Consider the following 72,089-nt stretch of genomic DNA (forward strand, 5'->3'; position numbering starts at 1 on the left):
ACTCTACTTTCTGCTCCATTTCTGTAAGCCTACAACTCCTCCCCAAAAAATGAAGTATATTAGTTTAAAAAAGTAATAAAGATGAAGATGATTGGGAAAATAGATAAGTTTAACTTGATGATTTTGAGTTTGAGGTCCTTAGATACATAAAGATATCAGTGTACATAAAACAAACAGCTGGGGGGAAAGTGACTCACCAAGGAAGGCCAACAAAATATTGGGTAAGACAGCAAGAAAACTGATAACAGTAATTTATCCTGGTAGTGAGAATAGAGGGACCACCACATTCAGAAAACAGCTTGTATCTCGCTGAAACACCTCTTGAAAGACCAAAGATCTAGGGCTCAAGCCCCCAGCATCCTGGAGAGGATTGAGCCCTCTCTCTGTGGTCATCATTAGCTTCCAGCTTCCATAGAATCCACTTTATTTTTCTTCTGGAGAGTAATCTAACATGTACCAAATTGGTCTTTGTTCTCTGAGAAGAGCACTGAATTCAAAATATGGAGCAAAATAGGTCATGGAACATTGTAGATGCTCATAGAACATTGTTCTTTTATACATATCTGCCTGTTTGCATCATATCCTGATGTAATTATGCTCCCTTTCTCTACCCTGAAAAATTTCCTAAATATTTCATTGGTCCCTGATCCCTGACTTTCCCTTATGTACTGGGGCTCTGTCCATAACCACCTGGTGATTATACCTTTCAGGTTCTCCTCTGATATGAACCAAACCGATCTCAAACATTGTTGCCAGCCTGTCTGCTGAGATCTGTTTAGTTATCTGTCTCCTTGGCTTTGAATTGAAACTCAGATTTAAAAAAAATTTTTTTTAAATTTATGAGAGAGAGAGAGAGGGAGCAGGGGGAGGGGTAGAGGGAGAAGGACAAGCAGACTCTGTGCTGAGCATGGACCCTAACATGGTGTTCCATCTGAGAACCCTGAGACCACGATCTGAGCTGAAACCGAGCCGGATACTTAACCAACTAAGCCATCCAGGTGCCTGAAAACTTAAATTTACATTTAAAAATTTAATTTTCTGGATAGCTAGTATATTTGTATATTTCAAAAATCAAAAGAAAATGAAAAGATATATCATGAGAAGTGCTCTGCATTTATGATTTCCTACAGACTTTTGTAGAATTGATGAAGAATTTAATTCTACATGATACAATATTATAATTTTAATGGTATATATGGTAATGGTATATATGGTAAGAAACCCTCCAATATAATTTACATGGGAACATATTTTCACATCCCTCTGAAATTCCCAGTGGTCAGTGGAACTATATGAGCCCATGTTACTCAGGCTTCCATATTTTGAGTGCTTCCCTTGAAACTTGAAATAATTGTCTAAATGGAATGATTTTGCTTTCATACTTCTCATTCCTTCTTCAACCCTTTCTATTTGGTCTCTGTCTTTACTACGTGACTAAGACTGGTTTTCTCTCAAAGACGGCAGTAATATCCATGTTGCCCGAACCAGTGGTGAGAGAAGTTCTCATCTTTCCAGCCCTGTCAGCAGCACTTGGCATCTGTGCCATTTTTCTCCTTTAGGTAATTATTTTTTCTTGCTTCCCCCACAAAAGTTCATCTCCCTTCTACAATATATCTTGAATTCAGTTGCTTCTCTTCCTCTACACTGCTATCACCTTCAACCAGCCACCATCATCTTCTGCCTGGATAACTGCTTCGTGTCAGTTTAAATAAGAAATTAGGGGCACCTGGGTGGCTCAGTGGATTAAGGTCATGATCTCAGGGTCCTGGGATCGAGCCCCACATAGGGCTCTCTGCTCCGCGGGGAGCCTGCTTCCTCCTCTCTCTGTCTGCCTCTCTGCCTACTTGTGATCTCTCTCTGTCAAATAAATAAATAAAATCTTAATAAATAAATAAATAAATAAGAAATTAATCTTGCAGTTTTGGAGGTTAGAAGTCTGAGATCAAGGCGCCAGCAGTGTTCATTTCTTCTGAGGTCCCTCTTCTTGGCTTGTAGGAGGCTGTCCTATCTTTGTGTCTTCACACGGTCTTTTCTCCATGTGCGTCTCTGTGCTAATTTCCTCTTATAATAAGGACATTAATCATATCGGATGAAGACCCACCTTAATGACTTCATTTTACCTTCTTTGCCCCTTTAAAGACTTTATGTCCAAATATAGCTACATCCTATTTATTTATTTATTGTCTTCTGTGGTAAAAAACATTATTACTGAAGATAGGCACAATATTGTAAAACAGATCTCTAAAGCTGAATTATCTTACTTCACTGAAACTTTATCCTTGTTGATAAATAAATAATTCCCCATTTCCCCCTACCCCCAACACCTGGTAACCACCATTCTTGTTTCTAATTTGTGAATTTGACCATTTTATTTTATTTTTTAAAAAGATTTACTTATTTATTTGAGAGAGAAAGCATAAGTGGGGAGAGGAGCAGGGGGAGAGGGAGAGAACCCCAAGCAGGCTACCCTCCACTGCCGAACAGAAAGCTGGCGTGGTGGATCCCATGACCCTGAGGTCATGACCTGAACGGAAATCAAGAGTCAGTTGCTTAACTGACTGAGCCCCACAGGTACCCTGAATTTGACTATTTTCGATTCCTCCTCTAAATGCTGTACTTGCTTTTTTTTCCAGGTCTGGTTTATTTCATTCAGTATAATGTCTTCAAGTCCATCCATGTTGTCACATCGTGCACAATTTCCTTTTTTTTTAAGCTGAACAATATTTCATTTTATGTTTATATCACATTTTCTTTATATATTCAATTGCTGATCAAATTTTAGGCGTTTCTTCCCCTTAGTTAATGTGGATAGTGTTTTGGGGCGCCTGGGTGGCTCAGTGGGTTAAGCTTCTGCCTTTGGCTCAGGTCAGGGTCTCTGGGTCCTGGGATCAAGCCCCGCATCGGGCTCTCTGCTCAGCAGGGAGCCTGCTTCCCCCTCTCTCTCTGCCTGCCTCTCTGCCTACTTGTGGTCTCTCTCTCTCTGTCAAATAAATAAATAAAATCTTTAAAAATTTTTTTAAAAAAACGTGGATAGTGCTGCAGTGATTATGGGAGGGCAGATACCTCAGTGAAAATCTAATTTCAGTGCATTTGGTTATATGCCCAGAAGTGGGATGGTTGGATTATTTTTAGTAGCTCTATTTTTATTTTTTTGAAGAACCCCCACACTGTTTTCCATAGTGGCTGCTGCATTTTTGCATTCCCACCAACAGTGTGTAAATGTTCTAGTTTTTCCACATCCTACCGAAACTTGTTGTTTGGGGGATTTTTATTTTGATAATAACTGTCCTGACCGGTATAATCTCACTGTGGTCTTGATTTACATTTCCCTTGTGATTATGATCCTGTGCATTTTTTCATATACCTGTTGGCCATTTGTATGTCTTCTTTGGGAAAATGTCTACTCAGGTCCTTACCACATTTTTAAATTGGGTCTAAGCTCCAACACTGGCAGGATGAGAGTCCATCAGCAGGGGAGGCCCCTCAAAAAGGTTGGAGCACTGGATAGGCAAATCAACCCTTCCTTTACCCTGGGAGGAGCTGGGAACCAGGAGGTCTCTTTCTGATCATGTGGCACGGAACCAGGGGAAGTGACTCCAGAAAGAGATGTCCTGAATTTCCTTACTGGCTTCAATACATCTGTTTTTGTGATTGGCCAGCATTCAAGAGCCTTTCACTTAGTTTCTAGATTTCCCATAAAGGATATTTTTTGTTCATGAATTGTTTAACCGGTGTGTTTGTGGGCAGAAGGATGGTCCAGGGCTTCCTACTCCAACATCTTGCTGATGTCACTAATGCAATCACATTTTAAGATACTGGGGATGAAGACTTCAACATGAATTTTGGGGGGGGGGGCATCATTCAGCCTGTAACACCTTACACTTCCATTAACACTTAAATATATCCATTCTCTTTTCTCTGTCTCACAGCTCTCTACAGGATCTGACAAAAAGAGCTTCCTCTGATCTCATCTCTAACCATGCTCCCCATAACTCTCTATGCTACATACACACCAGCCTTTTTTCTCTAGCATGCCAAGTCTGTGCTCCCCTTAGGGTCTTTGCCCTCTCTGTTGTCTTTGTCTGGAATTCTCCTACCCTACATCTTAGAATGGCTTGTGCCTTTTTCTCATGCAGGACTCTGTTTACAGTGTATTCATTTTTAATAATAAAGATACCACTCAAGAGTTTGCGTGAGGGATCCTGCTAAACACATCTATGTCCCAACAGGAATAGTAGTTGAAAACATAGCGTTTGGAGCTAGAATGCCTGGGTCCACATCCAGGCTTTATTACAAACTATGGGAATTCGGGAAAGTTATTTAACTTACCTGTGCTTCAATTATTTTCCCCTCAAGAGACCATTTATTTTTATTCCAAATGATCTCAAACCTACAGAAAAGTTATAAGAATGATAGAATTCCCACATCACCTTGCTGAGAGACCCCATTTAGGTTGACAGAGCTCGCCAGTATCATCTTATATACAGCAACAGATCCAATGCAGGATCCTATTTCCCCGAGTTGCCATGTCTTTCTCCAGCCTCTTTGAATATGGAATAATTCTTCAGTCTTCCCTAACTTTCATTATCTTAGCATTTAAATGACTTAGGCCAATTATTTTGTAGGATAACCTTGATTTGGGCTTGTTTGGTACTTCCTTGGGATTTGACCCAGGTCAGGACTCAGTTTGAATGTCAAGTCCTCAGGGTTCCAGCTAACGGAAGGTAGTTGCCTCAGTTACTTTGCAACAAGGTTCCTGCCATCTTTCTCTTCTAGGTGTTTTCTTGCATGCTTATGTGTGTATTTGTATGTTTGTTGTCTCATGCGGGTGGAGTATAAAGTTCATTAGAGCAGCATGGACTGGTTTTCTTTTGCAATGTTGTATCCTCACACATGTGCTTTTGTTATTATCTGCCAGCCCCTGTGCTAGTCGGTAAGAATGCAACTGGGAACACAAATAGGTCTTCTCTGTAATTACAAAACATAAATTAGAAAGTGAGTGAGATAACTTGCTCTTTACAATTTGTTCAATAAATATTTATTGAACACCTACTATAATCTGAGCCCAAGGGCTATGGCAGTGAACAACACAGAAAATGCTCCCATCTCCTGAAATTTACATTCCAGAAAGGAAGAAGACAACAATACACATAAATAAATATGTAATACAATGAGTGGAGATGATGAACCATCGGCTCTTGTATTTGAAGAGGATTCCAGAAGAAGAAGAGGAAATGGGAAGGCCCCGAGTTGGGGACACACTTGGCAAGTCCAAGGATCTACAAGGAGACCACTGTGGCTGGAGCAGCATGAGTGAGGGAGACAGAGGGAGGAAATGAGGTCAGTGAGGCAGCCAAGGACCCATCTTGTGTGGCTTTGGATTTCATTCTAATTGTGATGGGAATCCATTAGAGGGTTCAAAGCATGGGAGTGACATAATCTTTTACTGCACAGAGAATTGCTTTATGAACTATTTCCTTCGCAGAAAGCTCCTGAGGGGATTGGCTGAGAATCTGTGATTCTCGAGAAACTTGAAATTTCTGGCTGATACTTCTTATACATCAGGCCCTGAACTGGTAGCTAGATATCCTGGAATGTGTTCCCAGATTTGTACATTCCTTTTTGAGGGGCCTTGGCTCGGCCAGTCTTCCTGGCTTTACGGTACCTCTTCACACTCAAGGATTCAAGAAAGCGTGAAGAGTGAAGAGGAAAGAGAGCAGAGCACTTACGGGAATTCTCTGGCTATCTGAAGTCTCAACTATGAATATGGTATAAATAAATTAGTATGCAGAGAGAGTCTGGGTCCATTTCACACACACACACAAAGTCAGTGTGTTCTTCTTTAGAATATTTTCTTAAGGTTTAATGATTAGTGTAGGCTAAATTAGAGGTCAAGATGATTCTGCATAAAGTAAAAAACTTGAATTGACCCCAAGAGTAGCTTATTTAAAAAAAAATTTTTTTTTTTTTTACTTCCTCATGCGATTGGCTTATGGACAGAGCATTTTCTGAATCAGTCAGTGTGTTAATAGTAAAATAATTACTGGGAAAGTTTAGGGAAAGATGCTCTAATACCTGAGTAAAAATGAAGAAAGGAATAGAAGAGAATTCTAAGAGAAATGATATATTCCATTTGTGGTGAGATTACATTTGGATATTAGATTCTTTTTTTTTTTTTTTAAAGATTTATTTTTTTGACAGATAGAGATTACAAGTAGGCAGAGAGGCAGGCAGAGAGAGAGAGAGAGGAGGAAGCAGGCTCCCAGCCAAGCAGAGAGCCCGACGCGGGGCTTGATCCCAGGACCCTGGGATCATGACCTGAGCCGAACGCAGAGGCTTTAACCCGCTGAGCCACCCAGGCGCCCCTGGATATTAGATTCTTAAATATGTGTTCTTTTATTTGCTATGGATTGAAATTGGGGAGATCCATTTATACAGGATGATAGTGAAGAAAATGCAGCCAGGCCCTCTTGTTTCGGGAACAATGGGGTAGGTGTTCACCCATGGGTTTTCTGGTTCTCTCAGCGTCTTTTGCCTTCCTGCAGTAAGGGAAAATCAAGTCTTTCAAGCGCTCGGGAAAATCTAAGTAGGACTCTCTGCGGTTTAAAAAAAAAAAAAATTCAAGACAGAGTCTGAGTTGTTTTCTACCTGAGCTTACTTTGGGATCCATTTTGTTGCTTTTTATAGAGGTGTGAAATGGAAGTTTGGGATTTCCTCGTAAATGACCATCTACAGTGACTTTCTGTTATTTTATTTTCTCCCGGGAACCAGAATAGCCATGCCATACATTCCCCCTGTGTGAGGTTGAATAGACCTTTCTAATTTAGAATCAGTCACTTGTGAGAGCCTAATTAGCATTATGAGTAAAACGTCTGTGTTTATTTCTGACCAGTCATGGGATAAGCCTGTGTTAAATTCAGTGTAACATTTTGTTGCCTCCTCCAGTTTGAGAAGCTGGTGTCTGATATAAGCATTAAACATCTCCACCCTCTTATTTTTTTCTTTTTCTTTTTTTAAACTCTGTGTTGGTGGCCTCTACTCATTTCCTTGCCTCTTAATCACTGTTACCTCAGAGCCTAATCATGCCTGGCAGCGAATGTGTACCTTGTGAACCGACCAAACAAAGGACTGATTCAGAGAGAACTCAGGGAGAAGCAGGTTGGCATTTACACTTTAAACTTAAAAAGCAAACAGCCAGGCAAATATGCAGCACAGAAATAGAGTATCCAATGATCCTGGGCTGGGGATTACAAAGCTCTGTTTTGTATTCTTCATTCTCCTGTTGAGTATTCTAGTCTGTAGGTCCCGATTCGGAGAGAAGGAAAATAAGATTGATCTCTGAGACATCAACTAGGAAAATCTATAGGCATGGACCAAGAGAGCAGTCATTTTTAAGTCAAGAATTTTAGAAATCTTTAAAATGCAAGTCAAATGCTATCTTGGAAGCAGGACTGAATGGTAATTATGTTGGGTAAGTGGATACCAATGTTCACATCCCCTTGCCTGGGGATAGACTGTGATCACAGAGAAAGCACAGACTGAACAGGGTACAGAGAGGGCCACCTGGCGGGGGGGGGGGGGGGAGAAATCCGTGGTTTGTCATAGCAATATCCATGGAGAAGCTGCTGCCTCCGCTGAGTGTCATTTGGTGGGCTGGGCTGTTGGATCCCTGACGTGGTTCTAGACTCACAAGACTATCAAATCTCAGCCATGCATCCACCGACTCCTTTACTGAATTTACCCTCGAGGAAGCCATCTCTGTGTGCTCTGGATTCTGCTGCTTACTTGCAGGGAGAGGATTGTCTCATCAGCCACTCTCTGATGCTGGATGGCTTCATGAGTGTGTGTCTCATGATAATCTACGAAATTGACATTCTGGCTCCTGTGAGATCATCTAAAGTGAATCCGTCCTAAGAAGGAGATCACTTCAGGAAAGGCTGGCAAAGCTGAGGTTCAGGGGCTGCCCAACCTACAGCCTGACCCTGGATTTTTTCTCATCTTGCTGTAAACATGAAGGAAGTATAAACACTGCAGTGAGATCTAATAACTCATGGGCATCTCTAATCCATCATAGTCAAAAAGTGCATTTTTAATCACTGTCCCATTTTGTCTCAGTCTTTGCTAATAAACACATGAAAATATATTTTGGTGCAGCATCTGGGTAGCTCATTTGGTTAAACATCTCACTCTTGATTTTGGCTCAGGTCATGATATCGGGGTCCTGGGATCGAGCTCAGGTTCCGTGGTCAGTGAGGAGTCTGCTTGAGGTTTCTCTCTCCCTCTAATTCTCCCCCTGCTCCTCTCCCCCCACCCCAAATAAATAAATCTTTCTAAAAATTTGATTTTGGTGATCTAAAGTCTGTTTTCTGATACATATTTTCATATTTTTCCTTTTGTAACCTATATGGTTAGTGACTTTATGTCTAGGTACAAATCATGACTATTTGAGAGGAGAAGTATCTGAAAAGAGGAAGAATACTGGATATCCATTGTTCATGAGCACTGTCTTGCCACTTCACGAAGACAATTCCAAGTCACACATTATTTTTGAGCTGGAATTAATACTACAAATAGATATTATTGTTTCAAATGTCCTACAAAGGAAGGAGACAGATCATTGTCATACCAGATGCTTCCCATCCCCAGCAGGAATATGCAAGAGGTTTTTATGAGCTAGGCTCCATAAGCACACAGGATAGGAAGCATAGAGCATTATGTTCAAATGAAAGCAGAAGAAAAATGTTGGTCTTGGGAACGCTGGAATTGGACTAGAGGACAAGAGCCAAGGCTCTACTCCTGTAAAGGGAATCATAAAAACCAGTAATTGAGCAACGCTCCATTTTCTGAAAGTAAGAAAAAAGGTTTTTCAAAATGAGAAATGCTAAAGTACCAAAACTTTCTCTTCACTCTAATTGTTTATAATGTATGACCTCATATCTTCAGGCACTTACACACCCACACCTAAGTAGTCATAAGGAAGAGAAACTTCACCATTATTTCTCTTACTACTGCTATCAGCTCTTGAGGAAATGGATATCCATGATCCATTAAAAAACCCGTAGAGTATCCAATGACAGTTACAATGGGAGAATATATAAGATAAAATAGAATATAGTCTTTTCTCTAAAACACATGACTTGAGGGGCACCTGGGTGGCTCAGTCGGTTTAGTGTCTTCCTTTGGCTCAGGTCACAGGTCATGATCCCAGGGTCCTGGGATTGAGCCCTGCTTCGGGCTCTCTGCTCACTGGGGAGTTCTGCTTCTTCCTCTCTGCCTCTCCCACCCTCCACCCCTCTTCAGATGCTCTCTCATATGTGGTCTGCTCTCTGTCTCAAATAAATAAAATCTTTAAAATAAAATACATGACTTGATTTTTCAGTACCTACTCCAAAGACAAATATACTGGGTAATTAGATTTTGGAAACAAAAATGCGAAGAGGAATTTATCTTCCTTTCTGGAGTATGAACTTCAGGAGATCAGGAGCATTTTCTGTTTGTTCACTGCCATATCCCCAGGACTCAGAATATAGTAGGTGTTCAATAAATGTTTGTCAAATGAATGACTAAACAGCAAGTTATCTGGATATGCTAATTATCTTTAAATAATAATAAAGAGCATCTGTTTATATTCACATTGTAGTGGGATGATAACTTCTTTGTATTTTCATTTCCAAAATCTAGTTACCCGAAATATCTGTATATATATATTGTATATAATTTCCCATGAGGGCTGGGGTTTTTAATGTTGTTTTGTAAACTTCTCTGTCTCACAAATGTATTTAATACTTTTGTGAAGGTATGAAGTATCTTGTGGAGGGAAACATGATATCATGGTGAAAACTGAACCTCCTTTTTATGTTTGCTTGCTGGTTCAAGTCCCAAATGTATGCCTGATTTGTTTGATGACCGAGAGAAAATGTTGTATTTCATGTAGGGTACCTGATGGCTTTATTCAGGCCCTTTACTCTGAACACAAGGAATTTCTCTCTCTCTCCTCCCTGCCAGGGTCCCCATACTGCTATCAACACCTAGTTTACTATTACCGCCTTATGGAGAATTTTCATGATTAACTGGATCTGAATGAATTACTACAAGTGATAATACTTGGCAGAATGGCAGCATTAGGAAACCTTTATCTAAGTTATTAGACTTTTCTTCAGCTCTTTTCTTCAGTGTCATTTCCTGTGATATCCTACCCTCCATCGCCTCTCATTCCTGGCCTGGCATTTCGCTGGGTCTAAGATGTATTACTGACACTCCCCAGCCCCTCCCTCCCTCCACCCTCCCACTGTTAAGTATCTGCATAGAACAACTTCTCAAGATCTAAGGTGGTAACTGACTCATAATCATATTACATAACATAAGACACAGTTGGTGCAAGTGGACAGAATACTGTCTGTCCATGATATCTGTCTGTCATGATATCTGATCATCATGAGACCTCCAGTCTAGAGCTAAGGAGCTCCACCCTTAGCCAGTTTTGTGGAGTTGGACTACTGAATCTCCTTGGGCTTTACTTTTTTTTCATGTGTAAAATGTGGATGTTCGTCTAGATCAGCATTTCTATAAGTAATTGCTATAACACTGGTTCAAAGATATGCCTTTCAAAAATACTTTCCGGGGTCCCTTTCATTTGGGAATTGCTATGTATTTTGTCACCTGCTAGAATATCAGTGATTTAGGATTCTTTTTTTTTTTTAAGATTTTATTTATTTATTTGATAGACAGAGATCACAAGTAGGCAGAGAGGCAGGCACAGAGAGATGGAGAGGCAGGCTCCCTGCCAAACAGAGAGCCCGATGCAGGGCTCAATCCCAGGACCCTGGGATCATGACTTGAGCCAGAGTCATGGCTTTAAAGGCAGAGGCTTTAACCCACTGAGCCACCCAGGCACCCCGCAATTTAGGATTCTGACAAGTTCTGAAATAAACTGTTTTCCTTACTTGACAATTGATCTTTTGAGAAGGGCGAAGGTAACATGTTGGTAGTTCCGAGAACTTGGTGACAACACAGAGCCATAAAATCCCAAGAAATATTCTGGTCCTGTGAATCAATTTCATGGATATGGATACTAGTTACCCGATAGATAGAGGCTGCCAGGGAGAGAGGAATGGGAGAAAGTTCTGCGAGGTGGGCAGAGGCATGCCTACCTACACTGTGCTATCAGAGCCATTCTAAGAAGTCTGGAACATATCCTGTAGGTGACAGGAAGCCATCCTTTGATTGGCTTTTAATCAGGGGAATTACATAATCAATAAGTATTTGTGAAGAGATTTACGGAATGAAAAAGAAAATTCGGAAGTGCTAAGGCAGATGGAGGGGGAAGAGACTGGCAGGGAAACTAAGGTACTTATGGAATGAGAGAGGGTAACAGGTTGAATAATGACAGTAGCTAAAGGAGAGATGGAGGAACCAGATTTGAAGGAAATTTAGGAGCTCAGAGGACTGTGGAAAGTGACTGGATACCAGGCAAGAAAGAAAGAGGAATACGAAGAGACTCCACAGTGTTAACTTCGGTAAATGTTGTGTGATTACAAAATTTACTGGGATAGGAATTCAGAGGAATAAACTGTTTCATTTAGATTTCGAATTGGACGTCAGAATCTTCTACAAAAAGGAATTTTTCTATAAAATGCATCCACTGATTTTTGTGTTTCAGAGTTCATTAGTGATTTAATTAAAGACTACATTCTTTTAAAAAATGTATTCTAAACTGAAATTTGGTAAGTACTCAATACATTCTTGTCCACAAAACAGCATTTTTATCTATAGGCTGTTTTTTGTTGTTTGTTTTGTTTTGTTTTTTAACCTCTAGCTGATAACCATTTCTAGGACTTCAAATCCATTTGGTTTTTCACTCAATCAAAATCAGTTTCTTTCAGCTTCTGTTAATCCTATTCACATTAATATCCCAGTAGAAGTTTGTGAAATTATTTCCATTTTCTAGAGGAAACAGCATAGGACTCCAACAATTTTCATGATTATTTAAATATTAAGCCATTATTTTTTGAACTAATCCTGAACTTGGCCTTCACACTAAATATTATTGATGCCAATACAATAAAAATACATTGTGTTTATACCCAGGGAGTGGGATTATTTCAAGAGCACCTTTATACGTCAGTGAAAAGTAGAAAAAGATTCTTTTAACTGACCCAGTTTCTTACAGGTCCACACTAGCTTATTGTATAGAACTTATTTTATAGTTATAGATTATAAATTTATAGATTTTAAAGATTTTAAAGAATTAGTATAGATTTTAAAGAATTATTCCCCCCCAAAACATTTTGAAGTATAGGGTTCTTTTCTTTAGGGAGACAAGAACTCCCTTTTAGAGGCAGGATGTGGAAACTAGCATGACCCAAATTGTTTATACAAAAGCAGTCCACACCTCCCTGATTAGGTCAGAGAATTTTGCCTTTTACCTGACACAGCTGCCTTCTATTAGCACTAGAAACAAATTGTACAATCTATGGTCACTGAACTGTGACCACCTTCTCATTTTGAATTTCTTTGTCTAAGAGGACCAGGAATCCAGAAACTGAGTTCCTGGAGAGGAGCTGTTGCTGGATATAACTTACCAGGGGAAGGGAAGTACTTCGCCTTAACAATAAACTGAACTATCAAAATGGCTACACATTATAAAATGAACACAATGAGGCAGTCAGAAAGTGACTCTTGAGCATTTCCCCTCTCTTTACTCTATAAAGAAATAAACGTAAAAGCTGAATGATCTTGTCATAGGCAGGGCAGTCTCTCCCTCCCCATTTCCTGTATCTGTGCTGCCTTCATAGCAGCTCCGAGGACTTGTTTTGAAATGAGTTTAGAAGCTTTGGAAGGCAGGTGCATATCATGGTTGTTCCCAGTACTCTGGGGTTCAGGATGAAAGGGAGACTGGGGGTAAGCCTTCAGATTTTCACATTTCTGAATGCATTCTATTGCCCCCAGGAGAAATCTTGCATTGTGGAGAAAATGCAATGCAAAAACGAGTTGAGACACAATGTCTCTTTATGTCAGAGCAAAACAGTCTTGCTTTCCTATAGTAGAAACGGAGGGCAGGAAGTCAAGTTGTGGTTTCTAAAATCCAACAACCTCGTATCGCTGTGCCACTCTCACTCGGATCCAGCGCCACTCCTTAACTTGATATCTGTTTACTTTAGAGGAGGCAGTTTTTTGAGAAAGGATCATAAATATCCTGGCCGGGTGCCCCAGGAGCCATGACAAGCAAAAGAACATACTCGCCTAGTGATAGCCCTTGTGATATTTAAATGTGTGGGTTAATTTTTTATCCACTTTAATAACTGGATTATTCCCCTCCACTCCTCCTCTGCTTTCTATTTCTACTCTGAAGCCGTGGGCACAGGCTTCTCTGCAGGCAAATTACTCCAGAGCATATCGCTGGACAGTCCTACAAGGAACAGTTACATTCACGGCATCTGGATTCCTGATCGTTTTCCGACATGGCAGGTGTGAGTGGCTGTATAAAATATTCTATGTTTATCTTCAACTTCTTGTTCTGGGTAAGTGTTGTTTGTTTGTTTTTTTTTTTTTTTCTAATTATCAATTTTAGACAAGAAAGGGGGACCTTGATACAAATATCATAAATGAGAACAGACTCTGCACTAGAGAAATAAGAGGAGGAGGAAAATGTATTTTCCATTTACTTGTTTGGTTTTGTTTGTTCTTTCTTTGGTTATTTCAGTAATTGAAAATGAGCCAATGACTCAGGAAAGTGGACCTCAGGATCTGTGAGGATAAACATTTCATAAATGTTTTGATATTGTTGCAAAACAATCACAGAGGAAAAAAATATCCCTTAATTAAAGGACAACTATTCTGAGTTGTGTATCATGCAGGCCTCCCTGGTTTAAGGATCTTGTGGGAAAAACTTGGTCTGATTCCACCGGCGCCCAGCCCCTGAATCCTAATCTTTACATCTGGGTCTGAAACAGGTGAATGGTGGAGTGTCTGATTAGGGATGTGAGGAAGGGATCATTTTCAGAGACCCAAAGGAGAAACAGTGGGTCATAAAAAACTTGAGAGGGAAATAATACAATTATTTAATCATGGAAAAATTAATTAGTTAAACTAGGTTTAAAAAAAAAGTTAGTATTTCCATGCGTCATCACCCTGCCTCTTAATCAACAGGGTTGGTATTTTAACAGGTCTTATGGGGTTTTTTGAAAGCCTGTTGACATAAGACAGCAACTAAATTGATAAGTCACATTAAATCTTAGAAAATGGAAAAAATAAGATATGGAAGGCAAAAGGTAAAAGGCTGGGATGTTGGACAATCGACATCATTTTTAGTAATGTAGGTACAATTAAAGATTGTTCAGAAGTGAATCAGTAGAAATAGCCCAATGTCCTTAAATGAAAATTTTATTTTGCATACTAGATTTTTAAAAATGACTTCTGCGTGGGACGCCTGGGTGGCTTAGTTGGTTAAGTGTCTGCATTGGGCTTGGGTCATTATCCCAGAGTATGGGATCAGGTTCAGCATAGGACTCCTTCCTTGTTCAGCAGGGAACCTGATGAACCCTCTGCCTGCTGCTCCTTCTGCTTGTCCTCTCTCTCTCTGACAAATAAGTAAATAAAATCTTAAAAAAAAAAAATGACTAATGTAGTATAGGCAGGAGAGAGTTCTGGTTTTGTTTTTTACCTGGTTACCTTTAGTAAACAGACAGCTGGTATCTATATGTTGGGAAACTTCTTTAAAAAAAAAAAAAGATTTTATTTATTTGACAGACAGAGATCATAAGTAGGCAGAGAGGCAGGCAGAGAGAGGGGGAAGCAGGCTCCCCGCTGAGCAGAGAACCCGATGTGGGGCTCGATCCCAGGACCCTGGGACAATGACCTGAGCTGAAAGCAGAGGCTTTAACCCACTGAGCCACCCAGGTGCCCCTATGTTGGGAAACTTCTGTTCTGTTATAACAATGATGTACCTAATTAAACAACTACAGGAATACAGTCCTGTACAGAATGACTTTCCATTCAATGTCAGCAACCCTAATGAGTACAGATGAAATATTGGTGAAGTAAATGAGAACGTAAACAAATAAAATAAAATAAAGATGATCTGTCCCTTTACTTCCTCTTTTCCCTAGAAAAACAGACTGATTTTTACAAATATTAAGTATAGATCATGAATATATGCCAGTTTTTTAAAGTTAGTCCTGATAAATTTCTTCCCTTAAAATATTTAAAACTGGTTAAACCTTGAGAGAATATAAGCAAAGGGATGCCTATGTGCTTTAATTGGTTTTGTTTGTAGCTTTTTGTTACGAAGAATTTTGAACATGCATGGAATAGAAAAGGGTGATCAACCCCATCATCGAGCCCCAACAGTGAGGGCATCAAGGCAATTCTGTATGTGCGCTCTCATTCACTTTCTTCACCCTGTATGAATTTGAAGCAAATCCCAGACACATCATTTCATCTGTAAACATTTTGGTATATATCTCTAAAAGAGAAGTAATTCTTAAAAAAAAAAAATGTAACCACAATGTCATTATCACACTAAAAACTCAACAAGAATTTCTTAATTATCGAATATCCATCTAGGGATGTTTCAGAATCTAAGTAAGGTTCACACCTTGCCATTGGCTGATATATCCTGTATGTCAATTTCACTTTTAGGTTCTCCTTCCATCTTTATCTCTTCCCCCCTGCCCTTGAAATTTAATGTATTGATGTGTGTTGTCGGTCTTTCCACATTTCCCACAGTCTGGAGATTGCTATTTGCATACCCGTGGTCTAGTTTATCATGTCCCCCTGTCCTCTGTATTATCTCTAATCTAGTGATTGAATTTGTCACCTTGAAGGGATTCAGGTGGTTATTTGGGGGGCAGGGGGCAGGGGAGCACAACTATTTTCAAAGTGATATTGAGTTCTTTCATTGGCCATACAGACATATTGTCTGACTGGGTCACTTTTTGTGATGCTAGTTGCCACTTGATGCTCAAGAACCTAAGAAACAGTCCATTAAGAGTCCAAATTGGTGATTTTCTGTATCCATCACCTCATGTATACTTTCAATATAGAGAAACGCAGCATTTATTGACTGGTTACCAGTAGTACCCGGTTTTTATTAAAAAAAGAAAAAAGGCAGCATAAATGCTTCTTACTCTTTATTAACCAATTTTGAAATGATGAGTTAATTTCCTTGTATCATGCAACAATAATTAGCAAGCATTTCTGTAACTCTTTTATCTTTGGTTATTGGGGAGCGTCTTCAAGTTGGCTCCTCAGTCCTTTTGACATGATCTTAATAGCATAACTTCTTTCCCATGGGTATGACAAGATGTTCCAGGCTTATTTCCCTAGTTCTTGCCCTAGACCTGGAATCAGCTTTTTCTTCAAGAATTCCTGAGATTTATTTTGAAAAAACTACAAACCTTGTCTTTCTAAGGCACAAAATGTATATGGGTCATTTAAACAAGCCAAAATATGAATATGTCAATAAATACATGCCTCTTATTTTAATAAGATCTTCTAAAGTAACTAAACTAGTAAAAGTCTTCAAATTATGAAATCATTAAGATATATCTATATTGTATAAAAACAGCATTATAAAGTGCATTCACGAAGACCGTGAATACATTGGAGATCGGTGTTCCATTAAAAAGCTACTCAGGAATTTGAAATCTGGATTTTAAGCTGAAATGACAAAGAGTGATTAGGCAAGGGGCATGTTATAGGTTCAGGATTATATATTTAAGATTAGAGATCTCTACTGTGTTGTACCCAGGTATTGTCACTGCTTTCCCTGGATTCTCTGATTATTTTATGGTCCCCATTATCTCTTGTTTTTCTGGTAATGAAGACAAAGTCTTTCCAATGCATTAGATTTCAGTTAGATATTTGTAACTTCTCTCGGGTAAAAGGCCTTGTTCTTTCCATCCGCGTATCGGTGTGACCTACAATCTCTATATGACACATCTCGAAATGGAGTCTTTGAGTAAGAGGAATGGAGGTAAAGGCCAGTGATAACTTCTCAGCCAACAGGTGACATCAACATTTTCATTCAAAATTTAGATAGCAGGAGTCCCTGAGGTTAGGGAACCACTGCTATTTCTACTCCCCCTTCTAGCCCCAACCCAGCATTCTCCATTGGAATTTTATGATCCTTCACAGGAAATTAGCAATTTGTCACATTCCTAATGTTTACTTAAACAACAAGTTTAACGGTCCCACTGATGTGGTTTTCTCATAGATATCCATGGCCTTATGTGTTCAAATGCATTCTTTCTGGTGTAGCTTGCAAAACTAAGCCTTCGCAAAATAGGGCCAGATGTTGAAATATCTCTGAGATATGCATATGGTCATGTAAGCTAAACATACCGGTTTCTTTTGGGAGAGAACTTGAGATAGGTCACATAAATATGGGGCAATTTTCAGTTGTCAGAATTAGCAATTGAAGAAAAACAGGTAAAAGTGGAAATCATTCTTAATCACTGATGCTAGTGTTGGATGCAAGTCATGGGGAAGTGGAGATGTTGTAGAGAATGGATAAATTCCAGGTACAAAATCTATTTCTCCAAGTCTTGTGTCAGAACAGATGAGCCGTGCAAATTTCCTTATGGTCCTCTCAAATAGGTCAGACTGGGGAGTAGTGTAGATGCTGGGGTATGGTAGTTGTTCTGGGTAAGCACAGGACACAAAGCCTTCACCCAGGGATGCAGTGGAACCTCCAGGAGATGTGAAAAGGGAGCTATGGAGAGGCCAGCCCTGCATGAAGGAAAGTGGAGTGAGGTCACATGACCAATTCCAACTAAGGTAAGGCGAGAAGGAGGAGCCAAGTTGTAAGAGCCAAATGTATCAACAAATGCAGGGTGCTGGGACCTGAAGCCATCAGAAGCGAGCAGAAGGAGGTCAGAACTTGGAGGGAGTCCACGAACCAGAATTTTGATGTTCCTCCTTGTATTTTTTGTGGTGCCTGGGTCTCCTGGCTGGCTGGGCCGACAGCAAGGAAAAGAGCCAAGACAGAGATAACTGAGATAGAGGAAGCTGAAAAAAAATCAGGACCAATGATATTTCATTCTGTCAGTTGATGAAATCTCCCAGGTTAAAGGCCTGACTATGGCTGGAATGTGTGAACTTGGTAAATGCAGTGGTTTCCTGCCACTATGCAGTCATGTGGAACTATAACCCTGACAAGAGGCAGCCAAGCCCAGGGGTTGAGAGGACAGACTGAACCTCCACTCCTTCATCACTAGCTGTGTGACCTTGGGGAAATGTGTTGATCTCTCTGTGCTTTAGAATTCTTCATCTTTAAAACTGGAGCTAGAGTTGTTGGGAAGGTTAAATGAGTTAAGGCATAGAAAAAAACTCAGAAGAATGTTAAAGAAATGTTTAAGAAGCAAACACTTCCACCGATGTTTAAGAAATGTTTAAGAAGCAGACATTTCCACCAACATTGTATGGACATTTTTATGAGACAAAAATATGCAACTATGCTGCATAGTAAGAAATCAGTTCCAGTGCTGGATTCTGAAACAGAGGCAGAAATAAGATGGCAAGAAATATGATGGAGGCAGAAAATTCTTCTAGCATAGATGAGGGTAATGGAAAGAAGGAAAGCAGATTTTGCAAGCAGATAGACTTGAGATTCAAATCCTGACTTTGCTCCATATTGTTCTGTGGACGGGAACGCGTTCCTTGACTTTTCTGTGCCCCAGTCTCTGTGTTTGTACAATGAAGATGATAATTTTGTCCAGGAAAGTTAATTGTGAAGATTAAATAAGATACTTTCTGAGAGCCTATAACCAGGGACTCACATGCAATAATAGTGCAATTAATGCAATTTCCCCCAATACCCCCCCATCATATTGCTTTTTAATTTAAAAGTATTAGTGTCTGGCATGGTAATATTTTATACATAATTGGCTTTAAAAACTGAAATATGATTTTATCCCTACTCTGGCCCTCCTCTGGCCTCATGGGGCAAGGAGTTGTTGAGCCACCCTGAGCCTGGCCTCCAAGCTGGGGACCTGAGACCCCCATTTTCCCTGCCCAAATGACTCCAAACCTGTTTCTAGGGTCCCTTGGAAGTGTCTAGACCCTTCTTCATGGTGTGGGCAGTGTTTTCTGGAATAGGAGCAGGTTGGAACAGGGCTGGCTTACAGGCTGATGCATCCACAGCCATTCCTGCTTTGTCCCTTGGAGTTCAAGGACAGAGCCTGGAGTGAGGGCCAAGGGCAGGGCACTTCTCCCCAGGTCACCCTCAGCTGATAGCAGACTCCGAGGAGTCAGAGAATTCAAAATCAAATCTTGTCCTCTAGGTGATTAAGTGGGCACATTTGTCAAGGTTGGATGATCAGAAACATTTTATATATGTTTATTACCATGAATGATAACTTCTTAATATAGAGACCTGTGGGCTGTGGACTGTTTGTTCTTGGTGTCCTTGCAAATGTATGTACAGTTCTGCAGGTTGTGCTTTTGATGCAAAGTGATAAAAACATTCCTGAATTTGCATCATTTTTTTTTTTAAATTTGAAAGAGCAAGAGAGTATGGGTAGGGGGAGGGGCAAAGGGAGAGGGAGAAGCAGGCTTTCTGCTGAGCCAGGAGCCCATTTCGGGATTTGATCCCAGTACCCTGAAACCATGATCTAAGCCAAAGACAGATGCCGAACCGACTGAGCCACCCAGGTGGCCCCTGAATTTGCAACTGTTTTATGATTCAGAAACATTAACTCATAACCATGCTCATAAAATGCTGAACATCCGGCTCTCTTTACCTATTTTTGAAGTTATGTACATTTTAGTGATTTTATGCTTTAGTGCAGCAAAGATAACCTGAAGCGTGTTCACCCAGACCCTATTTATGTCAGAAAGAAATGTTGATTTCATTCTCCTAAATTTGATTTCTTTCTCCTAAAGTTAGAGCTCCTTAAAATCAGAATTTTCAGCAGTTGTACTGGGCGTTTGGCTTATTTACTGGGTTCAGAAGAGACACGTGAAGGCAACTCTAGAGACACTTTGCTATGTGCTTGCCAGTCCTTGATACAATAAATAATCAGTCACTGGGGTCTGAAAAACCATGAGGGCAGAGCCTGCTGAGAATTGAAGTTTTTAAGTAACTCCACTCGTATAGAGCATCAGAAAAGCCAATAGTGTGTGAGTGAGAGGAGGCACGGTCAGTAAGTCAGAGCTTCATTAGTCCATGTCTAGAAAGAGAAGGCCCAGCAAGTTCTCCTCCAACAGGAGGTCTGAGAATTACTGTCAGTCGCGTCACTAGAGTAAGGCAAAGGGCAAAGCCTACTCTCACTGAATAATACATCAGAATGGGTCTCATCTTATTCAAAGATGAATAAGGGAAAATCCAGCCTAGGTCCTAATAAAGACTGCTGAACAAGTGACAGGAAACTCTGAAACCTTAGAGGACAAGCACACATCCCTGAAAGAAACACTCCAGCATCATGGAGAAAGGACCTGGGAATTGGCATCCACAGAGCAATGGCAGAAAACAACTCCCTATGAAACAGACGATGGAGGCCATGAGAGCAGAAAAGGTCAACTGGAAAAGCATAGAATGGGGTGAAAAAACTAAAACTAAAGAAGTACCTCATGTAAACCAGAAACCCAATGACAGAGTTAAAATCCACTCCAGAACTATTAAATGGAAACGGTGAGATAGAATCCCAAATTGAGAAACCCTCCCAGAGGAAAATCAGAAAAAGATAAATGAGGTGGAAGAAGGTAGACAAGAGAATGGAAAACCAGAACAATTTATATTCCTGAAAGAAGAGGATACAATAAATGGGAGAAGAAAGATAATCTCATATAAAAAAAAAATTCTCACAGGCAACAATGGTGCCCTCTGCATCATCTTAACCACAATGCCATGGAACTAGACTTTTAAATAAATGTTTATTAAAAAAAGAAACTTGAAAATCAACAAAACAGTTCTGTCCTAAAATATCAGGGCTCTTGGAATCCTTGCCTCCTGCATTCATGGCCGGAGGTGTTTTTGGATTCTCATAAAAATAGATCTTGGAGTCATCCAGGTTATCCAATTGGACATTTTCTTATTCTTTTAAAGCCTTTCAGGAGCAGCATAGGAAGCTTTCCCTTAAGCTTACCTAAAATGTGTCCATTTGGGGCCAATAATGAGAGAACTCCTGATCCACACTCTCCCCTAACAGAGTGCTGTGCACTTTCTTCCATTTTTAATGCCCCTTAAATACCCTGTGATAAATCAAAAGGTAGAATTGAGTAGAAAGGAGTAGGGATGATTGGCGGACACTGTATCCAAGAAGAGGACAAAGCAGCTGGTTCTGTACCATTTATCTTTGCTCTCGATGGTGCCTCCCTTTTTCTTCCTGGCACTTTGTAGTTTTCAGCTTGTGCCCTGTTTTAGTCTGCTTGGGCTGCCATACCAGAGTACCATGGGCTGGATGGATTAAATGACAGAAATTTATTTTCTCATAGTTCTGGAAGCTGGAAGTCCAAGATGAAGGCACCAGTCAGTTTGGTTCCTGGTGAGAGCTCTCTTTCTGGCTTGCGGGTGGCTGCCTTCTTGACCTGTCCTCACACGGTTTTTGCTGGTGCATAGAGAGAGAGAAGGAGACAAAGAGATCTCTTCCTCTGTTATAAGGTCACCAGTCATCTTAGATTAGCATGCCACCCTGATGACCTCATTTAACCTTAATTACCTCCTAAAAGCCCTATCTCAAACTACAGTCAGACTGCAGGGTAGGGCTTTAACATGTAAATTTAGGAGGGATATAGCTCGGTCCATAGCATGCTCCTAAGCAAACATCGAAATTATTATCTAATTTCTTAGAATGTTGGCTCAGACCAACTGCATCCTAATTCCATACAAAGAAAGATGTCTTATAGGATCTGAGTGGTAACCACAATGACTACCTTCAAGGAGAAACCTTTGGAGTTTGGGGGCAGTAGGCCTGGCCAATTCTGCATGTCCATTTACATTTCCTTTTACAACCTGCTCAACAGAAAGTGCAACAGAGCTAGGTACTTATATCTTAATTTATACTCTTGATTATTTAGACAGTATAAGAAGGCTGGGGGACAAAGACCCAAAGCCAAACTGGAAAAGGGCTCAGAGAACCATTATGATAGCTAGTCTTGTAACGATTGGGATAAAATTGGTTAATATCAACCATGACTCTAGAATTATTATTCTTGACAGAAAATAAATTTACTTTTAAAGTCAGTATATGTAAGTTTTTTCAATAAGGTGAGACTGACATATTCTCAACATGTGTTTCTTTTGTTTTTAAGATTAAGCTAGAAGAAAAGATAGAGAGATAGTGATGGAAATGACAATGTATCCAACTTCAAAATTTCTAAGAAAATTTAGCTAATTGTAGAAATTGATATTGAGCAAAATATTCTTGACTTCTGAAATAATTGGATATTCTTTCTTTTTCTCTCTTTCTTTTTTTTTCTCTTTCCTTCTCTCTCTCTCTCTTTCTAAGAGAGAGCATGCGAGTGGGGTGGGGAGGAGCAGAGGGGGAAAGAGAAAGAATCTTAAGCATGCTCCATACTCAGTGTGGAACCTGATGTGGGGTTTGATCTCATGACCTTGAGATCATGACCTGAACTGAAATCAAGAGTCAGATGCTTCCGCTGAAAAAAAAATAAAAAAAAAAATAAATAAAAATAAGAGTCAGATGCTTCACCGACAGAGCCACCCAGGTGCCCCTCTTTATTTTTCTTTTTTAAAAATTAAGTTTTAATTATTTAAAATAATTTAAAAATAAACTGAATTTTTAAAAGAGCAGTTTTAGGTGTACAATTCTATGGAAAAGACGGGACAGACATTTCCCGTATACCTTACCCCCACACATGCATAGCCTACCTTGTTTTCAATATCACTCACCAAAGCAGTACATGTGTTACAATTGATGAACCGCTATTGACATACCATAATCACCCAAAGACCATAGTTTTCATTAGGTCTCACTCTTGGTTTTGTACATTCTATGGGTTTGGACACATGTATAATGACATTGACATGTGTCCATAATTATAGAGTATTATCACTGCCTTAAAAATCATCTGTGCTCTATCTATTCATTCTGTATCCACTTTGGCAACCCCCGAACTTTTAAGATCTAAAACTAATCCATAGTTTTGCCTCTTCCGGAGTGTCATATAGTCGGAATCCTACAGTATGTAGCCTTTTCAGATTAGCTTCTTCTACTTAATAATATGCATTTAAGTTTCTTCCATGTTTTTGCATGGAGTGATAGCTCTTTTTTTTTTTTTTTTTCAGTGCTGAATAACATTCCCTTGTCTAGATGTACCACTTTATTTATCCATTTATCACCTACTGGCGAATATCTTGGCTGCTTCCAAGTGTTAGCTATTGTGAATAAAGCTGCTATAAATATCTTTGTGCAGGTTTTGTGTGGACATAAATTTAGAGAGATACCAAGGAGCATGATTGCTGGATGATAGGATAAGAGTATGTTGGGTTTTATAACTGCCAAACTGTCTTTGAGGGTGACTGTACCATATTGCATTTCTGTCAGCATTGGTTGAGAGTTCTGTTGCTCCACATCCCTGTCAGCATTTGGGATTGTCAGTGTTTCAGGTTTTGGCCATTTCAGTAGGTGTGTAAGGGTGTCTCATGGTGTTTGTTTTGTTTTGTTTTAAGATTTTATTTATTTGACAGAGACACAGCGAGAGAGGAAACACAAGCAGGGGGAGTGGGAGAGGGAGAAGCAGGCTTCCTGTTGGGCCTGGAACCGGATGCGGGGCTCAATACCAGGGCCCTGGGATCATGACCTGAGCGGAAGGCAGATGCTTAACTACCGAGCCACCCAGGCGCCCCTATCTTGTGGTTTCATACTCCTTCTTTTAAAGTTAGTGTTGCAGATAACACTTTGTGGTTGAGAAGACTAACAGTTATCATTTGAAGGGAAAATATGGTTGATTTCATTGATTTCTCATTGAGTTGGTATCTAAAAGGATTTAAAAAGTAAACTAGAGCCACACATAGACAAACAAAAGTTAAGGGTTTGAAAAACCAAAGTCTTAGTCTCTAGGAGTTCCTATGGTTTTCTCACTGATAGTCTCATAAATTAATTTCAGATAAGGATAATAATCATAATACCTAGTTGGATAATTAATGCTATGTTCAGTTAAAGCTAAAAGCCAGAGCAACTATTAAGACAATCAATGTAAATCTACTTGAGAAGAAAAAGAAAGAAAATATCAGTGAACAAATTAAACAACAAACAAAAATCTAACTGCTGTAAATTACTGAAAATCTCAGGGGGTCTCATTATCATTCAACATAAATCCTTACAGGCTTATTTATGAACACAGAACTACTAAAATGAGCATTTATCTCCATCTGCAAGTGAAATTAGGATTTAGTGGAAGGGGGGGGAACTGAGGGTTGTCAGGCTCTAAAGCTGTCTTTTCAGTGGTTTGAATTTTATGGTGTATGCCAGTGTGTGACTGTAAGATAATTAAATTGTGCAGGTTATTTGGCGATTTGAGAAGGAGCTTTGGTTTTCCATTGCCTTCGTTATTTGGTAAGAGTTAAAGCACGTGGAGGGGCGGATTGGGTTAGGAGTGGGGCTGGATTTCCATGACGGAACTGTTATTTCTTGGGGTTCTAGTTCCTTGATCTGAAAGGAAGGGTTTGAACCTAGATGACTTTCTTGAGATCTTTTAGACAACACAACACGGATATTCTCCAATTTTTCAGCTGCTAATGGTACTCCCTATTCCTTAACAAAGCCTTTGACTCTACATTCAGGGTAGACTTAATGAGAAGCCATTAAAAGTGAACCGGTTGTTTTGGGTTTGCTGGCATACGGCTCAACCATGCACAACAGCAATGGTAGGACAAGGTCAGCAAGCTTCAGAAGACTCAGGAATTTCTCTGTCAGAGCACCCCACGACCAGAACAGTCTAGAAAATCTTGCGAGCGCTGCTATGTTTGCTGAGTTACCGAACTTGTTCTCAACAACTCTCTTTAATGATAGAGCTTTGATTTTTTTTTTTGAGGCTATAACATATATATATATATCTGAAATGAAACAAAACAAAATCAAACCCTGAAAGACAAGGGTTTTCCTTACACAAAAGTAAAATGTGTTTCACATTTTATGCGTTGGCTTTGGTCCAAATGAAATAATCTGGGAAAGTCATTAAATGCATTTAAGAGTTTAAGTACTGTTGCTCATTGTTCCTCCTCTCTGGGTAAGTTTTACAACCTAAAAGAGCTTATTTTTTAAAAGAGTTTATTTGGGTACAAAAAGTGTAAACCCTTGTTGCTTATCTGAAGATTTTGTCAGATGTGCTACTGTTCCCTGCCTATCCCAATTTCTTGCTTCTAGAATCTTGAAGGAATGTTTGATGATTAGTTGTTTTCTTCCCTTTGGGTCCAAGACAGCTTCTGAGACAAACCCAGGGGCCTAGTAAGGATATTTTGTCTTTAAACTGTTGTGACCTATCTTTCAGCTATTATAATCTAGCAAAAACACAGTTAGTGTTGAAATATGAAAAACCATTGTTCCCCTCCCCTGTAGTGGTGGTGACTTCTCATCTGCAGACTGATGAATTATTCCTAACAAATTTACCAATTTTTAGTGGAACGTTTTAGCAATTACCTGCACGTGAATATGCCGGATTTACATCTTTTAGGTGGTAATGTATGATTAGTGATAAGCCATTATGATCTTGGGGTGTGTTCAATCAGAGTTGCAGTTTGTTTCTGTTGTCCTCTAACACCTTTTTTAAATTTCTGCAGCTATGTGGCATCTTGATCCTGGGAGCAGCAATTTGGATACGAGTCAACAAAGATGGTCAAGAGGTAAATAAATAGATACAAACTTCTCCGCTCCCAAAACAGGTTATTTCTCTTCCAATGATGAAAATAATGACAACAATCATATAAATATTTCTATAGCCATTTCCTTAACTGCTTGATGTAGTCCTTTGTGCTGGTATGTGATCTTATAATTTAATTCAATTTAATTAATCAAATTTAATTACTCACTATGTGCCTGGCACTGTGCCAGGCATGGATCAATCCTTCTGGAGAATAGAGGGGTGTTATTTCAAAGACAGGAAGATTGCCGTGAACGTGGAGATCGGAAGGGGCTAGAATGGAAATCAGGCTTCTTTGTTATTGGCGGAAGGTGGGCCTGAGGTGTAGCTGGAGGAGACAGACTGCCATTCTTCCACACCAACAACAGTGTCTGTAGTACAAGGTACTGACCGCCATTTGGCTGATCCCAAGGTAAGAGTTTAGTCCAAAGTAAAGAAGATGAGAAGTTCTTTTGGAGAAGAAGAATTTGAATCTAAAGGCAACAAAGTGCAAAGGTGGTTAGTAATTAATTACCTGTGCCAACTGGCATCGAGGGTGACTCCTTAGAACACTAAGAGACCGGTCCCGCTAGGGTAACTGAGCTGTGGGCAGGGGCGGGGGGGGGGGGGGGGGGGGCTGTCCAACCTCTTGCTATCTAGATAAGATTAGCGCAAGCCCCTCTCCTTCACCAGGCACGATTCCACGCCCCGTGGCAAAGTGCTTACCAAGATTTTCACAGGTCAGGATGAAATTTAGTTCATAGGGTTAATTCTGGCTTCAGTCTTTGGATTGCACATGGACGTTTTCCGTTCCGTGCTACATAACCCTTTGTGAATGCAAAAGAGTGCATGAGGGAGAGAGGAGGAGGGAGACACGGGGGGCTCTTCCCTTGGTTTTACCCAACAGAATAGCTGGCATCATTTCCTGGCTCCCCTGCTTCCATTCTTCTCCCCCCCTTCTTCTGAGGGTCCCTCCACCCCCCAAATTATCCTTAACCGCATGCACAGCAGTTCCCTTATTCTTTGTGGTCTGGGCTCTTGCCACCATTCAGGATCCCGTCTTCTACTGCTAGAGCCTTTTCAAGGTATTTATTTGCCCAAATAAAGTTTCTGCCTGTAAGAGAAATTTCGATCCTTATTTGATAATTATGAAGATACACTAAGCTAGCAATTAAAGTAATGTACTCTTATTATGCTGCGATGAAGCTAAATGCCTTTGGGGACAGTCTTGCTGTAAGAGAGACTAAAAGCAAATTAACATCTGTTCTGATTCCTTTTCTCAACTGGGTGGCTTTTCTGCCTCTTCCTCCCTTCCTGCTGGCCTGCCTGCCTTCTTTCCTTCTCTCCTCCCCCCTTCCTCCCTTCTCTCCTTCTCTATCTCCTCTTCTCTTTTTCAAATCTGCTTTCTACCCTTAGAGAACCCAAGGAATCCCAGTGGCATTTAGCTTCTTCATTCGGTGCCTTCCCACGGTGAGGAAACTGGGTGAGGGACAGGTGTGGCAACTCATCGGTAACATCCTAGTCCATCTGGATTTCATTTATGGTTTTATACTGATAAATGTTAACAGGGACTTCCAGGTGGCCTTGGGCCCTGGGTTTGCACTCGAGAAGGGTATTTGAAGATACGTGGAAACTCTGTTGTCTAGAAGCTGACGTCTGACTTTCGGACGCGTAATTAAGCCCAGAGATTAGACAGCTGCCTATTCAGAGGGCGCTTTTGCCTTTCTAAGATGTGTGTGCAGCCTGTCTTTTATTTCACTTTATTTCTGGTTGATATGGGAACATTTTCTTTCCCCCAAGTGCTTCTGGTAAACAACTTTGGTGTTTAGTCTGTTAAGAAATTCCACACATTGAACGTATTAAAGGAAAACTGTTGTCCTTGAGAGGGTGGGACTCCACATCTGGGGACACAGAATGAATTCATAGAGCGAGGCAGCATCTTCTGTTACGTTTTGACTCTTGTGCTCTGTCAGCCTCGAACCCCAGGTGGAAAGTCCGTATCTCTATGACACCAGGAACCAGCTTGACTCCTGTGAAATTGGCTTGGTTTATCTCTCTCTCTCTCTCTCTTTTTTTTTTTTTTTAAGATTTTATTCATTCATTTGACAGAGAGAAAGAGATCACAAAAAGGCAGAGAGGCAGGCAGAGAGAGAGAGGAGGAAGCAGGCTCCCAGCTGAGCAGAGAGCCCGATGTGGGGCTCCATCCCAGGGACCATGAGACCATGACCTGAGCTGAAAGCAGTGGCTTAACCCACTGAGCCACCCAGATGCCCTTGATTTATTTTTATCTGAAGTCTCTGACTAAGAATCAAGACTGCAAAGAACTAATTTTAGTAGGGGAAAAACAGAGGCACCAGTTTTACAAGGAAAAGCTGGAGCATGAAGGCAAAAAGGAAGAATGTCTGGGAGGTCTTTGTGCACAAATTTTAGCATATCTCTTTGTGTTCAAAGTATCTCTCCTAAGGACACTTTGTTTTCCCTCAGGGAAACTCAGCACCCTGAGGCAAAGCCTGTGGGCAGCCATTCCGTCTCAGGAGATCTCTTAGAATTCAAAGAACACCCTGAGTCTTCTTCAAGGTTCAGCCATTAGAAATTATTCTCCCTTTGTCTTCACACACACAGAAACTGTTCATCCAAGACAGTCTTTGAAACTCTGCTCTCCCTTTCCTGGAGTGAACACCTGAGCTCAGATTTCCCTTTCTTGCCTGAAAAAGAAGAGCCACTTGTTGGGCTGGTCTTGGAACAGCAATCCCCCAGGCATCCAACACATTGCTTTCTGGGCAGTCTCTGGCAAGGGGTTACGCTGCCCACACTAGTCTTCTAGAACGGCTTCATTACAATGCTGGCTGCCCTCTACGGTCTCACCTGTAGGTATTTGACCTGTTATTTCTGTCTGGCCTATAAGCCGAATTCTGACAACTCAAGACAGTGAGTTATCCCTCTCAGACGCCTTCAGGTTTACTTGCACTGGCCACAATGTTCTAGGGGAGCGATGTTCGATGGTAGGTGGGTAGAGGGTATTTCCTAATGCTGCTTTTTTGGGTCATTATCTACTCTGACCCAGGTGCCTTATGTGTTTATTAGCAAAACCAATTTCTTAGCTCCAGTATGAACAAGCAAACAACAATTAAATAAACAAAAAACCTGAAAAACAAACAAAAAGTCTTTAGGACATAACCAAGCTTTCTAAATATGTATGTTGAAACATTATCTGTAACCATAGACTCTTAGAGACAAAGGAGGCCTCAGCGATCACAGAGGCTGACCCAGTTTCCTTTATAAATGGGAAACCGGGGCCCCACAAGGTTAGTTGACTAGTCTGGGGTTAGAACCTTAGTTATATATAAGGACTCTGACTAGAGTATAAATCTTTGTTTTAATCCTTTTACAGTTTTCAGTGCATTCCTTCCTATTAACATTGAATGAAGCTTTCCTCTAGGCTATAAGCTGGTTTTTAAAGTCTTTAAAAACCATACACATTATTATTAGCAGGTTTGTTTTTTTTTTAATACATTTCCTATTAAGGGAGTCCACATGCTGGCCCACATGCTGTGCAGCAGTTTCTAGAAGGCAGAGTCTCTGAGTTAGTGTAACAGCTAGGATTCTCCCTGGAAGTAGCCCGGTAGATAGAGATCATACAAATGGATGAGATCCCAGTAGCACCCACGTACAGAATAGGCACAAGACTTCACTTTTCGCTTGTGATTTATCTGGAGGACAAGTGGTGGATCGAGGCTAGGTATCAGAAAGCTGATGAAGAAGAGTATGTGTATTACTGGAGCGAAAAACTGAATTATGCAGGGAGGGTAGCCCAAGCCCATATAAGGAGCCCTAAGATGTGTTCCTCAATATACCATTGCTTAACAGGCAAAATAAAGAGTTTCTGACGACTCTAAAGACCATACCATAAAGAACAAGGAGACAGAATTACATGGACTGTCAGCAACTAGCTTTATTTTCTTGGTTTAAATACCTTTGTTTGTTTTGGCGTGATCACTATTACAATCAACATGCAAAGCATTTTTATTGACCCATACATGTTCACTATATCCCTTTGCAGTTGGTTCCATCTTTCCCTCCTGTTTTATTCAGTCAAGCACTGGTCTGATTTCTGAGTTACTTATTCTTGTATGTCATATAAATGGCATCATACAGCAATCACTCTTTTGAATATGGCTTACTTGGCTCACCCTAATTTTTTTTAAGACTCATTCATACTGTTGGGTCTCTTAGTAGTTTGAGGAACTTGCCTTTTGAATTTAAATAATTAGATTGCCATAAAATATTCATGGTTTACTATGTGACTCTTAGGTATAAAATACAAAATATGAAAACCAAAGATCGCATCATGGGTGAAAGTACCTATCCCTCTAAGCTTTTAAAAATAATCGCCATTTTAAAAGTCTATGACATTTCTTCGATACGGCATCCAATATATCATCTTAGAAAAGTATAAATTGGAAAATGTTATAAGGTAAGTAATACCTCAAAAGAGTGGAAGCTCCTTGAAAGCAGGGATTTTTTTGCTTCTGGAAATCACTGAAGTATCTCAAGGTGCCAGAATAGGGCCTGGTCCATACTAAGTACCCAATGGATATTTGTCGAACAACCAACATGGAAGAAAGGGATTTTTCTGTCATTCATCTCTTTTTTATTTTCAGATTCTCAGCTCTGGGGATTCTGTTACTAGCCCCTATATTTCTGTGAACATCTTGATAGCTGTGGGGTCTATCGTCATGATTCTGGGTTTCCTGGGATGCTGTGGTGCTGTGAGAGAAAGCCGCTGCTTGCTTCTTTTGGTGAGTTCTCCAGACAGATCGCAACAACCTTCAGACTTCTGAAGATGGTCTTCCATTTCCATTGTCTGTCAAAAAGACTTGCCAAGACTGAGGAAACTCTAACTTTTGTTTAGGGGGGTTGATTATAGAGGCTAATATTTTTTAGCTTAGATTAGAAGATGCCCTAAGAAATTATAGTCCTTCCTTCCTCTCTCCCTCTCCCCACTCCTTCCCTCCCTCCCTTCTTACTGAGTACATGCTGTGTGCCAGATACTGGGCTAAAATATACATAGACATTAAGACAATTAGAACCCATTAGGGAAGACAGACAAGCCAACTATTAGCTATAGTGTGTATGGCCCAAGAAGAGGAGGGCAAGGATAGAGGAGAGAACTTTCAGGCTAGAAGCAGAAGTGAGAGTGGTGTTTGTGTGGGTGAGGGGATGATGGGCTTTCCAGAGAGAGAGTTTGTCAGCTTGGTGCTGGCATGTTTAGGGAATGACAAGGTCTTGGGTGTGGCTAGAGTGTGACAGAGGCTGTTTTTAGTACATGATGGGAGATGGGTCTGAGTGTGTAGGGCGCAAAATCCTATTCCATGCTGACAAAATTGTAAGAGAGTGAGGTAATCAGATCTGTTGCTTAGAAAGTTTCAGGGAGGATGGATTGGGTTGGGATAATCCACAGACATTTACTTTTACCATGTACAGTAGAAAATAATAAATGGATGTAAGAAAAAATATTAGAAAAAGATCCTGACATATTTATTAGATAAAAGCTAACATTAGTGTTTACAGAGATCACTTAAGCTTGTTTCTCTCATAGAATAAGTACTGTGTCGGTCCCTGAAAGATACTGTGTAACAGTTTGTGTATTATGAGGGAAGGTGGAGACAGGGAACTCAGCAGGATTTTAATAGTATCGCTAGTGGTTGCCTTTTGATCAATAAGGCCTCATTCGCAATTTGGGAGACTTAATTACTTGAGGAGCTTGTTTTAAAGAGAGAAAAACTAATTTGTGGGCTGCATTCTTTCAAGTTAGAATTCGGTAGATCTGAGGCAGGTTTCAGAAGTGTACATTTATAATGAGATCCCAGGTGGTTCTGCTAACAGTAGAAAACTTGTTTTGAACTCACTTCTGAAGTTTGTCCTAAAGTGTGTGCAGGTTTGCATTTGATGAAGAAAAAAGAGTAAGAGGATATTCCAATAATTGTATGTGTGTAAACGTTCAAACTTCCTTCCATTAAACATCACACCGACGTCTACAATCCTCTCAGTAAATTTTTGTTTTAACCGCTTCGCTTAGTCGGTGTTTGAAACAAAGGCTTTTGACGGCTAATGGCCCAAAATTGTCTTTTGAGGCAAAGGGTAGAATAAATGAGGAACGTGGTTATTCTTCCAACTCTAATGTGATCCTGATTGCAGAACAAAGTGCCAAGCCCAAATGTCCCAAGATGTGACTGAAGGCCCTGGGGATAATATGTCTTCCATTGTTTTCTTTTTTTTCAGTTCTTCGTAGGCTTGCTTCTGATCCTGCTCCTGCAGGTGGCAGCAGGTGTCTTAGGAGCTACCTTCAAATCTGACGTATGTATATATACGTGGTATTTGATAATTCTGGAAAAGTCTGAAATATCAAAATACATACCACCTTCCAGCATGAATAATTTAACAATGCTTTTCAATTTTCAGTCCGAGCGCATTCTGAATGAGACTCTCTATGAAAATGTAAAGCTTTTACATGGAACAGAGGAGGAGGCACAAGCATTCCAGGAAGCGCTGGCTATATTTCAAGAAAAGGTAATTAGCATTTATAGGTCATTTGGGGAGTGGGGCGTCGGTTTTGCGTTTACTTAATTTTTATCAGGAGAATTCCTTAAAGTAAAAATATGTCTCCGCTTTGCAGATTTTGACTGATTATTCTGTCACTATGCATAAGAAAAATCCAAGAATATTTCTGACTTTGTTTCCAGCTTCTTATGAAGTTCTGACCCAGTTTAGGAGGACAGAGATTAAGAAGATATGTTTATGACCAATTAAGCCTCAATGGGACAAAATCAATAGTTGTTTCATACTTCTTACCATTAACCAGGATAGTGTGTTTGGGGCACTTGGAAAGTCTCTCTCCCTCTGTCTCCATGTCTGTCCCCTCTGTCATAAAAATAATTACATGTATCATTTATTGCTACTTAGTATGTACTAGGCCTTACATTCAGAAGGCCATTTAATTTTTATGACAACTCTTTGAGATGGAGCATTATATCTTTATTATCCCTCTTTTATAGATAAGGGGGTTAGGTGTTGGAGAGGTCTGATGGCTAATGAGTAATGAGCTTGGAATTTGAACCCAGTTGTCTGACTAGTTTTTTTTTTTTTAATTGGTATACCAGCCTCTCCCTTATTTACTTATTGAAGCTGCTTCTCTGTCTTTAGGGTAAAGTCAAAACTTGGACAGGCATTGAAGGGATTATACTCTCTGGCTCTTACCGAATATTTTAATATTCGTAAATACTACTCCGTAAACATAAAACAAGCAAAAACAAAAAACAAAACAAAAAAGAAGCCCCTCCCCTCCACTCTCGTCCAGTCAGGTTTGTCTACTCAGGATCCCTTAAACAATTCTGCCTTCCTATCTTGGCATCATTCCCTATCTTGGAAAATACTAATACTTTTCTCTTTCTTCCCAAATACTACATGTGCTTCAAGGCTCGACGAAAATGTTACTTATTCTGTGAAACTCCGAATCACCCATTTTTTCAGAATTCCCACTGTATTAACCACATGTAGCATTCGGTTCACGTGTTAAGGAAATTCTCAGAATCTCAGAGGACAGCTGGACTTTGTAGGGCATTTAACTTGACTTCTCATTGATTGAAGTATTTTTTTTTATTTATCTTTATTCACTCTCTAAGCATTGAAGAATTTAAGTTCATCAGTTTTTGCCCATCCTACCCCATTTCTATCTAAGTCTGATGATTAGTATGTTCTTTCTTAATTTGAAACAAAACCTGCCTCCCTAGGATTTACATCATTTAGTCCTAGTTCTTCCTTCTGGAGTTTCAGAGGAAAAAGAAAATCTACTGATGCTTCTGCACATTGCAGCTTGTACTTTGACAATGGCTATCATATGACTTCTAAAAGCTTTGCTTTTTAAGTTGAAACATCCTTAGTTTCTTGAACTATTTATCAGATGACTTTTTTTTTCCAGAGCATTCCCCAGTTCCTGTTTGAATAGACTCCAGCTTGTAAAAATTCTGTTTAAAGCATCATTTCCAGGAGCTGAAACCTGATAGGAGTCAGTCTCTGTTTCACTTCCTCTGTGGTGTGCTTTTCCCAGCATCCCAATAGCTGCATTTCTTGATCCTCTCCCCTCCAGCATCCTACTCTGGAGCCCAGATCAACCCAGGTTGAAAACAGGAAGAATTTAAGCAACTCAATTCTTCCCCTGAGTGGGACCGAGCATCCTTGATTCTCCCTGGTGGTTGACTTAAGACAAAAGGTGCTCTAGGTAAACACCAGATCTCGGGATTGGGTCCTGAATTGCACTTGCTGCACATTGTCCCTGATATCCAAGGTCCCAGTAACAACCATGGGGTTCTAAATGTTCTGTTTATTGTAGCACAGTTCTGTATTACTTCCATTCTTGTACACTAATCCCATGCCTGAAGCTTCCTATGTTCATAGAACTACAGTTCTTTTTTAATGTCCATTTTGAGTTCCTTCCTTCCTCCCTCCCTCCCTCTTCCTCTCTCCACCAAGGATTTTCCTTTTTAGTAACACTTTTTTTGGAAAAAGAATCCTACACCAAACTCTTGCTGGATGACTCGGGGCCCTACCACACATGAACAGAAGTCGTAGATACAAAGTGGTTTTTCTCTTTGGATTTTGGAGAAATACCCCCATGACTTCTCTGCTAACATACTAATGGAAAGTGCTTCTCTTGGATTCTTGGTGATGACTCCTTGTCTAGAGGTTGTTGTATTGTTCACTGCACTGTGTCTTGTTCATCCAGCTGTGATAACACTTCCAGCAAATCCTGGCTAACTTCTTCCTTCACTTCTCATACATCTGATCTGGTGACCAGATATCATACCAAGTTTAGCCTTTCTACCTCCTACCATGTCTTCTGCTTCTAGGCCTCCCTAAGGAGTCCTGAGGTATATTGTGCTCCAAATGTGGACTGATCTGTGAGTACATATAATGGGACTTTAAAAAAAAATCTGACTGTCTATATCAATTAATATTATTCAAGATTATTGAATCAGAAAGCATGAGCAATTAATCATGTCTACCATGAAAACAGGAGAGGAAGTTATTTCAAGATTGTTTTCTTTGCTCATATTGACTGACCTTGGGACCAACTGAAATCTTTCACTCTTCGTCATATGAATGTCTGCTGAGTCATATATTTGTGCATTTAAGGCTTTGAGCCAAAGGGCAAGACTTTATATCTGCTTCAACTGAACTTGTTGGTTTGAGTCTATTTTCTCAACTAACTTTGGAACTTGAGTCCATTCCCCAAAATGTTAATCATCACTGCCAGCTCTATATCAACTACAGAGTTGAAAAGTACTTTCCATATATTTACCTAAATGATTCATATCAGTGTTGAACAGAACATAATGGAAATGGCAACACCCACCACAAAATAACAACAACAATAGCTTCCACATACTGAGTACTTTCTATAAGCCAGGTACTGGACTAAGCACTTCCTGTCTTCACAGGAATATTCCTATTTTTTTCTTTACAACAAAGCCACGACTTATATATACTGTGAGCAACTACTGTTATCTGCATTTTACAAATGAAGAAACTGTGGCATGGAGGGGTTAAGTAATGTGGGTAGTGTGGTCACCCAGCCAGAAGTGAAAGATTTCTAAATATCCTAGCATTGATAATGCATCTGAGCCTAGAAAATCATGTAGTCTTGGTTCTGTTTTCCCCAGCAATTTTTTCTACCTTTTCTTCATGAAGAGTTGTCTTTCTAATAGATAAAATAGAACAAGATGAGGTACGGTTACATCTCTCTTTCGTTTAATCATACGATGGGCCATGGACCCTGAGTCATTGGGTTTATTGTTCCTTGTTTCTCTTCCCAAAACACGACCACAGATTCCCTAAGTGTTTCCCCATGTTTCAGTATATTCTGGGCCTTCCTTGACATTATTTTAAGAGTTTCATCCTTCATTTGCCTCCCTCCCCCATTTTGCAGAGGTCCATGTAAAATTCAGCTTTCCGGGAGGCCCACCATGCATCTTCTTTTAGCCTTTGAGAGGCTTCTCATTCTTTCCCTCCTCCCCTCCAAAAATGATCAAAGATCATAAGATAGAACTCATCTTTTAAAACCTCTCATCTCTTTTGAGCACAAGTTATTTAAAGAGAACTTGATTTTCTCATGAACTCTTTGGAAGCTTCTTTCCCCAAATCTGGGATACACGGACCTGATTCTGCCCCTCTCCTTCGTCATTTAAAGCTATAGGTGAGTTTTTCATCTTTTCTCCAACTTTCTCAGACATGTGCATCTGCAACCCTATTTTTCCTTCATTAATATTAAGACCAAAATGGAAGATTCCTTCATTTTTGCTTCTATGCCCAGAGAAATTGGTGAGGTGATTTACATGACATTTTGGTATAGGAAACATCTTAATAATAGTTTCAGAAAAATAAGATTCAATGTATCGGCAATTTTTAAAAATTTTCTTTGGTGATTGTTTCTTATACCTACTTTTCATTAAACAGTTTAAATGCTGTGGTTTGGTCAATGGAGCTGCTGACTGGGGAAATAATTTTCAACAAAATTTTAAGTCATGTGAATGTACAAGTTCGTCAGACTCTTGTGTGATATATGAAGGCAGAAATGTTTACAAACAGGTAAGAACAAATCAAACTTGACATAGGAAGTGGTTCTGTTGATTCTTTTTCACAATGAGTCTCTACAAAAAAAATTAAATTACAAGAAATTACAATAGGAATAATGATATAAAAGTCCCAGGAATTTCCCAAATAATAAATAAATCCTATTTAAAGATAAAAGGAGATATAAAAAAGTGAAAGTAGTTCTTTTTTTTTTTTTCTGTGAGTCTGATATCTTTTAAAGTCAACATTCATAGATCAAAGAAACATTCCACTGCAAGAAGGAAAGTACAATCTAACTGATGAAAGTTATCTCATCTTCATTAATAATGATTAATGACTAATCATTATTCTTCTTTATTTTTTCCTATTTTAACATAAGTCCTAGAAAACTATATTTTCACTTTAGTTTGTGAAGTAAAGATTTCTTTTTCTTATCAAAGATTCCTTTTCTCAAGTAATTGTGTAGGTATAAAGACTTGGCCTTTAGGGGTTTGGCTCTGGATGTTAAGTACATCAATCAATTTGCCTAATTATTGCTCCAATTCAGAAGTGGCCTCAGACATTTAAAGTCAGTTGAAAAAGCTGGGTTTGTCTTTCATGAGCTGTAGTTGTCATATTTATGTCACTTGTAGATGTCAGTATGTGTTATATTTCTTATTATTGTTTAATTCATCAAAACTGAGTGACCACCTCCTAGGGCTCAGGCTTTTTACCAGCCACTGAAAATCTATTCCTGACAGGCACAATGTTTGCACTTATGGAACTGGTGCTCAAATAATGAAGAGAGAGTGAAAACTAGGCAACTTCCTTTCAACGAATTATTGGTATTTTTATATAGAGGCAGGTGCAAGGTATTATGGGACCTTATCTAACACAGTCTTCAGGGTTCAAGAATATAATATCTGTTCCTTACCATGGGGCTTTACATAAATTGTTCCCTCTGCTTGGGAGGAATGCATAGGAAAATGATAATTGATATTAAACTTTCATTTATTTGTTGTTATTCGTCAGTGTCCACCGCATATCAGACAGGCCCTTGCTAAAATCACATACGTCTGGACCCTCGAGGAGATTATCATCTAGTTGGGAGAAAGTTGCATAAAAGCTATTATAATTTAATGAATTAGTTTCTGTAACATCTGAAGATTATTTTCATTTTGGCATTGGTGCAGTAATGGCTATTGAGGTTAATTATATAGTAGGAAATAGAAAGTATCTTGGGGGACATTTCTCTCCCGCTGGCTGTCACATCCCTTTTGCTAATCTCATCACAAATCAGGAGACCGTTCTAAAGGGGAATTGCTATTACTAGTACTTAACATAATTCACAGGGAAAGTTATCCCAACTAGACTACAGAGCAACCATGTTTTGTTTTTTTTTTTTATTGTCGAAGTTATATCCCTAAGCGGTTTTGTTCTTACTTTTTATATTCCTTCCGACCTAGTTTAGTGATGTGGTATCTCGAGGAAGGTGAAATAAATATGGTATAAATGAATGCAGTTGCCACTTTTAGGATGATGAGGGCATTAGTAAATTCAGTTGCAGATTGTTATCTGTTGCCCGTTAAAGATGTTTTTCCGCAGGATAGATTTCTTTATCCTGAAAAGTAATAGACATTCCCTCCAAATTCACACATAATTCAGCGGAAGATAGGCTGATAGCTGCACCAGTTTCCCAAAAGGAGGGTCATAAATTCATAAAATACTTCCATCTGCCTTGTGTCATTTGCAAGATGTCTGGAAAAATAAGAAATCTGGAATTGCCATAATTCACATTTCCTTTTTTCCCCCCTTCCCTTTGCCAAGATAACCTCGTTATCTGCAGGGGAAAGGGGGGAGAAAACTCCTCAAATACAATGAATGTGACTCAGTAGATAAGATTATTAATCTCATAGTTAACCCTAATAATTTACTCTAATGTTTTACCACTTTGGATCAGATGTGAATGGAGAAACCCATTACATTCAAGAATGAGAGGGAAGAGACTGTTTTACTCAGGCTTATGGAGAACTTTTATTTTATCAACTGTAGCGATATTTTGTTAGCCCTCTGTGCATATAAGACTATCACAGGGATGATATATTTTCTGGCAATACAGATAATACCACTATTACATTATGCAGTATTTTTCCATTTTGAAAATTACCCATGTAATTTACAATTGTTGGAATTTTTAGGTCTGGTCTGAAATGTTATAAGCTTGAAATTGCATGCTAGTTTGAATACATTTCAACAAATGTGGCAGAGAAACTACTTTCTCAATTCTCATTTTTATCTGAAGTAAAGACAAAAGAGTAGACATAGTATTTTTTTCCCTTTTAAAATAAAAATGATCCTGATATAAATTACTAAGGGATTTTTTTTAAAAAAAACCTTGTTTTAAAAATGAAAATTTGTTTTACAGTTAGCTAAAACAAAAACCAGGGAACACTTTGTTGCAGATTATAAACCTAAAAAAAAAAAAAAAAACCACACACACACCAAGTGATAATAGCTCTAAAATGAATAATTGAAAATTAGGATAAAATTATTACTTATACCTAGAGATCCCTAGATTTAGCAATGAGATAATTGAATTTAATAGTTTGATTTTACTTCTCAGTGCATTTTAACATATGAACAAACCACAATTAACCACCTTTTGGAGCAGGGAGGAGTGTGGTGTGGTGGAATGGCGGAGTGGAGTAATCTAATTCCTTTTTGTTGACTGTGTTCCTCTGTAGCAGTGTAAAAAGCCAACCCAATGGGGGGGAAATCTTAATTAAAATAAATTTTAAAAAATTTTAATAAATTAAATAATAAAATAAAATTTTCATTAAAGGTAACTTTTTTGTTTTTGTTTTTGTTTTTAACAGCCATGCATTTCTTTCATAAAAGAAGTAGTTGCAAAACATTTTCTCATAGTTATTGGAATAGCATTTGGACTGGTGTTTATTGAGGTATAGTATAACCTTGCATTATTGACTCTTCATTCATTGCCTTGTTTATTCATTAACTCTTCCAACAAATATTAATAGTGAGCCAAATATAAACCAGGTGCTTGAGAAAAACACTGGGTGCCAACTGCCCAAGGTCCAGCATCTTCTTCTAGTGGTCTTCCGTCTGGGAAGAGGATTACAATCTTATCAGTTCAGCAGGGCTGAGACCATTATTTATGAATGATCTCTCCACTGGGAAACAAAAATTGAATTAATTTCCACACAGTTCTTAGTCCCAGATCCTTTTCCTGTTGAAAACTAGCCCAAGAGTTAAGTTTCCTGAAGTTAGAAGAAAAAGCACCAAACAAAACCAAAACATGACCTCTACAATTTCTTATCTCTCTTCCCAGTTTTGAAGTAGAGAAAAAAAACTCAAGAGTGTGGGGAGCTCTTTCCCTGCTGTTCCATCTAGAGAAATCTAATAATTTTTAAAAACTAGAGACAGGCGTCTTAAAAACTATGGATTCACTTGAAGAAATTTTAAAGGAAATTTAAGATTTATATATTTACACTCATCATTTTGATTATTGGTGTTGAAAAAAAAATCCTGTATAAGATTTTTATCTTGATGAATTTTCTTGGCATGGGTTTGTCTAAGAACCCAAAGGTGCTTTTTACGTGGCCTAAAATTCTTTGCTAATAAGATGAAATAAAACTATTTCAGAGAAGCATTTTTGGAATCATTCCAGATCTTGGTTAATTTAGATATAACGTGAGTCAATTCACTCTTGATCCCCTGTGAGGACATTGGCAAGAATCCTAATGATGTGTGAGGTGTCTTCCTGCTTCCTGCCCCAGAGGGCTGGTTAGGTCAAGGTAGTAACTTCTGCTTCACTCTCATAATTTGCTATACAATGTCCTCCCTGGGATTTCTGGTAGCTTTCTAGTTCCTACTTTGCTACTTTACCAACAGAGAGGAATTTTAACTGGGATTGAAGCAATTTGGTGTTCTGAGTGGTCTTCTAGGTTACTAGTAGAGTTTGAACAGCAAGTTGAGCTATTGAGTATTACTTCCTTATAGTCCAAATTAATAGGCCTAAGAATGACATATTCTGTGTCAGTAGATAGGGCTAACTTTCTTTTTGTCTGACATATGATGGATGTCACCAGGTCTGCCTCTCTTTTGATTCTGTCTTTTGTAAAATGTCTTTTGCTGCTGTGTTTTGGGTTCATGCAAGTTTAGAAACATGAACTAATGGTTGAAGAGATGAGTAAGGAATCACACACAGATGTACTCATACTTTTATAAGCATAAAACACACAGACGTGTGTGTTGGTAGAGTAGACTTTAAATGAATGATTGAAAGATCAGGCTTCAAATGAGGTATTCAGTGTAATTGTCAATATAAGTGTCAAATCCATGTTAGACTCAAATTCAGACAATTGACTCTGTCTGGCTACAAACCACTGATGCTTTTAAGAAACTTCTCGGAAGCAAAGCCAGAGAAAATAAGGACATAGTCAACTGGGAACTGGGAAGATTGATGTCTCTCATATCATAGCCAAAGGTTTTGCCAAGAATCTAAGTACATCTAATGGAAAATAAGATTACAAGAGGAATAGTATTTCAGTATTTTATGAAATTGGTATATTCCATGTGTTTGTTGCATATTTAGTATTTTACTGGTGTGCTAAAGACATGGATAGCAAAAGACCTTAATAGAAAACTTCCATGGAGTAACTTATAGGTATGGAACTTATGCAGTGGTGTCATAAAGTATACCTTTTTCTGAGTTAACGCCAGTTAAATTAAGTATGATTTCTAGACTATCTGTAGATATAGCAAAGAGTTGGTTCAAAGAACTCTTTGCCATTTTGTGTTGTTCACTCCCTCAATCTAAAACCTGCCCCCCGTCTAGGATTTGAAGAGAAAAAATAGCATTTTATATTCCCCCTCTTTTTATTCAAAAAGGAGCTTTGAAATTACCCAGTCTGTAAAATTGTATCCCAAAAATGTGCATTAGTCTGCTTATAGGCATTAATACCAGTTGCCTAACACTCAGGCCTTTCTCTGTTCTGTTTCTCAAACTCAAATTCAAGAAAACACAAACATAGAGAGAAAAGTCCCTCTAATAACTATTTTTAAGATGAAAATAGAAACAAATATCTTCCTGCAGAAAATATATTCAAAGTATTTCCATAGACAAATATCACACGAAAAAACCACCCTCTGACATTTAGACCTTTGATGATAATCTGTTTAGGCAGAGGCTGTGAGGGGCTGGGCCAATAGTTATTTTCAAGGCTCTGTTAAGACCACATCCCTGAGGGATTTTTCTCAGATAGGATGTCAGGGATCTGTGCAAAATGCTTTATTTTGTAAGAAAATTTTATCTATAGACATTGGAATTCTCATTATTCAGTGCAAATAACCAGACTATCCTATGTCTCCTTATTTGAGACCAGTACAAAAAATGAGAAGCACTTCTACTCCTCATTTTAATTAGGGAGAAAAAGAGCTATTGGCAATGATCGTCATTACTTTGTAAGATAGACATTATCTTGACAGGAGATCCTAGAAACAGAGCAGTTAAGACAGAAGGAAATGAGAATTTGTAACATTTTTTGGACTGCTTCAGAACATGGGAAATTGTGCACACTACTTAGCACGTTTATCCTGAGTCTTAGCACACATCACTATCTGATGAATCTCTTTTAATTATTTCAGTTTTTATGAACAGTGATAAAGTATCTTTTCCAATGCAAGAAAATGTGATATTAACTGTTTAGTCTGCTGATGAATAGTGGACTTCTATTTCAAGGATGTGACAGTGAATAACAATAAACAGTTGCTTTATCTCAATATTTTGCTCATTTTCTTTTTTTATTAATTAATTGATTGATTATTGCCCATTTTCTTTCCTCTTTCCTGATACTTGTCTCCCAGACTGAAGGCTTGGGACTATGGCAAAAAAAAAGAAATTCCAGGGCTTTTCCAGGCCATTCTAGAAAAACATTATGGATGAAAACCATTATTTTTGCAGAGAACTGGTGTCTACTATTTTGTTTTTAAGAAGGAAGAAATATGGGGCAGCGATTCTAGTTTGAAATGCATTTCCAGGAAGGAATTAGTAAGCAGGATGCCTCAGTACAATAGGAACACTTGGGATGACTCAGCAGAAATGGTCCCTTGCTCCCCTCCTGCCTCTGGTGTCTGTAATACACACAGAGCCCTTCCATCATTTCTGCATGGGAGCCACAGCAGGCCAGGCACTGACTGCGGAGTCAACGAGGGCACATTTTGGGGTCCCTCATTCTTGGGAGAGCCATTTAATGGGATGGAAATTATGCCTCAGATTTTCAGCTGTACTTTTTCACTTCAAAGGAAATTCCTGAATTAAGCTATTCCCCATAGATTTAGAAGCTTTTTAAGAAAAAAAAAAGTGACTTTCTTCATTCCTCTTGGCAATGCCTAAAAATATAACAAGAGAAATTCTAGACTCCTTGATTTTATGCCGATGATCTAAACCAGATGATTGTATAACCCTTCTGTGGAAGCAGTAGGTATATCTAGCGCCCCCCCCCCCCACCCCGCCCTGCCAAGGCCTAGGTTCTCCACAGCTCTAGGATACATGTCCCACAGAGGGGTGTGTGTGTTTGAGAAGGATGGGGTGCTCTGGGGGCAGCCAATACTACCCAATGAAATAGGGCCAGTTAGAAGCGGAGTGGCCAACTAAAAACTCGGATTAAAACACAGAACTACTCAGAGAGCTTTCTTGATACTCTTTTGTCCCACTGGAGGCTCCAATTTCCCAAGCAGGGAGATGACTTAGATAAATAAGATTAAAACTGTCATTAGCCAGCATCTTTCATGTGTAATGTCCTTTCTGTCTATTTATAACGTCTCCAGCATTTTAAGTTCCATGTTAATCTTGTTATTGTATTTTCTAGGTCCTTGGTCTTGTATTTTCTATGATCCTGTACTGCCAGATTGGGAGCAAATGAATCTGTGGATGTGTCCAGCTATCCTCCATTGGGCCCCTTTAACATTTTTCTTTGGTTTTGTAACTTTAAATATACAAGTGCCGTACACGTTAGGAGCAGCTGTCTGATTCAACTATTTCATTGAACTAGATCACAGGTATCATCCAGACATACTGAACATATTTAAGATGTGAGTGACACAAGGAAAATGATATGAATGTTATTTTTACTCAAAATAAAAGTGACCTTGTGCATGCTGGTGAATTTCCATGTCTGATCATTGTGTTCAGGTCCTACCACCGTGCTTAGAACATTCATCCAGAGCCCCGGGTGGATTAATTTTCATTGCTAAGTGACAGGTAGGGCCATAGTTAGTTAAAGCAGGGGATCAGGGCTTTTCAGAAGCAACACTCTCTTCTGTGTGTGGTGTCCACCATTGGTGATAAGATTGAGTTGAGCATCTGGTTGAAAAAATTGAGAGTGGCCCAGCTCAAGGAGTGAGCATTTCTTTTCTATGTGTGCTAATGTTTACTAATGGCATCTCTTCATTTCCTCCTAGCTGTTGAGGTGGGGGTGGGGCAAGAAGGTCTGAGTGCTGCCTTTTAGGCTCTGAATCTCAGGGACCTCTTTGGATCTTCCTCTGGCACATGGATAAAAGTGCTTTTATCTTGCTAGTTCTCAGGAGCATTTTTACATTTTACTTTTTATTTAGGTATAATATCCACACGATGAAGTGAACAAATCTTAAAGCTCCACCTGTGCAAGCACTTTCCAGATCAAGATACAGAACATTTTCAGCACACCAGAATGTCCCTTCATTCCAATGTGCTGGAGCTGGCTCCCACCAGCTCGCGGGGGCAGACTGTATGCATGATATGGGCTCAGTGACTTCACATTGGTAGCTTGAAATCTACCATGGTGAGAGGACTGATACCATGGAAATGGGCAAATGCTATAAAATCAGGATTTTTTTTTCTTTTGATAGTTGGTTGGTAATCATTTACCAGTATCTCATCACTCTCCACAAATACTTCCCAAAGGTAACCACTCTTCTGATTTCTATGGCCATAAATTCATTTTGCCTATTCTTGAACTTTCTAGAAATGGGATAGTAAAGTATGCACTCTGCCTTCTTTTGCTCAACATTTTGTTTGTGAGATTCATCTATATTATTGTATGCAACTCTAGCTGATTCTCATTGCTCTGTAATATCCCCCTGTATACGAACCTATTACAGTGTATTTACCCATTCTCTTGTTGATGGGCGTTGGGTTTGCTTCCAGTTTGGTGCTAGTATGAATAAAGTTGCTGTAAACATTCTTTTACATCTTTTAGTGCTTATAGGTACTGATTTCTGGATTCATATATTTAGGTTTAATAGATTCTATTCAAGAAATTTTCTGAAGTGGTTGTGCTTATCTATAGTCATACTAGAAAAGTAGGATAGACAACCTCCTCATCTGAGGAGGAGGAAGGAAAGAAAGGCAGTCATTATCAAAGGGATCAGTGTGGGGAAGGAATGGGAAATGGGGAGCAGGGATGCACACTGGGCTGGGGTAGGCAACCTAATTCTGTGCTCCCCTGTTGCTGATAAAGATAATTAACTATCCTTTTCTGAGCACCTGTCACCACCTGGGAACTAAGCCAGAAACTATACTTTTATTGTCATATTTCTTCTTACCACATCTTTATGAGCTAGATACTATTTATCCTCATTTTGCAGGTGAGAAAATAGAGACTTCTGTGAATTAGGTAACATGCCTAGGGTAAAACCATTAGTGATTGGCAGACCTGGGATCCAAACCCTGACAGTTGCCTTCTAAACCTCTCAAACAATTGCCTACCAAATGGATCATGTTCTCCTTGGCTTTCCCATATGTCTATTACCATACTTGCCACATTGTATTTTAATCACCTGTTCATATGTTTGTCTCTGTTAGTATACTGCAACTTTTTGAGGGTATCGATTGTTTCTTATTTGTCTTTTATGTCCCTTGTATCTATCACAGAGCTCGACACAATAGATACTCAATGCATTGTACCTAAAACTAATACTTGGAGTTATCAAGAGCATTCTCTGTGCCTAAAAATAATCTAAGGACCTTGCATAGAGTAATTCATTTAATCTAGAACAACCCTCTTAGGCTATTAGTATTGTTGGACCCGCTTTGCAGACAAGGAAACCAGAGATGAATGAGATTAACTAACTCTTCTTAGGTCATGCAGTCACCAAGTGAAGGAGTTGTGATTTAGTCGAAGTGACTGGAAACCTGAGGTCTTTATGTCATTTGCCCAGTGTTGTTGGGAGAAACAGGTAAGGAAATGAATATGGAAGTGATTTTTGCATAGTGTCAGGCACATATTAGGACATTTTATGGCAAACCTCTTATGGTATCAGTGATATGAAGAGCTGTGTTAGGGTAAGCAGGAAAGCAAAAATCCTCTTAGCTATTTCAAACAATGGAAATACAATGCAGGGATTTGTTGTATTAGTCAGCCAGGACTGCCTAAACAAAACACAACAGACTCATTGGCTTAAACAACAGAACATTAGACAGCAGAGAGAGAGAACTCTCCATTATCTTCTCTCATTAAAACACTAATGCTATCAGATCAGGGCTCCAACCTCATAACCTAATTTAACGTTAATTACTTTCTTACTCTAAATAGAACCACGCTGAGGGTTAGGGCCCAAACGTATGAATGGAGGGGGCACAAAATTCATCCCATACAAACTGCTTACACAGGTAAAAGGAAAAGTAAGTGGCCAAATGGGAAGACAAGGTAAACCAGAGATCAGCAACACTGGGGAATCGCTACCACACTTAGACCTGGAGGGACAGAGATCCCAGGATGCAGAACCACCTGGTGGAAGATGGAACCGTGGCAGGGACAGCAGAAGGGCTGGTTAGCAGAGTTGGAGCCATGGAGGTCACTCAGCAGCTATTGTCACAAACAGAGAAAGGGAGAAGTGCCCTGGATTCTTCCCTTTGGCCCACTCAAATCTTTTGCCAGTAGTCCCCTTGGCTGAACTCATCTAGAAGCCTGAGAACAAGGGAGCTTGGGAAATGTAGTTTCCTCTGATACAAAGCCAAGCTAAGAATGGCAAGGACTGGACTGAGCAGAGGGAAAAGACTCATAACAACTGGACATTTAGAGAGCAAGCAAAAGAGCTGAACTTTTTGATGGAAGATGATAGAATTGTTGAAAGTATAACTGACATTTAAATTTTTCATGAGAAATTGTACAGAATTTCCTGGATTCTTTCTGTTTTGATCAACCTTCAAAGCATTTTAAGGATAGGGAGGACTTCATAGCAGTTGTTCTTTACTGGGGGCCATCTGTCCCTCAGGGACTATGTGGCAATGTCTGAAGACAGTTTGGGTTGTCACGACAGTGGGAGAAGGGGAATGTTACTGGCATCTAGTGGGCAGGACCAAGGATGCTGCTGAATATCTCATAATGCACAGGAATGTTCTCCCATAATGAAGAATTACCAGACCAAACTGCCCTGAGGGCTGGGATTAATTGAGAAAAACTGCTTAAGAGAATCACATCTGAATAACAAAATATCCTCTTTCCAGGGGACAGTAAGTTGCATGTTACCATGGAAAGCAAACTGGAGAGGAGTCAGGAGTCATCCTAGACCAGGCTCCCAAATGAATAGGCTGCTTGCTGGCTTTGGGATTTTTGCAAGTCACATAGCTTGAAGTTTCTTCCATTGCAATTAAGACATTTTATCTAGAAGAAGTTATTTATCTGCTTGTGATAGCTCACGAGAGTTTTAATTTTGGTCTTTGGTACTGAAGGTGATTATGAGGGAAGCTTTTATTCTCTTGTAGTATAGTAAAATTAGTTTTAAGAATAAGCTCATACTTTAACTTCATTCCTCCCAGAACAAACCACAATATTCAAAAACATTAAATTACTTAACAAAGGTGAAAGAAAATAAAAGATAACTGTTGTTAAATTGAAATTCAGTATTGATGGAAATATTTCTTCCACTTAAGAGAAATGTAGGAATTATGTTCATGATGCTTAAGACTGGTCTGTTGCACTAATTTAGATACAGGTAATTATATTAGATTTTAACAAATGTCCACTTCCCTGTTACCACCATCCTGTGTGATCTTTCTTAGTCCCTCCTGAGGTAGAAACAACTAATGGTCTACTCAGATCCTTGTTTCTTTGTCTGCCTTACTCTGGTATACCCTGATTTTGTTGGCATACAATGATCCAAACCCTGAAACAGCACTTTGACTAAAATATTTTGTTTCCTGCTTCCTACTGTAGTGAATCTCCTCTTTTTTTTTTTTTAAATTTTTTTATTTTATTTTATTTATTTGTCAGAGAGAAGGAGAGAGAGAGAGAGCACACAGGCAGGCAGAGGTGGAGAGAGAAGCAGGCTCCCTGCCGAGCAAGGAGACCATGCGGGACTCGATCCCAGGACCCTGGGATCATGACCCGAGCCAAAGGCAGCGGCTTAACCCACTGAGCCACCCAGGCGTCCCTGAATCTCCTCTTTAACACACCTAGCAAATGCACAAACTAAGAACACACATAATTAGTGAGTGTTTCTCAATTCCCATTGGTAGCAGGCAGATCCCATTTTTAACTATTCTTACAATAATTTAAGAGCATCTTTTAAGAGACTGAATTTACTGGACACATCATAGAGCTTTAAAGTAGGGTTTTATCATATTGATGAAAGAAATACCATCTGTCTGATGCCTGTAATCTCAATTGACCAAGAGTCACATAATTTGAACTGTGAACAGTTGGAAAAGTGTAACTTCTGTATCCCAGAAAGGATGAATGTCTTGGGTAGTAATGCAAGCCTTTCCCAAACACCTTTCCTTAAGAGCTGGCACTGTACTAGACAAACACAGCCAGCTGGCAAAGGTGGGATATTGTTCCAAATTGTCTCAAGGTCTGCTTCTGGACTCTTCATTTTGTTCTATCCTTGGACTGATACCATACTGTTGAATATTATAAGGCTTGATATAAAATAAAAGAAGCTCTCTCACTTTGTTTTCTTTTAAAATATTGTGGTTATTCTTTGGCTTTACATTTCTGTAGAAATTTTAGAATCAGCTTGCCAATTTACACACACACACACACACACACACACACACACACACACAGCCCTGCTAGAATTTTTATTTAGATTGTTTTGAATTTATAACTTAGTTTGGGGAGAATTGACATATTTATAATACTAAGTCTCCCCATCCTTGGCATGGCTATCCATTTATTTAGATTTTCTTTGATTTCTCTTAAAAATGCTTAGAATTTGTCTGCTAGAAATCATTCAATTATTTAAATTAATAAGTAATGTTAGCAAAGTTGTTGGATTTAAGGTCAAGGAACACAAAATTGTATCTCTGTATAACAATGATAAAAATTACACATTGGGAAATTTTTAAAAAGGTATCATTTATAAAAGAATGGTGAAATGTCAAATACCTAGGAGTAAATCTAATAAATAATTGGAAGATTTCTAACAGAAAATTCATAAAACATTATTAAAAGGAATTATTTTATATTAGAAATTTTTGTGTGTTGATCTTTAATCCAATAATCTTGCTAAACTTACTAATTAATTTTAATAATTTACCTGTAGATTATTTTATTTAAGGATTTTCTATGTATACCACATGTCATTGGCTTGTAATATACAGCTTTCTTTCTTCCTTCCTTCCTTCCTCCCTCCTTCCCTCCTTCCTTCCCTTTCCTTCTTTCTTTCTTTCTCTCTTTTTCTCTCTTTCTTTCTCCCTCCCTTCCTTCCTTCCTTCCCAATATTTATCCATTTTTATTCCTTTTTTTAAAAAAATTTTATTACATTGACTAAACCTCCAGTGGAGTGTTAAATTAAACTGATGTCTTCCATGGGTGTGCAATGTAGATACATAGGCTTTTTACACATTCTAGAATTAGGATATACTTCTGCTAGTTTTGTAAGTAACCAAAATTATGCTAAAATTCAGCATAGCCCTAGGGACTTATGTAAAGAAAAAACCATATTAAACATATTCTTGATTAGATGTTTCATAAAGTCTGAAAGAACAAAGAGATTTGGAGGAAGAACTTGGATGAAGGAAAAATAGGAACGAACAACATTGGACTAGGGACAAGGACCAGCTCCCCAGACATCTATTTTTCCCCAAGGAAGATGGTAATGGGCATTGGACTAGAGAGAAACACATGGTCCTAAACACATTTATATTTTACATTAGCAGCACCCACATTTGTCATTACATGAGCATTCAACCACTTGGAAAGCAGTCTGAATAGGACCATGACTTCCAAGTAAAAAGAATCTGGGTTTAAATTCCAGCTCCAGCATTGTGTAACCACAGGAAAGTTGCTTCATCCCTTTGAAGCTCAGGTTCTCACCTGTAAACCAGGGATTCATACTTACTGGGATCACCATGAAGAGGAAATGAGGTAATACATATGTGCCATCAGTTATATAAAAAATGTATGAGAAATGTTAGTTTTCTGCACCCCCCCCCTTTTTTTGGTTTGAATTCTTTCTGTTGTGTTGTGTACTGTTTCTTACATAAACTGTATTCTTTTATCTTGGTCTTTCTCTCTTTCCTGTCTCAACATCACCCCTAAATGTCCACACTGTTCAGTCACATAGGACCCTTGAGGAGGAAGTGATAGAGTGGAAAGCAGAAAAATCTGCCTTGCTTCTAGCTTTTGTATTTAAAAGCTTAACATTTTAAGACAGATGGGTTATATTCATGAGCTCTGGGCCTCTTTGCCTTCAGATGTGTTTTGTATTTCTTCAGTGTTTAAAATGTTTTTAATAGCTCCTAGCAGTAAAAAGTTGGGACAGTTACTCCAAAACTCTGGAAGATCTGTTACAGCAGGATCTGCAATTTCACAAGGAGGAATTTGCTAGAACACTACAGTGCCTGCCTGTTGAGATGGGCTGCTCAAGCTTCACTTTGGGAGAGCTGCCATGGACCTGCTCCTTTCATCTACATACCCTGTCAGTTGTCGTAAGCAGTCAAGTTTGTGTGTCCTCCCTGGGACATTTTATGTATTTAGAGTACAGGTAAGTATTTGGGAGAAGCAAGGGAGAGAGATTAGAGCACTGTTGACCCCTCACCATCTTAGAAGAGGTGTCTCCCAGACCCAAACTGTAGGCAAGAGACAGGGAGAGGAGAAATGTGTGAGTGTGACCATGTGTGACTCTGTGTGTATGTGTGTGCATGAACCTAAGTAAGACTTGGCCAAGCACCTAGGGAGGGCTTGCTGCTGAGAAGGAATGGCCACATGGCGTATGTAGTAGACATAAATGTTCTGAACAGTCTCGCAACCAATTCTGGCACCAAATTAATGGAAAAAAATCTTGTCTTGTCCTCTACCTCAGATATGGATTTGTCTCTGAAATGGCCATGAGAACTGAAACGAGGTCTTTCTCATGGTGCTCTGTGTGCAGTTCTGGGGCCTGGTGAGCAATCATCAGATGGGGTGCTCCAACACTCCCATGATACTCTGGCACTGAGGTTTCCAGAAACATGCTTAGATTAAGTTTTATCTCTATACATTCACCAAATGTCCTTCTGTACTCCTCCCCACAGCGGGCACTTAGAGTTTAGTCACAATTCTTTCTATTCATTTCTATGAATTGAGAGGGTTGACTTCTAGTCTTCTTGAACTCTGCCCCCAGGTCACCACATATTCTTGAAATATTGTCTTGTAGCTTCCACAATCCTACTGTCTGCTCTTTCTCCCTCACTCTATCTGTTTCCAGCTCCCTCATCATCCCTCCAATGGACACAGTCAGATACTCACACATCGCTTGCTCTTTCTGTGTCTGTTCTATATTCTATTACTTACCATCTTCCTTCTGGACACTCCTTTCATTTGGGAGTTTCTCAGACTTCTAGTCTTAGTCTTCTTTTCATCCCACTTTCTCTTTCTTGCTGATGGTAACTATTTCCAAATTCCTAGCAGACTCCCAGGACTTCAGGATCCATTGCCGGCATCTGGACTGCTCTCCTAAGCCCCTGAGTTGAATTTTTTAGGTGCAAACGGAGATGGTTTAGACAAATCTGTTTCTCCTTCTGCCTTTTTGATTTTTGTTATCAGGATTAACAAATACTTAGTCATCCAAGCCAGATACCTTGGAGTCATCTTTAACACCTCCTCTTTATCTGCTGTATCTAACTGGTCACTCCTTCTTTTTGAACCCTCTACTGTACCTTCTCTCTTCCTCATCCTTGCTCATGGCCCAGGTTCAGGCCATTTGCATTTCTTTTTAGGATCATTGCAATAATCTTTTGATTTTTTTTTCTACCTTTACTTTCTCTCCAAATCTACTCCCCATGGTGCCACAGGAATATTTCTGAAATGCAGATGTTACCATGTTTCATTACTCTCTCCCAACTTTAGAATTAACTACAAAGCTCTTTGTAAGAACTAATTCCACTGGGGCACCTGAGTGGCTCAGTGGGTTAAAGCCTCTGCCTTCGGCTTGGGTCATGATCCCGGGGTCCTGGGATTGAGCCCCACATCGGGCTCTCTGCTTAGCAGGAGCCTGCTTCCCTTCCTCTCTCTCTCTCTGGCTGCCTCTCTGCCTACTTGTGATCTCTGTCTGTCAAATAAATAAATAAAATCTTTAAAGGAAAAAAAAAGAGATTAAAAAAAAAAAAGAACTAAATCCACTTTTCTCTGCTTATCTCCAGATACTCTTCGAAGCATAAGGACTTCACAAACCAACCTTTTGTTTTTATGTTATCCCTTTATATCTTTGCCATATTGCTCTTTATGATTGGAATGGCCTCAATACTTATTTGGTTGGATCTTTCAAAGTCTGGCTCAAATGTGACCTCCTCAATAAAGGTTTTATGGGTCCATGGGGACTGAATTAATTTTTCCATTCATCCGCATTTTCCCATAGTACATTATACTTAAATATAACTTATTCTAATGTATTGTAGCTAGTTTTTGGTTGCCTCCATTTATTATGAGCTCCTTGAGTATTCCTGAGGTCTTGAATTGTATTTGTCCTCCAGGCCCAGGCATGGTACTTAGAATATATTAGAGGTATACGTTGTTGTCATTTATATCACCTGGTCCATTTGAAGAAAGATATCCATCCTTACTTCATAAAAATCTTTCATTGAATGTCAATATTTTTATTAGCATTATAATAACAATAGCTAATGCATGTAGTGCTTATTATATATCAGGTATTGCTCCAAGGAATTCACATATATTAACTCAACCAATTCTCACAATGACTCCATTATTAAAATTGTTATCCTTGTTTTACAAACAGAGAGGTTAGGTAAGTTACCAGAAATTAATGGAGTCAAGCTTCAAACCCAGCCACCTTGGCTCCACAGCTTACGTTTTGAAACTACAACACTATAATGTATCTCTTGGGGAAAAAGCTGATTTGTTTAAAGAACAGAATTTTAGATTTTTTTTTTCCAGGGTAGCTGAATCATTAAGGGTAATAGTTGAACATTAACGTATGTTGACATATTGCCTTAAGTCCAAATGCATTGGTCTCCTTCTCCCCACCCTCATACTGTGTGTACATCTCCATCAAAACCTGTATCACACTATATTTCAGGGCTTTGTTTCCATGTCTGCCTCTTTAATCCAGCTTAGAGCAATTTAAGGCAAAAACTGTGTCTTTTTAAACTTAGTGTCCTAACGACACATAGCACGGTACCTGATGATACTTGCTCAACCAATGTTTGTTGAATGAAAGAAGAAGAAATAGTGCTTGCATTTTTAAAGACATTAAAATGGCCACATCCCTAAATGAGAGCTGACAAGTCCTATGACTTACTACCAATTCACTTATCTCCAAGAAATATCTGCAGATTAGAATATCCTGTCCTTTTTACTGAGAGGAGTTTGTTCACTACGACTTTGTTCTCCTCTGTCTATGGGTGGTGATTAAGTCTCTAGAATCTGGAATCAGATTTGTCTGGATGTCTTTACAGGACTGCTAAGAAATTAAACAAGGCAATACATGCAAAATATTCTGAACATACAGTACAGTTAGTAGTCCTTAGGTGTTAGCAACTATAATATCATCAGTATTATAAGAATAAATAGACTTGGCATTGGTATTTAAATATTCACTTATCAAGTTTTGGTTTTGATTATGAGGCTTCTTCGCACTTCAAAGAAAGCTTCAGACCATCAAAGACTTTATCTTCAAAGATCTGAATTTTTGAAATGGATTTTGACACCAGCTCCCCCACAGAATGATAAATCTTCTCAGAATCTCCTTCCAAGACTGTTCTCCAGCAATCATGTTGAGCAGTGAAACCAAAAGCCAGGGAAAGGGGACGGGGCCAGGAACTGAGCCACATGGAATGACAGACAGTAAATGGAAAGGGATGTAATCTGGGAATCATGGTGATGTTGAACAGCATGCATCAAGCCGAGCAGAGAGACAGCTCTGTTGGCGTTCCCTGCAAGGTGAGACCCTAATAAGTCATGTCTACTTAACGCAATCTGAGCATCAATTGTGGCAAAGCCAAGAGTAATAACTTACCCAGGCGAACACAACGTTGCACCTGGATCGTGCTATCTCCAAGAGCGATTTGCTATGCTATTTCTAGTGAGTCCAATAGAACATGTTGTACTCTGCAGAAATTATGATTTTGGAAAACAGGTTAAGGTTCATGGCAAATTTTGAGATGGAAATAGTCAAGAATGTCATAAATAAGCAAGAAATCCTTAATAAGTTCATAACTGGAAGCCATAGTAACTGGCAATTGGACTTCTTTTTTTTAATAACCCCAAAAATGCTTAATATAGAAACAGGCAAGTCAAGAAAACTCAGCCCAGTAAGTACTCAGGAATAAAACGAGAATCAAACGTGTATAATGAGCACTAGGATGTGGTGAGGACTTGTTGACTTGGGGAAAGCAGAGTCTCATGGGTCTAGAAGCTGGAGCCCAGGGTTGTAAGTCAGGCTGTGGGCCTGGCTCTGTGCAATGCTGGCTAAACTCCCAATACCTTTTTTATCCTTGTTAATTATCCCTCAGTGGCTTAAAATTCTGGACTTTGGAAAACACTTTCCAAAGATCTGACGATTTAAAAATCCTTAGATAGAAACAGCAAATTTCTGATGGAAGAACCAACTTTCTTTCCTGGGAAGCATCCAGCCATAAAGAGTCTAAAAATATCTTGGACAGCATATATTTGAGAAATATAAAGCAGAAATTCTATTTTCCCTACTACCCAGATTATTCTCATATGCAATTATCCTGTATCTTTACAGTTAAATGGTAGCAGTAATGTGTGCCTGGTGAGAGAACTGGGAAACTTACATTTTCACTTCAGGGGAGCAGGGGAAAAAAAGAATGGTGTTGGGATTGTGAGACTTTAAGTCTCCAAAGAAAAATGACTATTCCAATGAGCTTTTCTGAGATGGCCAGATTAAATTACAATGTTGGATTATCTACTGTGAAGAAAAAGAAAGTATTGATAACATTGGGAAGGGCATCGACATTTATTAGGTAGATCCTAGCTCTTTTTCAACCTTGAGGCTAGACACCCCAATTCAGTGTCTCAATACCAATGCCTGGGTCCCATTTCTAGAGGTATTCATTCATTCATTTCTAGAGGTATTCATTCATTCATTTCTAGAGGTATTCATTCATTCATTTCTAGAGGTATTTATTTATCTATTTATTTATTTTCTAGATTGTTAATTGATTGGTTGTTACAATGTGCACCTGCAGTTGAGAACCATACCCTCAGAGGAGTCCAGAGAGAACTGGTTCTTGCTCCCCAGTAGCTCTTTCTCTGTCCTGTTGAATTTCATACATTTTCTCAGGCATGTTCCTGCAGAGAACCTGCATGCCTCTTACCATAACAAGATCACCTTGGAACACATCAGGTAATTAACTATTTTCCACCCTCGAGCCTGGGTACAAACATAAATTCAACCTCAGGCCTTCCATGGGTTCCATCTTGGCCCTAAATCCAGAGTGGAATTTAAGGCAGTGCTGCCTTTCTAGAGACTCCCTTTCAATTTATAGCCATTATCTCCCCAGGGTTCTGTAGCATGCCTGATATTTAGCAGTCTTGTATTGAAAGCAGCCAACATTGTTCTTTTCTTCCATTGTCTAACGTGGATTGGTTGTCTTTTCTTTAGACTGGTATTTCGCTTCAGATGCGCCTGTGGAGTAAGATCCAGTGGCCAACGCGATGGAGCCTCTGCCATTTGGCTCAGGATGATCTAGAGGTGCACAGCTTTCCTGAGATTCAAACTGTACCTCTGCACACTACCCCAGGTCTTACCACCCACATGCTCTTGCTGAGGTATGAGTGGTCTGAAGATCTGTGTGTAGTGGCCCACTTATATACAGTCCTGCCTCTACGAGACAGTTAATGGCCTGTCGACAGAATGGCCAGGAGCAGTAATCACCTGCCAAGATCGGACTACAGCAGTTACATTCCTATCACACAACAGTAAAAACCCTCTTGGCTTGCTATGCTCTATGTGAGACTTTATGCACCACTTGGGGGTGGGGGTCCTCCCTCCCCATACATTCAAGTCCGTGGTCCAGGAATCCAAGCCCTGTGAGAATCCTCTTGACAGGTTTCTTTGGTCTATTATTCTACTCCTGGTGTTCAAAGCATGTACACCAAATGTTGAATTTGAGATAATACTCTCCAAACTATAAAATCCTACCACAGAGTGAGCTACCCAAGAGATATACCAGCTTCAAATGGGAAAAAGAAGGAATTAAGCCAGGCAGGCTCTGGCTTATTGTCAGATGAATCCTTCTACCCTCCCTGGGGGAGAGAAGACCATGGGATAGAGAAAACTGGGGGAAAAATTATTTATTTATATTTACTTATTTAGAGAGAGAAAGAGACATGAGTGGGGGGAAGGACAGAGGGAGAGGAAGAGAGAGAATCTCAAGCTGACTCCCCAGTGAGCATGAAGTCCAGTGCGGGCTTGATCCCAGGGTCTGAGATCACGACCTGAGTTGAAACCAAGAGTTGGACACCTAACCGACCGAGGCACCCAGGCGCCCCTGGGGAAAACATTTTTAAAAGGATAATAATACTAGCTTATAGACTGATACAATGTTGAATGAAATATGGTGGTAAATGAGATATTTATTGGATAGTAGATTTCAGGTTTTCTGTTTCAAATCACACCCAACTAAGATTTTTCACTGAGACTTATTTTTAAAGAATTATTTGGCATTAATTATACACTTGGAGTAAATTGGAGCAAGGCCAATAATTATGGAAATCTCTTTACCGAGAACGGGTTTGGCTTTGATTTTCTATCCTTTTTGCTTTCTTTCAAATTTTATAATTTAAAGCATTGAAAACATACAGACAAAAAAAGAACAAATGCATTGTTCTGTGCCCTATGACTGAATGCATTGCTGGATTCAGATATGTGCCATACAAAAAAGAAAAGATATAAATCTTACAGACACGGCTTAAGTTTTATTTTCCTCTGCCTCACCCAACTTCTCTCCTTCTTACCTCCCCAGAAAAAAATATGTTCTTAGAAGTTAATGTTTAAAATTCTTACTTATTTCTTATTCTTTTTTTTAAAAACATTTTTAAAAAAGATTTTATTTATTTATTAGACAGACAGAGATCACAAGTAGGCAGAGAGGCAGGCAGAGAGAGAGAGAGAGAGGAGGAAGCAGGCTCCCTGCTAAGCAAAGAGTCCGATGTAAGGGCTTGATCCCAGGACCCTGGGATCATGACCTGACCCAAAGGCAGAGGCTTTAAACCACTGAGCCACCAGGCACCCTGTATTTCTTATTCTTAAAATAACCATGTAACTTAAGTTTTACAATTTTATTTACTGTTTATTTTTATTTGGGTCTTTAAAGACTTTATTATTTTGGACACAGAGAGAGAGAGAGCGAGTGAGCACAAGCAGGGGGAAGGGCAGAAGGAGAAGCGGACTCCCTGCTGAACAGGGAGCCCATCCCAGGGCCCTGGGATCATGACCCGAGCCGGAGGCAGACACTTAATGGACTGAGCCACCCAGGTGCCACCTAAGTTTTAAACTGTAGAGGAATGATGTCAACCTGCCCACAACTTCCCACAACTGGGAAAAAAAAGTTCAACACTGTGATACTGAGACTTATTCAAAGGCAGTGAATTCATTCTATGAGATGCTCCATTCTGTGACCTCAGTTATTCACCTATCAAGAAACAGCTCATTCATTTCTACTGCTTTGGAATTATCAACAGGCTCTACTCAGCATCCCTGTGCGCACTCACCTCTCCTTACACACATATAGTACAGTTTCTCCAGCCATGATGCCAGGAATGGTACTGGGGGGACACACGGAAATGCCCATCTCCAAACTGACAAACTGCTTTCCAAAATAATCCAAAAAAAATAATTGTCACACCAGCCAATATTGGTTACGTGTTTTGACTGTTGCATGATTGGTTCTTTGGAATTTTATTCTTTCATCTGTTTGAGTTTTCTGAGGCTTCAAATGCAGTTGTGTCTCTCCAAGATGGTTTGGGTTTGCTTCTGCTAGTTACCTGGAGATACAACCCAGCTGAGTGGTTTGAGGTCTATCGGTTTTTATTAGGCATCCCACATTAGCTAGGCCCTAGGCTTTTCCTCTGTCCTTGCCCATGCAGCTATCAAAGTAGCCATCAAGGTCTCCCGGACCTACCTAGCCAAATTGCCCAGGACGAAAGCTGGCTGTGGTACACATGATATTGCAGAATTCTAGCATTCCATCGTTTTTGGCTCCTGTGTGTTATTTTTTTCTTGCCAGCTTAGCAAAACCTTCAAAATTATTTTTAATATTTATTATCTTAGAAATGTAATACTTTAATTCAAAGTATCTACTCTGTAATGTGCCCAAAACAGAGATCACAGTTAGGTCTTCGATCAATCTGTAATTTGTTTTTTGTTTGTAGAAAGTAGAGAGGCATATTTTTCCTTCCCAAATGAATAGCCAGTTGTACCTGCACCATTTAATAATTAAACCATTCTTTCCCCATTGACTTGTAATGTACCTCCGTCACATGCCAAATTCCTGTATATATTAAAAAATGTGGATCTGTTCCTAAGCATTCTTTTCCATTCATTTAATTTTCTTATCTAACTTGGTAGAGTCTCATTCTGATTTAATTACTGAATGTTCGAAAGAATAGTAAAATGTGAAACCTCCCTTTTAAAATTATTTCATTGAAATTGTTTGTCTATTTGTAGGTTTTAATTCTACTGGATGATTTTTTTTTAAAGATTTTATTTATTTATTTGACAGAGAGAGATCACAAGCAGACAGAGAGGCAGGCAGAGAGAGAGAGGGAAGCAGGCTCCCTGCTGAGCAGAGAGCCCGATGTGGGGCTTGATCCCAGGACCCTGAGATCATGACCTGAGCCGAAGGCAGAGGCTTAACCCACTGAGCCACCCACGAGCCCCCATTTCTACTGGATGATTTATAGAATGAATTTGACAATTACAACAAAAGAAAATCGTTAGGTTATTGATTGATCTTGCATTTAACTTACAGATTATTTTGGAAAGACTTGCTATCTTTATGATATGAAATCTTTTCATCCCCCCCCAATCCATTTTATATCTTTCAATGAAATTCACCAAGACACAACGATTCAAAATATGTTGGCACCTAAATAACAGTGAAAAATTCAGTAGAACTTTAAAAAGAAATAGATAAACCCATTCAAAATTGCATATTTTAACACATCTTTTTCAGTAATTAACAGAAAAAGCTACAAAAAAGTTTACAGAAAACTCAGGTAACATTATTACTTATCTTGCTTTAATTGACCTTACAACATCACACCAACAACTACAAAATACACATTATTTTCCAACACGCATGGAACATCAGCCAAAATAGACTGTATTATATATAGTAAGTATTAATAAATTCTAAAAGGCTAAAATCATACTGTAAGTTCTATCACCACAGTGAAAATCAACTAGGAATCAATAACAGCAAAAATCCTAGAAAATTCCCAGGGGTGCCTGGTGGCTCAATTGTTAAATGTCTGCCTTCAGCTCAGGTCATGATCCCAGGGTCCTGGGATGGAGCCCTGCATCAAGCCCTGCATGGAGCCCCCGCATCAGGCTCCCTGCTCAGTGGGAAGCCTGCTTCTCCCTCTCCCCCTCCCCCTGCTTGCGTTCCCTCTCTCACTGTCTCTCTCTCTCTGTCAAATAAATAAATAAGATCTCCAAAAAAAAAAAAAAAAAGAAAAAGAAAATGTCCAAATGTCTGGACATTAAGCAACATGTTCTAAATGACTCATAATTTTTCTTTTAAAGGCAAGATAAAATTAGCAAGTGTTTTCAACTAAATGAAAATAAAAATATAACATATCAAAATCAGAGGGGTACAGCCATAGCAATGTTTTTTGTTTTGTTTTGTGTTTTGTGTTTTGTTTTAAAGATTTATTTGTTTATTTATTGGAGAGAGAGAGAAACACAGCAAGAGAGGGAACACAAGCAGGGGGAATAGGAGAGGAAGAAGCAGTCTACTCACCAAGCAAGGAGCCTGATGCGAACTCAATCCCAGGACACTAGGATCATGACCTGAGCCAAAGTCAGACACTTAATGACTGAGCCACCTACGCGCCCCCTATAGCAATGTTTTGAGGGATCTTTCGTTTTCAAGAAGGTGTAAAAGAGCAAATTAAATTCAAAATGTAGAAAGCAAAAAAATACTAAAGATAAAAGAAAAAAAAGTGAAGTAAAAACCAAATGTTTAATCACTAAAATCAACAAAGTGAGAAGTTGGTTCTTTGAAAATATTAATAAAATGAATAACCACCCCCCACAGCAGTATTGATCAAGACAAAGTAGAGGCAAAGAAAATTTTTCCAATATGAAGAATGAAAAAAAAGTATTTTACTGACCCTTCAGTCATTAAAAGTATAATATCCTATGGACAACTTGATGCTGATAAATTTGAGAACTCCATTTAAAAGGATAAATTCCTTGGGAATCACAACTAATCAAAACTACCGAAAAAGAAATAAAACATAAATTATTAGAACTAATAAGTAAATTTAGCGAGGCTGCTGGATACAACATCAAAGAAAAAATGTTTTTCTGTATACTAGCAGCAAGCAAGTGAAAAATGAAATGAAGAACAATACCTTTTGTAGTAACATCAAAAAACGTTAAACACATAGGACTAAATCTAATGAAAGATGTGTAAAAATACTTTGGAGAAAGTTGCAAAACAGTTTTGTGAGAAATTAAGCAAGTCTTAAATACATAGTAGGATATACCATGTACTGAATATATCCCTTTGTTTACCGTGAAAAAAAGAACAACATTGGAATATGTCCACTTTTCCCAAATTGATCTATAGATAAAAGCAATCTCAGTCAGATTCTCAGCCCTTTTTAAATGGAAATTGGTGAGTTGGGTCTAAAGTCTGGTGGAAATGTGGTATCTAGAAGAGCCAAGACAACGCTCATAGAAAAACAAAACCGCATGACTCTTAGATTGTAAGACTTACTATCATAATGCCGTAATTAATACAGTGTGGTACTGGCACGAGGACACACAAATGAACTCATGACCTAGCGTAGAGGCCAAGAACATACCCATTTACATGAAGTCACCCGGTTCGCGGTGACATTCCATCGCAATTCAGTGAGTGAACGGATGCTCCAGGAGTGGAATCTGTCAGGAGATAGAAACCACACAACTAATTTGAGCAAAGAGAATATAATGTAAGGCGTTGTTCATGGTAGTGTTTAACCACAAGCCAGCTGGCAAAACAGAAAAGTGCTTTGCAAAGTCTCAGCCGCAGCATCACAAAACGACATACAGGTAGGTGGGTTTGGAGGGAAAACAGTAACTAATGAAAAACTGGCACATGTAATGTTTTCAATAAATGGTATTGGAATAACTATATTTCCATGTGATAAAAAATTAACTTTAACCACTATTTCAAACCATACATAAAATTAATTCAAATGGACCATTGATCTAAATGTGAGAAAAATCAAACTTTTAGAAGACGCCAGGCTATTCTGACAGCCTTGAGATAGGCAAAGATTTCTTTAACAGTCACAAAAGCCATTAACCTCAAAAGAAATAACTGACAAAATATACTTCAATAAATTATAAACTTCTGTTTATAAAAAGCCATCATTCAAAGAGTGAAAAGGTAAATCACAGCTAGGAAAAAATATTCAAAAAAGACATATGATGGAACAAAAAACAATGCAATTATAAAAAGGACAGAATGACAGGTATGAAAGAGTCACTGGTCTCTAGAAATCATAAAGATTTCACCAGCCAGATATTGTCGGTTCCTCCAGTTCTGGGAAAGGGAACAGCCTTTGATTGGACTTTAATACAAGGGACTTATATCTAATATATATAAAGAAGAATCATTAAGAACAAGACAGATAATTTAACTTAAAAATAGACAAAGACTTGAGAGGAAATCCACAAGAAAGACCATCAAAATATGCTATAAATATATGCATCAGTAATTATCAAAGAAACTCGGTGAAAACACCACAATTTACCCCCTTGCTAAAACTTAAGGCTGACATTAATAAGTTTTGGTGAGAATGTTGAAGCTCTTTACACTGATGCTAAGTAAAAATTGGAAAAATCATTAGCAAAACTGACAGTTCTGAGAAAAGCTAAACGTAAGAATTCTCTATTACACAAAGATTTCACTCCTGAATGTTTACCCAACAGATACAGATCTTATGTGTACCAAGCAACATATGCGGGAATGCTCATAGTAACTTTCTTGATAATAGTCAAAGACTGAAAAAAGGTCAGGGGTTGTCTCTTATTTGTCTGAGTATTTAAAACATCCTGTAGAGGAGGTAACAAATTACTGGTATGAGGAAATTGGGTAAGTATTTTGGAATATGAAAATAGAAGAGAGACATTGGGAAGACCATCCTATTGGGAAACTAAGACAAATAAAGCCCTCTGTCCCTAGAGCATATTGTGTTTTTATTCCTTCCCTTTGCTACCATACATCAAAGCATTATTCAGCTACTATGAGATTACAGCCCTTTTGTCTTTCTCCTTTATGGTTTGTTTTCTTCATTTACATTAATCCCGTCTTCTCCAGCCCTGTCTCCTCTCTTATGTCCTATCCTTGCGTTCCTTTGTAAAAAAAAATAAATCAATAAAACAAAACAAGATACATTCTGGGACACTAAAGTACTTTTTTCCTTCTTAAAGTATATAAAATGTATATTTCCTAAAATACAAAGTTACATTATTAGCCAAGTATATGAACAATGATACCTAGAAACCACAATTTTGAATGAAAGTCTTTTTTGGGATATGATATTCTTCCTGAACTGCATAGATAGAATCTATTTGCTACCACAATGAGCAATTATATTTCAAACATGGTCACTTTATAACTGCTTAGAATTACTTCTAAAACTAAGTTACAGGTCAAGTAAAAATTTCCACAAACTGCTCTATCATGGTTCATTTATTACCATCCTCTAGGAACTTGACCTTTTGAAAGAGGATAAAAGGCTCAGGAAATAAGAATAATTCCATTTATTCCCTTAGTAATCTTATCAGTGAGTAGCGTCAGATGAAAAGAAAAGCTAGTGTTTTTAAAAATGGAAACATTATGCTCTGACTCACAAAGGAAATCCAAGACTACGGGCACCATCTTGGACATAACTGAAATTATGAAGAAATATGTTTCTTTTGTTCTCTCCTACCTTCTCTTTCAGGATCTTTCCCAGGGTCCTCTTGTCCACTACTCCTCTTCTTACCCTCTAGCCACACACTTGGAGTCTACATCTGGGGTTTCAACTTTATGTGTCTATTTTGCTTTTAATTGGATGCTATTTAAAAAAAAAAAAAATCTTTTAAGGTGTTAGAAAATAAAGCTGAAAGTCCTACAAAATGGAATGAAAACTTGGTTGAGACCCAGATGAACGTCTGGGATTTTCAGCACCATGCTAGAGGAAAGAGAGGTGTTTTGGGAGCAAGAGGACATGCCCACATTGCTTAACTGATATGTGAAATTATATACAATTTAAGTTTCAGTGTTCATGAATAAAATTTTATTGGAACACAACCATATCCATTTATGATTTATCTACAACTGAGGTTTTGCAAAAGGGCAGATCTGAGTAGGTCCAAGAGAGACCATTTGACACACAAAGGCTAAAATAATCTTTTATTTTATAAATTGATCTTTTACAGGAAAAAATTGCCAATTCCTGGTGTAGAGCATAAAATGAAAAAATAAGCTAGAACATAGGCTACTAAATTTACAAACTCTTTCTAGACCAAAGACAACTTTTCAATCCGCCTAAAAAATTTTGAGTAAGGCTCAGTTTCAGTACATCTTAATGTCTGAAAACGAATCTGAGATTAATATTTTCATGACTTTTTTTTGGAAGTGTAGAATTTCCAGTAATATCTTCTCCTTTCAGATCTAATTTATATGAAAAACTTACGGTAATTTCACAGAAGAGTAATTTTCTTTTCTTTTAATTTTAATTTTGTGGCTGTATAATAGTCCAATATGTGTGTGTGTGTGTGTGTGCACATTTATATATATAAATATATATTTATTATATATAATTTTTATGGTATAATGGTATTATTTTATGGTATAATGTTATGGTATTTTATGGTATAATTTATGGTATAATTCCACAAGTGGGATTGCTGGATCATGTGGTAGTTCTATTTCTTCCCCCCCCCTTTTTTTAGAGTAGGGGGGGCAAAGGTAGAGAGAATCTGAAGCAGGTTTCATACTCAGTGCGGAGCCCAACCTGGGGCTCAGTCTCATAACCCTGAGATCCTGACCTGAGCCAAAATCCAGAGTCGGACATTTAGCCAAAAGAGTCACCCAGGGGTCTCTCTATTTCTTATTTTTTTGAGGAAACTCCATCCTTTTTTCCACAGTGGCTGTACCAGTTGGCTTATAATTTAATAACATAAGTGTTCTAACATAGGTAAAAAATTATGTAGAATTTTCCCCCTTCCAATCCATCTTTCACCTGGCTTTCAGAATGAGCTAACATTATAATGATGCAAATATGATCATACTTCATACTTTCTTGCTTTAAATTCTTCAATTGCTACCCTCCTGTTTTCAGGATGAACTCCAAACCCTGAGTATGACTTTCCAGGTCCTTCATGATCCAGTCTTCACCAAACTCTGCCAGCTCGTCCCTGGCGGTTTCCTCCTTTCCAAATATTTTTCCCGAATGCTGTGCCTTGTAATTCCCCAGAAACCCCACGGTCCCCTGATTGTAAGCCGTTGTCCTTCTTTCCCGTTATTTTCCTCTGCCTAGAACACATCTTCTGCCTGCCAGGATTCTCTCTGACCAATTAGGGTGGTCCATGTGCTGCTCTCGGTGGTGGGCTCAGAGCGGGGCAAACAGCCAAGCCAGTCCCATGAAAGACGAATTTTGCGTTCCTGATGGAGCTGGTAGGTAAAAGGTGTGCTTGTTCTGTGGACGCTGCTAAGCTTTGTAGAGCAGAAGTCAAAACGCTCTCTGACTTCTTAATTATACACACTGTTTATTCTTCAGCCAGTTGGAGTTGGATTTCTTTGACCTGAAGCCAAAAAAATTCTCACAGAGTTGGCATCATGAAAAGGTAACATGTAAAGCAGATAGGGAAGAACAAGCATGAGTTTTCAGGGTAGAGTAAGCGGAAAGGCAGTTTTTACATAGGTTGGAGCATATATGTATTTCCTTTGCAGAGTGAAAAAAAAAAACTTAGAGCTATTTTCATGAGGCTTCTGAATCCCTGCTTAGAAAGGAGAATAATTACATGCTTGGATTTTGCAATTCTTATGGATGTTTATCTCTGCAAAAAAAAAAAAAAAAAAAGTAGAAGTTTGATTAATGAATCTGATGATTTTGCAGGAATCTATATTAATAGGAGTAGGTCTATTACTTTAGCCTCTTGTGATATCGCTGGCTGATTGGCTTCCAGATATACTGCTAGGACACCAAAAATTTCACACACACCCACAGGCAAAAAAATACAGTTGAAACTGTTCAGGTCTAAAAATCTAACAAAATTTTCATAAGAATCTTTAATACTCAATAGTAAGCATATTTCTATATTATATCCCAATTCCATATTTTAAATTCATTTCACAAAGAATAAATAGAAATAGAGAAAACTAATGCCTGATTAAACCCCTAAATTGAAAAAAAATATTTTGCTTATTGTATTTTTAATATGATTAGTCTTCTGAAAGGTGTTGGCCCAAGGCACGCTGTCACATTTGCAGCCACAAAATTTGTTAGCAAAGTACTTTTTGGCAAGTACATGCATTCTTGTGTAAACTTTAAGATAAAATTATATAATGTTAAAACTAAAGACAGACATGTCAGCAAGGGGGAATAATAGGCAAAAGGGTTTATTGATATTTTGGTTGTGCTACTTTCCTCACAATTAGGCTTTGAACATTCAATAGCCCTTTCCTGACAACTCCAATACTGTCCATGGTTCCCTATTACTTGGAGACGGAGTCCAAACTCAGCCTTTGGAGCTTCTCCCCCCACCACCTCCGTACCCAGTGAGTCAGGGCCAACTGAGCTAGTTTTCTGGAAATCTCTTCCTCTGTTTCTTTGCTACTGAAATTTTCCCTACCTAGTACACCCTTTTTGCTCTTATAGTCTACGAAAAAAATCTACGTAAGTGTCAAAATCAACTTTTTAGGGCTATATAAGTGGTTATGCCTCCCTACTGGGGCATTTGCAAAATCGAGAAAAACAGCAAAGAGGAAGCAAAAGTTACTACAATCCCATTATCCAGAGTGAACGAGTTCAAACATTTTCATGCCTTTGCCTCCAGGCCTTGATTTTACATCTACCTCAAGGTCATTTTTCTCTGGGTTTTGTACCCTGGGTTTTTTTTTTTTTTTTTTCTTCTAGAAATTATATTATCAGCAATTGCCAGTATCACTTAAGGTAATTTGAAAACTTTTTTCCACTGGTATTATCATTGAATTAAGCGGGCACACCTATTGTAGAACATATAAGCTCTTCCTAACTTAGGGGTGTCCTAATTAAAGAATTCATGAACACTGTGGAAGCTCTGCCGTCGGGCGGATCTGGGCTTGAGTTTGGGGTCTCCCTTATGTAAGTTATAGGATTCTGACTTTGTAGATTCATTCATTATTGAGCAGATATTTATGGAAAGGCAATTACGAGCTGGATATCTGGAGATGGTGAGAGAACATAAAAAAGTCAGTTCCTCCTCGAAGCTATAGAAGAGTATGACAATAAACAGATGACTGTGCAGTACTGTTGGTGACAAGGGCCATGAAACGGAGGCGAAGAGAGCAAGGAGGATACCAGCAGCTCGATGAGCGCTAGGTGGGCAGAAATACTTGGATCTTATTCATTTTATATCCCTGTGCCTAGAATAGGAGCCCACTGAATTATTGTTCAATGGTTCATTTACATATCAATGGGGCTATTGTTTTAAATATAAGTAAATGACTAACAAAAGTTATTATCTGTCAGTAGATGGCAATGTACGAATTTTCTAGAATAAGTAGGCTTAAATTTAAAATAACTTTGCAGTGGAGTGTTCCTCACTGGAAGTGCTTTTTCATTTTCCTTATAGTCTGCTCTAAGAGAAAATTAATTGCCTTTCCCAGAAAATTTGTGCCTTCAAAACTTGCATTGTAAAAACAATGACTCAGTGGGAAATGGGGTTTAGCAGTTATTGTGTTTCTGGTTCGTAATAAAATTATTTTGTGCCTAGATGTCAATGACATCAGCTTACAAAAATCTCTTTGCCTGTTTTACAGATGCTGGCTAAAAACTATGAATCGATGGATCTAAACAGTGAAAACCAAATCTAACTGTGTCGCTGCTTGTCCCTATCGATGCAAGAGCCTTGATTTCACTACTTAGCTTGAAGCACACTTTGGAACAGTTTCAGGTAAAGGAAAAAGAGGGCAATTAGTAAATAAAAGATGTTAACGAAGCAAATTGTTTTCTAGGTTTTGTTGTCTCTACTCTTTTCCTATTCTCTAGGTGAGGCCCTGACTCTCTTTTGTGACCCGGTTAAGAAGACAACATGAATTGGGTTCCTTAATTCACCAATCTTGACTTATCCTCTTTGTATGACTCACAAATCCACATCACAGGGAAGATGCTTGCATTATAATTTATGAGAAAGACATGGGACCGAATTTCGATAACCATCTAAACAGGAGAGAGCCCATTGCCTTAGTTAGAGACCATAGGTTTCTCACTGGCTGTGGATGTTAGCCCCTGTATGACAGCCCATAGTAAAATTGCTATTTCTGCATGGTGCGTATGTGTCTCAGCTGGGAAGAGGCATCGCTCATATTCTCTTTTATCCTCCTACATGAACGCCTAAGCTGGGAAGTTGTCAGTCATGCATCATCAAGCTGAGAAATGTGTGTTGTTCTGTCTAGTCGCAGAGGAAGTCATGTGCAGTCCCCCTCCAAACATTGTGGGGGCCACTAAGTGAGCCGGTGCCAGAGTAAGTCATACAAACATGGCCCGGCATTTAAACACCAGGCATACCCTCTATTGGTCTGAGACAAAGGCAATAATAAGGCAAGTGTCCAACAGTTTCCATTGTTCTGCTTCTTAAACTTGTGGTTTGTTCTGTCCTTGGACTTGATTTAATCTTAATGATATTCTCCAAGGAGCAGCCAAATGTTATTTTAAAAATATAAATCAGATCATGTCACTTCTCTGCTTAACCTCCATCCCTCCAATACCCCCACCCACACCCCAGCTCCCACTTATCTCCATTGCTTAGAATGAAATCTAAAGTCCTTCAAGGTTAGGCATGACCCACTATCTGTGTGCTGTCCTCCATCAGCTGTGACCCTTGGTGACTATCTTCCAGCTACTCTGGGTATTTTTCTTCTGAATCTCCAGTTCTTAGAATAGTCCCAGGACATAGCTGCTACTCAGTATGTATTTGCTGAGTGATTGATCAAATGAATGAATGAATGGATGAATGCCTTAGAGCAGCTGTTATCAAATTTGGCTCACATTTGAATCATCTAGAGAGCTACTAAAATTAAAGATGTCTGAAATGCATTCCTAGACTTTATGGTTTCATCTCTGCTATGGAGTAGAACATTGGTATGTTTAAAAAAAATGAAAATAATAAAGAGCACCTCAGTTGGTTCTAATGTGTAGGTAGAGCCGAGAAGCCATGACCTGGAAGGAAAGGGCCATCATTAATAAATGAAGAAAATGCCTTGCTCTGACCCCTGCGCGCTCTATGGCATGCTGTCTCAGCCATGCAATCCTATGTATTCTCAAAAAGTAAATCGTTTCCTATTTCTTGCTACAAGATCCTGTTCAAAATCAAATTACTGGTACATATTGGCTGTTACGATGCAATAAAGCTTGGCTCAAGTTTCTTTGCTCTGTGCTAGAATCACTAAGTTAGGTTTCTGGAAATTTCTGACATGGAAAAGGAAGGACCATCTCAAGCTGTTTCACATATTACAGCTTTGCTGATTAAAAATATCTGGGTCTCAGCCAGAGGTGTCATCGTGTTGGCTACATGACTGTTGCAAACAAACCCCAGCAGTCAGGCAGATATGAAGTTCAAAGCTTATTTAGACTGGGAACACTTGTTAAAGAAAATGTCGTTTGTGCTCAGAATAATGGCTTGTAACTCTTCCAGCATTATTTTTCTCCTAATCGGATTCGTCTTCTACAGAGCAAATTCCAAAGAGGAAATCTGGAAATTTTGGCCTGGTAGATGCAAAGAGACCAGATGGCCGGCAGGTACCGAGCTGGTTTTTGTAGTCGGGTACACTGAATGGAAAAGACAAGTCTTTTTAAAATGACAATAAATTTCCCAAATGGTCTGTGTGAAATGCTTAAAGGTTGAAGATGAAGGTTTTGGGTTACGTGGTCTTTCATATGAAAAGGGGATAAATGGAGCCAGGTGGGCTGCGATTTCAGACTTAAGCAGATCTGAATTCTGAAACTGTGAACATTATAAGAGGAACTGGGTGGAGTTTGGAAGCAGTAAATCACTGTAGAGTCTACCCCAGAAGCACATACACATGCTATCCACTTAATGATCCTTTTGAGGGTAGACAGTGAGGTCTCAATTAGAAAGGACCAACCCTCAAAAGTTTCTATCAAATATTGGAACTTCAAATAAATAGTTTCTTTTCTAGATAGCAGAGCATTGAAATCACAAGAATTTTCTTTCCTTGTTCCCCTCTCATACTCAAATACTAGATCCACTACGGGTCTATTCCCCATTGGCCTCAACTCCCAAACTGAAGGCATTCTTGAAAGTGAACTTTTTTTTTTCTTGATTTATTTGAATGCAAAACTGTCCTAAATTGATGTGGGGCTCTTAAGAATCTTTATTCACATGTTTCACTGACATGATCCTATGTTTGGGTGTTTCCTCAGACTTTCCCAAGGATGCAACATGGTACTCCGTATAAGAGCCTGATTACCTTTCAAAATTTGAAAAATCTGAACCGCAAACTACATCTGGCTTAGGTTAGAATATACCTACTCAGTCTTGTGAATTTGCAAGAATTAAAACACTCATTAGGGTTGGTGGATCAGTGATGCCATACCGAGTACTTTCGTTTTTATGTTGCCCAAATGTGGCAGTAGCTATGTCTGTTCTCGGGGAAACACACCTCTGAGATAGTGGGAAGAGAGAGAGCAGGAAGACTCACATGTCAACTGTTTTTTTTTTTTTTTAACATTTTATATATTTATTAGACAGAGAGAGAGAGAGATCACAAGTAGGCTGAGAGGCAGGCAGAGAGAGAAGGAGGAAGCAGGCTCCCCGCTGAGCAGAGAACCTGATGAGGGGCTCCATCCCAGGACCCTGAGATCATGACCTGAGCCGAAGGCAGTGGCTTAAACCACTGAGCCACCCAGACACCCCTGTCAACTGGTTCTTAATTCAAAAAATAGAAGTCAACTTCTGGTAACATACTGAAGGTTCTTTTTAGGGCTGCTAAAGATAGGATTTAACGTGAAGTTTTTACTTTTTAAAAATTATTATTATTCTTTTGGCAGCACTGAGAGATGATTTTGATAAAGTTTATGTAAATATCACATGGATAAAATAACTGGTCAGTGGAACTGGATTTGAGCTGAGCTTGGGCAATAATTCTGGACCGATATGGAACATATTCATTTGAGCTAGATTTGTAAGTTTTCTATGAAGCACTCAAAGTTGGAAAAAATGAATTGACTGCTTTGATCTTGACTGTTACAATGCCAGACTCCTGTTCATCTCCAGTCAGGAAGCGTCACCCCCTGTACGGTTGAGGCAGAGCACTAATCCTGTGTTTCTGCTTGGCTCAATGTCGAGACATTTTACAGAGAGTAGTTTCCCAGGTAACTGATACCCAGGCTCACTATCTTTCCCTTTTAGGGACTTTTGATGAAACTAGTTCTAAAATATATCATGGATTTCCCACACCGAAATGGATGGAATCGATCTTTTGTTGGTATCTTAAGGCAGCATCAGGAACATTTTCATTAAAAATTCATTTTTATGAAGTAATGACCTTCAGGACTTTTGATATACATAGAGTTGTTTTGCACTTACAGCTTGAGCTCCCCCTGGTTCCCACGAGTTAGGGGATCTTCAATAAGGACATCCTAGCCATTTGTGTCCAACTCTGTTGAATCAATAGCCCCCATTTGTCAAGTGACAGGATCTCAGCTCTTTCCCTCAACAGAAAGGTTGTTTTACTTCTCATTCACACCCTTCTGAGCTGACCTCCTGCCATTCCTCTGTCCCAGCTTCTTGTCCTTTCTCTCCTGCTAATTGCTGGGGATCTACTCATTGCCTGCACTTGTTCCACAGGTCTCTTGATTCATTCACCCATCAAAACCATCAGTATTTATTAAACACCAACTATTTCCCAGGCTCTTCTATGATCTTGGGCTATATCAGTAAATAAAATAGACAAAACCCCTTCTCTCCTGGCATATTCTACTGGAGGAGTCTCAAGCTCTTAACTTTCTCTCTTTGGCTAGGATCCATCTCTTGGTGTTCCTGATAGCAGAGTTGGTAGGACTCCCAAATTTATAATTTTTCAGTGATGAGATGGAAGGACTTACATTCAGTCCTCGTGTTCTACCCCAGGACAACTGCTCTTTTTCTACACATCTGGTCCTTTTTCTGAACCTCCTTTTAAGACAATGGCAATTTTTTATTCAAGGGCCCCATGTAACTTGAAGACGTGGCCATCCCTCTCTCATTCTATCTAATGTGGTTGGTTGCATATTCCAGTCTTGAATCAGGTGGAGCCCTTGTTCTTCCCATGACATATTTTTGCACAATGAAAATCTTGGGATTCTGCTAGATACTGGTGGTAATGTACAAGCCATGTCTGAGCCTCAATTTTGTCCCTGGCATCAATGATATGCATTCAACAATAAATGTCTCTTCTACTCTCTATGTCTAATGGCCCCTTTCTCCTTTTCTAATTGATCACAGGTTGACAAATCATATTAATATCAATAGAGTGGTTAGAGGCTTAAGGATTCTCTTTTAAGAACAGCGTATGAGACTAGATTCCTTGCTTCAGATTATTCAGAGACTTGGGTTTTTTTGTTTGTTTGTTTTTAAACTTCATTTTACTATTTTTTCTTTATTTTTAATTGAAGTAAAGTTGACATACAATATTACATTAATTTCAGGTGTACGACACAGTGTTTTTTATCTTTCATTCTCCGCTCTTCCTTCTGGTTCTGATCCAGTTCTTGATATGTAGCATTTTTGGCAAGCGAAGT

At 39.0% G+C, this 72,089-nt stretch overlaps 1 protein-coding gene and 1 long non-coding RNA gene across 2 annotated transcripts; both read left to right on the forward strand.

Annotated features, from left to right (window-relative positions):
* The first annotated feature begins 13,259 nt into the window (after positions 1 to 13,259).
* On the forward strand, positions 13,260 to 43,595 carry TSPAN8 (tetraspanin 8). Its single transcript, XM_046012789.1, has 8 exons — positions 13,260 to 13,520; positions 25,742 to 25,804; positions 30,462 to 30,599; positions 32,083 to 32,157; positions 32,263 to 32,370; positions 36,313 to 36,444; positions 39,285 to 39,368; positions 43,299 to 43,595. Exons 1-8 carry the CDS (start codon positions 13,461 to 13,463, stop codon positions 43,350 to 43,352), a joined length of 714 nt encoding a protein of 237 aa, XP_045868745.1. The 5' UTR covers positions 13,260 to 13,460; the 3' UTR covers positions 43,353 to 43,595.
* Positions 43,596 to 53,470: 9,875 nt separating this feature from the next.
* Positions 53,471 to 56,208, forward strand: LOC123947134. The gene is made up of 3 exons (XR_006819708.1): positions 53,471 to 53,792; positions 55,026 to 55,221; positions 55,480 to 56,208. It is a non-coding gene; the product is annotated as an uncharacterized LOC123947134 (long non-coding RNA).
* Positions 56,209 to 72,089: the final 15,881 nt, after the last annotated feature.

This window comes from Meles meles, chromosome 7 (assembly GCF_922984935.1).
Source record: "Meles meles chromosome 7, mMelMel3.1 paternal haplotype, whole genome shotgun sequence".
In the NCBI taxonomy this organism is placed as follows: domain Eukaryota; kingdom Metazoa; phylum Chordata; class Mammalia; order Carnivora; family Mustelidae; genus Meles; species Meles meles.

What these genes read in the sequence shown, in the direction of transcription:
- TSPAN8 (XM_046012789.1), top strand. Translation starts at nt 13,461, where the DNA reads ATGGCAGGTGTGAGTGGCTGTATAAAATATTCTATGTTTATCTTCAAC. An exon ending in TCTTCAACTTCTTGTTCTGG is followed by an intron (nt 13,521 to 25,741) that starts GTAAGTGTTGTT and finishes AAATTTCTGCAG; the next exon opens with CTATGTGGCATCTTGATCCT. An exon ending in TGGCTATATTTCAAGAAAAG is followed by an intron (nt 32,371 to 36,312) that starts GTAATTAGCATT and finishes TTCATTAAACAG; the next exon opens with TTTAAATGCTGTGGTTTGGT.